At 41.9% G+C, this 71,199-nt stretch overlaps 5 protein-coding genes across 6 annotated transcripts; 3 read left to right on the plus strand and 2 right to left on the minus strand.

The window, feature by feature from the left end:
- Positions 1-4,374: 4,374 nt before the first annotated feature.
- On the minus strand, positions 4,375-9,538 carry nudc (nudC nuclear distribution protein). The gene is made up of 9 exons (XM_068575637.1): positions 9,355-9,538; positions 8,611-8,688; positions 8,298-8,507; positions 8,113-8,193; positions 7,889-8,002; positions 7,224-7,418; positions 6,469-6,552; positions 6,270-6,388; positions 4,375-4,639 (listed from the first exon to the last, which is right to left on the minus strand). The coding sequence occupies exons 1-9, from the start codon at positions 9,427-9,429 to the stop codon at positions 4,588-4,590; spliced, it is 1,008 nt and encodes a 335-aa protein (XP_068431738.1). The 5' UTR covers positions 9,430-9,538; the 3' UTR covers positions 4,375-4,587.
- A 1,400-nt stretch (positions 9,539-10,938) lies between these two features.
- On the plus strand, positions 10,939-11,830 carry nr0b2b (nuclear receptor subfamily 0, group B, member 2b). Its single transcript, XM_068576051.1, has 2 exons — positions 10,939-11,479; positions 11,574-11,830. Exons 1-2 carry the CDS (start codon positions 10,939-10,941, stop codon positions 11,828-11,830), a joined length of 798 nt encoding a protein of 265 aa, XP_068432152.1.
- A 2,251-nt stretch (positions 11,831-14,081) lies between these two features.
- kdf1b (keratinocyte differentiation factor 1b) lies at positions 14,082-18,479 on the minus strand. The gene is made up of 4 exons (XM_068576119.1): positions 18,352-18,479; positions 16,495-17,444; positions 16,269-16,355; positions 14,082-14,176 (listed from the first exon to the last, which is right to left on the minus strand). The coding sequence occupies exons 2-4, from the start codon at positions 17,423-17,425 to the stop codon at positions 14,082-14,084; spliced, it is 1,113 nt and encodes a 370-aa protein (XP_068432220.1). The 5' UTR covers positions 17,426-17,444; positions 18,352-18,479.
- Positions 18,480-19,997: 1,518 nt separating this feature from the next.
- Positions 19,998-29,047, plus strand: zdhhc18b (zinc finger DHHC-type palmitoyltransferase 18b). Its single transcript, XM_068576254.1, has 9 exons — positions 19,998-20,789; positions 21,470-21,630; positions 22,840-22,989; positions 23,239-23,376; positions 23,716-23,767; positions 23,871-23,973; positions 24,321-24,430; positions 25,106-25,199; positions 28,638-29,047. The coding sequence occupies exons 1-9, from the start codon at positions 20,494-20,496 to the stop codon at positions 28,980-28,982; spliced, it is 1,449 nt and encodes a 482-aa protein (XP_068432355.1). The 5' UTR covers positions 19,998-20,493; the 3' UTR covers positions 28,983-29,047.
- A 22,863-nt stretch (positions 29,048-51,910) lies between these two features.
- tent5bb (terminal nucleotidyltransferase 5Bb) lies at positions 51,911-59,309 on the plus strand. Of its 2 annotated transcripts, none has more exons than XM_068575608.1 (2): positions 51,911-52,338; positions 57,640-59,309. In XM_068575608.1, exons 1-2 carry the CDS (start codon positions 52,183-52,185, stop codon positions 58,660-58,662), a joined length of 1,179 nt encoding a protein of 392 aa, XP_068431709.1. In that variant the 5' UTR covers positions 51,911-52,182; the 3' UTR covers positions 58,663-59,309. The 2 variants fall into 2 exon arrangements, with proteins under 2 accessions (XP_068431709.1, XP_068431710.1); XM_068575609.1 differs by lacking the exon at positions 51,911-52,338 and adding an exon at positions 53,673-53,817.
- The last annotated feature ends 11,890 nt before the right edge of the window (positions 59,310-71,199 follow it).

The following is a 71,199-nucleotide window of genomic DNA, read 5'->3' on the forward strand; positions in this document are numbered from 1 at the left end:
TTACAATGTTTACTGAGGTAATAAATTAAGTGAAACGTAGGGTCATCATTTTCTCTGACTTCTATACAATCAGACTTCTTTTTGCAACTGGAGGAGTAGCTCCCTGTTGGGTTTTAGAAAGAATAAGTTTAAACCTCTTTCTGCATCGGCTTCACTTTTCAGACCCGGAGGTTGCCTCCTATTGACAAACAAGTTGCATTGTGGGCAATAGGCCCCCAGGTTTCTACAAGGAGGACGCAAGACAAAAAAACTATTAGTTACTATTTTTTTCCTGATTACATCTATGCAGTACTGTATATATACCGTATATGTACTGTATATTATATATTACTTACCTGCACAGTAATCCAACTGATTTGTATTTAACATGTCTTACTAAGGTTTTTCCCATATGCGATATGAATAATATTTCCATATTTGATTTACGACCAATGAGCAATTTACATTATTTTGATATTAGCAAGTATTTGTGAATCATACTGGGCCAATAATAGTATGTAACACTTGTGTGTCTACAATCTCCACCACATACAGTATAGTATAGGGAGCAGGCTAATGTTGTACTTTTCGTTTTAGCTATTACTCATAAAATCGGAGTTTGAAAGTGGAATGACTTTATTACATTCAGTAAACAATACAATAAAAGAGAGAGTGCATGTGTGTTGATGCAAACCTGTTTATGAGCAGTTGTACAGACTTAGTGGGCAGGATGTTTGCTGATGGTCTTTGCTCAGTCTGGAGCGATAAACAGGTCCTGCTGGGCCCAGAGCCATCTTACCTCTCACTTACAGAGAGAGTGTGTGTGTGTGTGTGCGTGTGTGTGTGTGTGTGTGTGTGTGTGTGTGTGCGTGTGCGTGTGCGCGTTGATCTGAGGACCCTGAGCTCACAGAAGCCTTTGTTCTCCAAGATGGCTGATCTGCTCTGTACACCCCAGCCTGCAGCCTGTGTTGGCCTTCGCTAATTGACAATTGGAGTTTCACTTTGCACACTGGCCTCCTCTCCACCCCTGGAAGTGTGTGTTCCAAATACGCTTTACAGAGTGTGCCCGGCACCCAGGTGTGGAGGATAGATGCAGATGCTGGGTTAGCTCACTGTGGCCTTGTTGTGACTGCAGTTGGTAGTTTGTGTTGTAGCGCAGTTGCCGTGTAAGATATAAAAAACAACCAAAACTACATTTTCCATCAGTTTTAGAGACATAATTGGAGTTTATGAATGACATGAAGGAAAAGTATATCAATAGAAGAAAGGACGAATGGAGACACCGACAATTAGATTTGCGTTTTCATTCATTTTGTGGTGAATCTAAATGTGACAGACGAGGAAGATGCCGGTCTCCTGTCTCCTCTTCGTCCCGGTGTCCCCTCACGTATCCCTCCTCCACTTCCAGGAATGAGCCGCCGAGCCTTATGGAAGAAGACAGAAGGGCGAAGCGGCCTCCGCAAACATTGCGATTATGATGGTGAGTCACATTGTGCAGGGCCTCGCGGGTGATTTACGAGGGGCCGCTGCCAAAAAACAAGTTGTCAAGTCTGGAACAGCGAGTCAGCGCAGCGGCGGGGAGATGTGTTTGCAGACCGCCCCCTCGTCCGCCCCAAAACCCTAACCCCGTCCCTCTGATGTCTGTGTGTCTTCGTTAATGAAGAAATTCTGGTACCTTGGTGAGACATTGCTCTCAGCTGAGCAGACTCTGGCCTCCTTGGTGCCCTCAACCCCTGCACAGTCATACCGCCGCCCCACCCATCTTCTGTCCCATCAGGCCTCGCCAGGCCTTCACCTCCTTGGCAGCCCGTGGAGTTATTGGAAGTTCGGCCGCTATAACGATCCCCGATTCGTGGCTGATTCCTCGCATTTTGTATCTAAGTTTTCAGTGTGCCGATGAAGCTTTTGAGAACAAACACCACATTTTTTCTTTCATCAATGGGATTGTTAGATGTAGGATGCCACGACGCTCAGAGGCCCCATTTTGGTATTGAACGATATTTCTTTCTTTCAGATAAATTTCTGGCAAGTTTCAATGAATTCCACTGTTATGATGCATGCTACGAGATCAAATTGGAGGATATTTCCTGGCCCATCTTATACTAGAATTCTGCAGGTGCATAAGACTGACACCCAGCCTGACTGGATACGAGTGGTACTGCCAAATTTGGGACCCCACACTGACCTGAATGCTTTAATGGTCGTTAGCTTGCCAGGCTAACGCAACACACCATTTAGCTGTCTCAATCTGTCTCTCTTCCTTTTCCCTATGGGCTTTGCAAATCTCCTTGAGCACACATGGACGCAAGCGATTGGCACAGTCGGAGAGAGGAGAACCTTCTTCATAAATTACATTTAACGACAACCCCCGAGCCCGAAGCTTTACACAAGAAAAATGGCCCTGAAGTAATGTCATTTGTGATAGGATGGCTGAAACATGAATAAACAAATGGTGCTTCTAAATCACTGAACTCCAACATCGGGGTAAGGACCGTCCAAGGGCACCGACAAGAAGTGTCAGTGGTCACAAGAGGACGAAAGGAAATAGTAAGAACAAAGAAGGAAAAAAAGATATAGCGAGATTTTTTTTTTTAGACTTTTGTTTAAAATGAAAACTGAAAAACTGGATTCTTTTACCTCTTTACTCTCAGAAAAATCCCTAATTAGTATAAATGCTCATTTAAGCCACAACCAGGGAGCTTGGGTCACAACTCAAAAAGGTCGCCACTGATTTAGGTTGAAAATCCACTTTACAGTCCCCCAATCCTGACCCTTGAATATATTGTAAATGCAGCTGTTATAACATCTGCTCCGTATGGTCATACACTTCAACGCCTTCAATTGTAAGTAAAAAGTGACATCCTGCACTCTTTATCAGCGAGTCCGCCTTCGCAAAAACACTATTGATGACACAGATGTCCGAGGAGTGTTTTTGAACTACATGAGCAATTTCACACATTAGAAAGACTTGCCAGCCAGCATAAGCTAATGTATGTTTCCTCCGGTCACCCCTATGATGGTGACAGCCTCTCACCATCCTGACAGGCCCGTCCAGTTAGCGGTGGACAGTCACACGAGCAGGAAAGACTTGTAAGCAAACTGGTCCTCACTGAAGTAACATTTAGCAGAGGTGCATGATATCCAGTGTGGTCTGAGTGAGAAAGCGTGTCTTTCAGTCATTGGTAGCAGCGTGCTGATTATCCAGAGGGTTCGGACGACGAGTCGGCCGCTGCATTGACGCAAAGCAACATTTGAGAAGAGTTAGGTACTTTGTATGATTGTTAGGACTGTCCTTGTTCCAGGAAGGTTTTAGTCGATGCATACGATTTTGTCCACAAATCGCAGATCGGAGATTCTCCACAGAGAATCGTGCAACAACATCTTGTGTTTAGCAGTGACGTGTATACGTTCCTTTGATATGTCATTCAGCATGAAATAAAGTTTAAAAAATGAGTCGACTAATCGGCCGGTTAAGTCTTAGTCGACTTATTTTTTATACTTTTTTTTACTGTCAAAGGGGACACTCCTCTAATAAATGCTGAATATGAGTTATATCTGGGTCATCTGTCAGTTTTGATAAAAGATTAAAAAACAATTCTAGACATTTTACGTCATCTCACAGACTTAAAGGGGAAATCCACACGTCCACATTAAAGTGTGTCTGTAGGTGGAGGGGAGTACTACTAACGCCCTCATGTAGGTCATCTCCACAGTATGAATGCAAGTACTTGAATATTGTACTCGACACACTCACGCTTCCATAAGCCTCTTTTTACACTTTAAGGAAAACACTGCCCCCTTGTGGTTTAAAAAATGTCCAAGGTGTGCATGGTGCATTATACCTAATTGGAACATTTCATTAACAAATATTCTTTATTTTTAAAAGTATTTTTTTTATATTCCTATATCTCATGTTTTAGTTTAGAAATGGGTGCCATCCACATCAGGACTTTGAGCATTATGCAATGAAGCTGCAAAGTGACACTCTCAGATGACCTGCTCTCATTGTGGGCCGGCAGCCTTTGGATGGGATCCAAACAGGACACATGGCTGAGGTCATTGACTCGGAGGGATGGCTAAGCCACTGGTCTTGGTCTTGAACTCTTCCAAGGTTGGGTAACTTCCCAATTCATTGCCAGTAAAAATACAAAAGCGAGCCAGAAAAAAGGCAAAGAACTGAAATTATACTGCTTACAATCATTTTATATCGCACCATGCTACTTTGATACTCAACTCTCAGGTTGTGCTGACAGTCTGGTAAAATGAGTGTTTAATGTGTATTATAAGGTCTATTGCACGAGTATCTACTTTTTAATGACTCTCGTCACTGTAAATGAGAATTGGTTCTCAAATTACTTATCTGATTTAAAAAAAAGGTAAGATTAAATAAAATCATTTTGATTTTTAATTCATTTATTTAAAAAAAGAAAAGAAAATCCAGACATATGTTTAAATATTGAGACGACGTGCAAAAGGGAAAACGGGGGCATTATGACGACAACAATGCACTTCAGACGTGTGAAGTCCACAGAACCGGTGTGGAGAGAACAGATGACGCCGGCTCCGATATGATGCACGTGGTTCATGATGTGGATTCTCCAGCAGGTCTCAGCTGAATTTGGCCTTAGAGAAATCCATCTCCGGGTGCTGGGACATGAACCTGCAGGGACGAGAAGATGTCAAGAGTCAGAACCAAATGAAGGGAAATCACACCTCCAATTACTTTCTGTGACAGAACAATTCTACAAATCATTATATTTATGAATAGACTTTCCAACCATCTATAAGAGTAAAGCATCACTTTCTCATCTCTCTCTCCAGGAAGGTTTTGAGACATTTCTGGAGAGTCAACTTTTCTCTGCTGGGCACAGACGGAAAAAATCTTCGACCTTCAGCACTGCCGTTTGGCCGCGAAGGGAACTTTTCTTTTTTAAATAAAAGATACCTCAAAAATGTCAGCGAGACACATTTAACTTTGTGTCAATATAACACCTCTGAGGTCCCAGTATTATTGTTTAACCCTTATAAAACTATAAACGATCTTTAGGGCTAGTTTTAACAGACATCTCTCCTCTAGTCTGAACTGAGAGCAGCAGCAGGAGGAAGAAGAGGTCATTTAGTAAGGAGAGCATCGTTCACATCTGTCACCAGGTCTTATCTTAGTTAACGACTGCTCTGTGTAATATTTGCCATGATACGTCAAGGTTGAACTACTGACACCCAAACAGAGTGTCACGTTCTGAACCATCACAAGTGTGTTCATTTGGCTGAAGCACTTATTTGTACAACTTTGCACAAGGAAAATTGCATCTTCTTTAATAAGAGTGGGTGTTTAAATTTCTGTCCATTTACCATAAATGCTTTTGAAAAGTATATTAACATGTTTTTCCTCTATTTGTTTTAGTTATTCTGCACATTAAACAAGCTTGTCAGGGCGTAACATCCTCTTATATAAAAAAATGTTATATTCTGCATAACATCTATGTTTATATACTACAAGTATTATTATATTACAGACTAATTTCCACTAGCCTCCTGAATTTGACCCAAAATGCTGTCAAACCTTCACTTATAATTGGCAAACAACCCTAAATCATGAGCTGCTAATTCGCACAGGAATAGTAATAACACCTGACCGTGAAATATGGGAGGTAACGTGCTGTAGAACGTCGACGTGACAAATCACAGACATGGCAGATTTGCACTCGATTAAGATCACAGGCGACCTCCACAGTTATTACCAATTACTGGAAGAAACCAGGTTATACTTGTAGTGTGCAAATAGGGTTTATGAGCAGCTAGTGGTCCACTGTGATGACCAAGCAAAACTCACAATAATACGTTTTAAGTGCACCAAAGCTAACTTGAATCATCTTAAGTCTGTCTCAGTTTGCGGTTTCTATTATTGTTCTAAAGTTACAATGTACCACCTTCTTAAAAGGGGAATTATATTGTGTGACGTTAAGAGTGAAAGTTTACAGACAATATCTAGTCAGATCAATGGATCTCCTTGAACCAGGTCTCGTCTGTGCACAGCAGAGGTCGGCACAAACACCACGCTTTCCTTTATGACGTGGAGGTGAACCTCACCTTGAGCATAAAAACATAACGTAGAGGGCAAAACCAGAAAGGCAGCTTTCAAATTCACTCTCCTAAAAAAAATCTCTACGGAGCTTAAAGTCTGAATACAAAGATGTCAACTGACTGACGAATAAAAAAAGAACGCCATGACACCAATCGCCAAGCTAAACGAAACCCCCGTTCTATTTGAGGCAATGCTGGAGACTCACTTTTTAAGAATGTCTTGTTTCTTCTGCTCCTCGGACGTAGGCAGGCCCATTGATTTCTGCCTCTGGTCGTACATCATCTTCTCCACCATACCGCGCGTCTCTCCGTCCAGATCTGACAGCTGCTCAGCAGGAAAAACAAAGTTAGGAGGCGGTGGGAAGTCATCACTGCAGACGTCTAGGAGGCAGGAAACATGCTTACCTTGGAGTTTTCAGGACAGACTTTCTTGGTGTTAATTTCTGGATCTGTGGTAATAATCTTGCTCCACCACTCCATTTTATTAATCTGAAATTAAATAATATGATCAGACTCAACAACTCACCGGTTCTTTCATTCACCTCGTCACTGCTGAAGAGAAATAGTTTAATAGTAATAATCTACAGTTGGCTGTATTGACTGGTTTGAGGCTTCTTTCTTTGCAGGTCTCGTCATTCTGTTTAGAAGCAGTGTTTCTGGACAGTTGCAGATGAGGGCTAGGCTACACTGATCACTATTCATTTTGCAGCAGAGGCATCGCAATCATTGATATCCTCTGCTCAGCCTCTCCACATACACAGGTAGGGTTGAATCATGTGGCCCAAACGATTCCTAAAAAGTCAGAGCGTTGTAAAGTCCAAAAAAAAAGATTGATGTAATCATTTCCTTAATTCGCTACAGGTTTTATCTAAGAAAAATATTCTGTCAATCCATATTTTACCCTAAGAAAAATAAACAATTTCACCACGGACAAAAAAGTTTGCTCTCCCAATGAACTCATCTAATTCCATGAATTACTTTTTTTTCTTTCAAAGATTACATTTAGATTTTTTTTTAAATTGTTACGTCATAAAATATGACTACAGACATTCAAAGCTTCATTTTGTAAACCTCAATAGAAACTTTGAATAAATATGAAAATAAAAAAAGCATTCGGTACAGCCCTAATCTGCAGTGACCCACACAAACCCTGTTTTTACCTTTTCCAAGTGGACTGTGATAACCTTGCCGTCGTCGATGAGCCAGGAGCTTTCTTCGACCTTCACCTCGTTGTAAAGCTCGCCTTCAATAATGGGGGGTTGTCCCTTCAGGCCCACCTTGATGGAGCGCCTTTGGATGTCCACCACTACGTCTCTCCCCTTAATGCGGAACTTCACGTCGAAAGGCACGGTCAGCTGGAGGAGGATATTTAAATGTATATTGTTGGATTCTGTTTCATTTACAGTTAGCAAAATGACAACAGTGAGCCAAACACACACTGGACACAAACTACAGACAGGAGACGTGCTGAGATGCAATAGCCAGGATGCGAAGAGGATCGACAGAGAGGGATTCGCTAAAAAAGAAATGCTTTTTTTTAGGGTGCGTTGGTGCAGGTCAACAAGGGTGATATGATTTCAGATGAGTCGTCCAGGTGGGGAAAGGCAAGCACATGCTCATCACAACAGAGGTCCAAGCCAGGAGTAGTAAAGAGTCGGGGGAAAGGATCTGTCTCGTCAAGCTACTGTCAAGGTTTTTTTTTGTATTAATCTGGCTTCACGAGCATCAAGATGATCAAAAAACAGCTACTGCGAGAGGCTCGGGAAACACAACCTGGTCATGAGGAAACACAAACAAGTCAAAAGTATTGTTAAAAGGCACTCACATCAACTTCAGACAGAGATTGTATCCACTTATAGTTTGGTAGGTCTGCTCCGTTTTCTGCGTTGGGCTTCAGTTTATCTTTGTCCTTCTCATCCTCCTCTCCTTCCGACTCAGACTGGGGAAATAGACATCAGGATGAGTGCGTCAGCATAAACGGACTTAACTGTTGGGCACCAAACTCTTTCGCCAACATTTCACTCGACAAACTTCCAACCGTTCACTCACCCCCTTCTCTTTTTCTACTTTGTCAGGTGCCTTTTCTGCATTTGTTGTTGCATTCTTCTTTTTCTCCTCCTCTTTCTTTTTCTACAATATAGACATAAAACAAATGCATAAATAATCTTTGTAAAAGAGAAACAACTTCACAAGTTATTCACAAGTGACAGAGAATCAAGGCTCGCAGATTTCACCATGTCAAGTTCAGACTGAAGTTTCTCCGCTTCTTCATCAGTCAGTTCCTGAATTTTGGGACCGTCTTCGGTTTTCCTTTTCTTTTTTTCATCTGCTAGCTTGGCTGCTCGTTCAATTTTCTCTTTCTTGTCCTTCTCCTGTTTCTTCTGCTTCTCTTTGAGGGACTTCAGCGCCAGCTGACTGTGGTGGGCGAGGGCATCTTTGACTAGCTGTAAGAGAAAGGATTCAAAATGAAGCACAAGTAGAGGCGTGTCTCCGTCGTCACGTAGGATCAAATGTCACATTAGCAGCAGATGCAGTAACGGCGCTCACCGTGTCAGCAGCACCTGCTTCACCGCCGGTGAAGAAATCAGTTTTGCGACGGAGGAAGCTGAAAAATGTGTTTACCAACTGTTGAGAGAAAAACAGGATGTCAAAAATATCAAATAACAAATTCATTTGCGCTTGAGAATTGTTGGGATGACTGGACTATAGATAATAGTCTCTCTATATTTATCAGCTGCATGGCTGTTTCTTAATGGAATTATGTGCACATCCTAGCATTATATTCGATATAACAAACACTGCACATATCTTCATCTTTTCACTTAATCAACTGTCTCAGCCATCTGAAATGTCCCCTTTATTATTGAAAGATTAACGTGAGAAGGAAATAACAGACATGTGTCCCCACCCACACAGGGCCTAGCATCTCAGTGCTACAGATTAAAAATGTTTAATTGCGCCACAAATATTCACAACAACTTCAGGTAAAATAGATGCTCTAGAAAATTTGTTTTATTTAAAAAGAAAATCAATTTTACTGACATTTTGTGAAGCTTTGTTAGTCACGTGTTTACCAAATTCAACATGAAAGACGTATAGTTAAGGCATGTCCTACACGAGCCTAATAATAAAGATGTAAACATTACCTAAAGTCTGTATACAGCTGAAAACATCTGCTTTTATAAACGAGACTGCTTCACGTTACATGCGAGGCGTGAATACTAGCTTATCGGCTAACTAGCTTCGACATTAGCCTGTTAGCTTTGACATGTGAGCGTCACACTACGTTACCTCTTGTATCCCTCCTTCGTGTTGCTGCGCCATAACGAGCAACATGCCGTCATACTTTTCTTCATCGTCACCCATGTTTGTAGATTTAAGAAACGGTAGAATACGCTGTTAGCTGTCCGAATGACAAGCAAAAAAGTTGAGTCAGGCCCCGTAGTCACTGGTCACACAACTCACTTCCTGGAAACAGAACCCGCCCACGCAAATCATTATCCAATTGGAAGGATAGATTTTGAATGACAACTAGAATATCCAATATAATTTGAGTATTGGTTCAGGGAGCGATTGAGGCGCCAGGGGAAGATATTTAGAGAAAGAAAGCAACACAATATGATTGTATTGTAAATATCCTTTTAAACTACGACATTAACATGTTTAAATGCAACAACAAAATGTGTAAAATTGCTGTATTTATATCCGTGTGCTGTCAAAAGTTGATAGCCACAGTGTAGTGGAAAACAATATTACATTAGCAGAAGAAAAACATTTTTTTTAAAATATAAAAACATTTTAACAACTTAAAATAAGATTCTGCTTGCCTTCATGTCAGAGTAGCTATTTGAAAGGTTAATAGGTGGCTTTACTACTAAAATGACTGATGCAATTTTCATTTGTATTTCATTATAATCTATGGCTTCAAATAGGCGTTTGTTTTATTGATTTATTTTTCCAACAACAGACAGTTTCTCTTGCCACATCAGGACAATGATCGTTATAGTTATTAGTGACACCTGTTGGCCCCAGAAAATTTTAGTGTTTTTGCCTGATATGGCTTCACAGGTATAGGCTACTTTCCAAATTTGCAGTTTCTGAGACAAAATGTTGTACCTTCCTACTCTGTAGTCTAAATTACAATTATGGATGCTATCAAGTTATCAGTTACCTTTTCAGATGTTAAGTATTATTAAGTATATTTCATGTTATAAATCATAAAAAGTATTTTCACTGGCAATAGTGTTATTATAGAGCAGAGTGTTAGAAAATGAGTTGCATGGACGAGAGTTCACAGCTCTGTCTGCGGCCCAGATTACAGTATGGGAATTTCCATGAACCGATTCCACCTTAATTAATGCTTTAGAGGCTTTATTAAATACTTATTTACCTATATCTTGTGCAAGATGCGCATCACAGAATAGGGTGAGGTTAACCTGATTTGTCAAGGCCGAATTTGTGCCAGTAAATAAAACTGTCCGCAAAGCGACCCATAGCACAGTTGTAATCTTCAAAACCTATTAAAAAGACCTTTCATGCGGTGCCAGGATTTAACTGGGACACGAGTCAGGTGGCATCCTGTGTGTTGACCCTGTCAGTCCTTGAGAGACTGGTAGAGGCTGAGTTAATGGCTGAAGTAAACAAGATAGATGTCATTCACCCCACTAGCTTTTGTATATCGCTTTCCTGTCCAGCTGCAGAGTTTGACTAACCTCATCAGCGCCATGTGGAGCTAAGATCTGTCTGCATCGGAAGTCCAGGGTCACTTTTGGGGTCCTAAAAAAGGAGGGTGGATGCTGAGTATGCCGCATCCTGGATAAATACAGTCGGGTCTGAGCTTTCCAAGTTCACGGCAAATAATTTTTCCTCTACACAATGTTTTCTCTGGAAGAGATCACACGGCACTCCTGCTCCGGCTACCAGGATTGTTCTCCTCACACTATCCTCTACAACATCTTGAGCGGGAGTGAGTACCTCAAAGACAAAATGAACCGCGATGCCACAGCACTCAGCTGCCACTGTGAGCAGAGGCGGACGGTTTGCCTGAAGCACCCAAAGGCCACCTGCCAAGTGGCCTCCAGCGTGCTGGTCAAAACCGTGTGCTTTGTGAGGAGTGTACCGTCCTTCAATCATCTTCCATCAGGAGATCAGTCATCTTTGTTAAGACACTGCTGGGTTTCTCTATTCGTTCTGGGGCTCGCCCAAAAAAAGATAGTCTTTGAGGTGACTGAAGTGCCAAATACAAGTATCCTTAGACAGATTCTGCTCGGACCACCAGGACTCACAGGAAACGAGGCGGACCTACCAACTCTTGCTGGAGTTCACAGCTTAAGAGCTTGCTTGCACATGCTGTGGAATCTGGATCTCAGTCCAGTGGAGTATGCTTACCTCAAATGGGGGTTGCTGTTTAACCCAGGTAAAAACTAATTTAGCATTATTCTTTTTCCATGCTAATTATTTAGTTGGAAGTGACATGTGGTTAAACAGAAAATTGTCCTCACCCGCTACAGCTGTTCAGGGATTGAGCGCCTCGTTGTTCGTTGAACACGTCCAACAGAAAGCCCAGAGAGCTCTTCAAGATGTCATTCACATCCTGCACCCAGAGGACGCCGCTCGCTTCAGTCACGTCCTCCTGGCGGCCTCCATCATTCAGACCGTCAGCCACAGCCTGGTCACAGAGCTCTTCTTCAAGCCATTAATTGGCAACACTAATATGTTACATTTATTAACAGAGATGTTGTTAACAGAGAAGCCTTGTGATAGTTAAGTGCGGTTGTACGGAACTTTAGTTGAAAAGCTCATTAAATAAACATTTTAATACTTGTTCAGTTTTATAACGTTTGAGAAGTGAATTACTTCTGTGAAAGCATACAAATCAAGCCTTATGAAGAAATGATCTGATAAGTGTCCTACTGGAGGGGGAATTTGAAAGCAGCATGGCATGACCTTAAAAGTATTTTGACTCCCTCATGTGGTCATATGCAGCAAATGACAGGCAAACAATTTCTTCTTTGTGTCACTTCAATTACTTTATTGTTTTTTACAACAAGAAATCAGTTAAAAGATGAGTTAGTGTCATTATAAGAACCCGACAAACACATCATTTGCTTAAAATACTAAGCACAACACCTTGATGAGAGGCTCAAGCGTTACACTTTGAAATTCAGGAAACCTGAGAAAGATTAACACTCGAATGAAGATGAAGTGTTAGGCTTTAGCAAACATGTCAACCAGCTTGGTGAAATACAAAGTATGATAATACAGTATATAGGACACAGACACCCATTAGTCACCTCGTCAATATAGTGTCATGTTCCGCTTCTGAGTTGAAAACCTGAGCAACCGGTTTTCCCACCGTTTCATTAGAAGCAACCTAATGCTGCAACATCCTGACACAATAAAAACACACTGTGATGTTACGTTCCTTAAATGATCTCTGTCACAAACTTACTTAAAAAAAAAATCAAATCATACTTACACTTGAAATGGGGCACAAGAGGATAGATCCTGGGAGGCAAGACAGTTAAACCACACATTTTAAAACATGTGGATTAGCTGCCCATGTGTGTGACCTGAAGGTATCACAATAGAGTCCATAAGCTCATGCTGATAAGAAGCACACAGAGCTGAAGAAATTCCACTGAGTCAGCTGGCCAAATTCCCATCAGAAACCAGGTGCAAACACAGCAAGCACGGCTGTGGCAGCAACGCACACATTCAGAATAATGTCACGGCAGTTATAGTCCGTGATAGTTATAGTCCATAATATTAACCAGATGCCGCTCACACCAGCGTTCATAACGTCTTATAGTTTGACACTTGAATACAGACAGGACGGTCACAGCTGTTTGCTCCATGAGCGTCGTGTTATTACACTAATAATGATCCACTTTAAAGAGCGAAGAACATCCACACTATATGAAGGTCTTAAATCTTGCATAAAAAAAGAAAAACACAATTTCACAATCAATCTTCTGTAGCTTTCAACTTTGTCTTTGAATTATGATTTACTTGGTGGGGTATACCACTTTAATGCCTGTTAGCTTAGCATAAAGACTGAAACTGTGGAAATCTGCCAGCCTGGCACAGTCCAATGACGACAAATTAATTAACACCGTTGTAGCTAACTTGTTAAAGCTAAATGTTTGCTAAATGTTCTGTATAAGCGTCTACGCAAGAATGCAAAGGAGCTAATTTCCCCCAAATCTTGTTGAACTGTTCCTTTTCAATTCTTACTTCTACTTTACCATCAGGCGCACACAACAAAAATGACAAAAACATCCATGCTATACCATATTGTCTTCCTGCCAAACATTGCTACTTTATCCAGTCACACTGTCACACTATATGCTTCTTACATCAATATGAAATATGGCAAATTATGAAAAAGAAAACAGAACACTTTCTGATCATTCATCTAGAATCACTGACTGTAAATATGTGATACAGAACCACTGGATTGAAAGCATTGAATTGTGTTTAAAATCACACATATTAGTTCAAAATATTATTCAGGATAATTACAAGATGATGAAATGTGCAACAAGAATATGATAGATATATATATCCATAGCCGTACAGAACTAAATCCAAATGCCCTTTGCATACCAGCAGCAGAATAATCTGACCAGCCAAAATGAGTCAGCCTTCACGAACACAACTCTCCTTCAAGGACAAAGGGAGCAGTTAGACGGGATACAATAATGGTCCATAAAGAGCTGCTGGCGAAATCTGCCTGCAGGACACGCTGTCAATCAAGCAATCCTTCAAACACGCACATCATATTCATCAAACATAAATATCGACACACAGAGCCCTGAGTTCACTGAAGTCCTTCAGACAATGTGAATATTCACATTTTCTTTCCCCGCAGCAGAGCCGTGGTTTCGACAAAGAGCTCGGCTCAGATAGAGACTCCTGTGCAAGTAGTGTCGCCTTTCAACGTCTCCCATAGGTGACCTTGTGGACACAGCAGGACAAGTAATTCAAGCAAAAAGGTGGCCATTGTTGAGCAGGAATCATGTTCTCACAGAGGTGCGAATTAGTGTGACACCTGTGGAATTAGTCTCTGTGTTCGAAGGTGAGTAGGCTGTGAGAGAACTGGAAGCATGACCTAGAAAAAAACCAGACATGTTTCAGCTTCAATCCTGCTAACTGCCTTCTCTATTCACAGTGCACTGCAACTAGAAACAGTCTCACACGCACATATGGGATATTTTGATGTAACATGTATGTTGGAAAGTAGATGAATAAAATAGGATCTTTCACACTCTTGGACCCTGTTTGCCTTTCTCCATGAAAAAGGGGAAAACATTATTATTATTTTTTTACTTAACGATCACCTGTAAGGTTTTCCCCCACTGTCACGCTTAATAGGTTTGTGGTTTTACCTGTGGGCCCCAGTTTTGTTTGCTTACAGGCACATGCATGAGGACGCACCCAAGTCACCCGATACACATTCCTGCCAAAGGTTTCACGCCATTACCCTGATCATCAGATGCTGGTAATGCACGAAACGGCAATGAGCAAGCAAACAAAAACCTTCTGTGGACCTTCTGTGAACTCCTAGGGAGTAAGCTTGGGAAGTAGACATCAACAACGCCACACTTAGATAAACGACTCCATAGCAGCATGGATGTAACAATGCTGGAAAATATATTAATAATGACTTGGATTTATTTGTTGTCATCTGCAAAGACGGCCAAGAGGTTGGTTTTGAGAGTGAGGATGCATGAGTTGAGGGTTCAATGTGAATGTAATATTTAAAGTGTTGTCACATCACGGTATGATATTCCAACTCCTTAATCCCATCCCATCAAAGACCCCTCAGCCATTCCCTCTTTATTTTTTAGAAAGTTTGGTAAATCTCATGTTGACCATTTCTACAAGCGAGCTGGACAGAAAATATAAGAGATTTAGGATGAAGTACAAAAATGTGCTTGCATGAGGCCAATTTTCTAATTTTACCATCGAGAGTCCCACTTAAAAATCTGACACGCGGATGTTGAGATGTGCACTACAGGGTCCAGTCTGCACCTGATCTCTTAGCTTTCTCCCTTCCCAGAGTAAAATGATTTATGTTGCTAGTTTGCCATTGGTGACGGCCCTCCCAATAGTTCTGTTGTTTAGGATGTTTTTTGTCCCAGATATGGCGGACACACTAAACATTACCAAATCACAAAATGGTCGATATGGAAGAAGATCAAATTCTTTTTCAGACACCTTTGTCGAGGTAAATGGCGGAGGCTTACTGTCCTTGAGTTTAACCGCTCCATACATACTTTTACATTTAAAGAAATTATTGGCCATATTTATATTTTCTACAAACATGCATGAAAACTGGTTGTCCAGTACGAAATGTCATTGAGTAGTTAGTTGTAATCACACAAAATCAAACTGTAAAATAACACCAGAAGTCAAACACCTGCACAGGGCACACAGAGGTCATTTTAAGCTCTGCGGAGAGTTTCCATTTTACAATTTAAAAAGTGCGATGTACGAGTCCAGTATTTTAAAAATGAGAGTATGAAAAATACGGTCTTGTGCTTTTTGTGTCTAAAACCTCTGACAGCTTTGGGCAGTGGATTTTATTCATGCATTTGAGCATGGCTTTTGTTGTTGTTGTTGTGGCATGACCAAAAAAATGGACCACTTATTTAGGCCTTCATTTTGGTTCATGAAGTTTACAGAAACTAAAATGAATAAAATAAATATGATAAATGTAAATCCAAACTAGAGCTCGGGGTGCATCGGATTTCAGAATGAAAGAAAGAAATAATGTGAAACAAATTGATTTTACTGCATCAGCTGGCAAAAGCAGATTGTTAATATCCTTTAAATTCAGACTCATTGTCTCATCTGAATGAAAAGTGGATGCTAAAAGTCGGAACAGAATTTATCAGGAAGTCAAACGGGTGTTGTGCTATTTCTGATGAAAACAAATTTGGTTTTATGTTGCGAGATAAGTACTGTGAGGGCCGCCACTGTTGCCATACAGGCATGAAGGACTTCCCTTGTTATAACAGCCGAGGTATGGAAAACAAAACATGCACATTATTCAAATCCCCTAATCAAACTACTGGAAGCTAAATAAGTGAATGACACATTATTCAAGTTACATCCAACTTTCATTAAAAACAGGATGAGGTGTATGAATGTAGCATTATACTGTGTTTGTAACAACATAATAAAGACAGATTTCCTACCTCCATTGGTCCGCCACATCTCTCTGGCACACTTGTCCGAGGAGGTCAGTTCAGATATTTGGATGTTTGGATTTGATTTGTAATCATCTTTAGCAGACAGAGTATAAGAAAGTGATGGTCACTTGATGACAGAAAAGCATATGAACGGCATTTCAGAGGCAATGCTGATATTTGCTGATAATGCTGATATTTATTTGACTCATGACGTGAAAAAACGATCACTCACTGTTGTTGCTAAGCGAAAAGGAATCGCTCTCCCTCATTGTCTCGTTCCCGCTGTCCGACAGCGTCCTCTCTACCCTGGAGGTGTGTGGCCTCCTCTTGGTGCTCTTCCGAGTGCTGATGCGGATGATGCCGCGCACCAGCCGGCACTCCGCCTCCTGCTCCCCCATTTTGTGCTCCTCTGCCAGCGAGTTGATGAGGTGGTTGATGGCCTTGCTCTTCTTCAGAAACACAGAGTCTGAGGTGCACCTCGCCAACTCTTCGATCTGATACTCAGAGTAGAGCTCCAGCAGCTTCTTGGTAATCAGAGAGTCCACGTCCTCCTCGCCATCTTCCCAGTCATAGAACCCCATGGACTCATGCAGAGACGGATGGCTGGGCTGTGTTTGACCACCAGGCGGTGGCCCATATGTCGGAGATTCAAATTTAACTTCCAAATACTCTCTTGGACTGTCAACTTTGACTCCACCGATGCGGACGTCCCCTAGCCAGTCTGCGCCGTCCTCCTCTTGGTTGCCTTCTGGGTTCACAGATTGGAGGCTCACCTTCTCTGGTTCGTCTGGGGAGCTCTCGTTTGGCGCCAGGCACGGAGCGAGGATGGAACGCTGGCAGACCCGATACAGGCCGCAGGTAAGCACGCTGCACACAAAGGTCCTGCAGCCTCTTTGAGGAGCGCAGGGATTGCAGGTTTGTGTCGCAGAGGACGGGTCAGCTGAGCCAGGAATGAAGCCAATGGTCTCAGACTCCTTCCCATTGGCATCTTTCAGGTGAGCTTTGTGGACAATTTTTGGCTCTGGAGTGGGGAGCCTGTTTTCCACTGGGTCAACGCAGCGTTCCTCATAAGACGACCTCTGGCTGCTGCTCCAGCTCGTCTCATGCCGAAAGCTGCCAGGTCCTAAGCTTTGCCCCAGACTGCCAACGCTGCCGGCAGACATGACTCACTGCCCCCAGAATCTGAACAAGCATGAGATAAAATGAGTTAAACCTGAGGTGTAACTTCGTGCTGAGACAGTTGCAGAAATTGTATCACTAAACAAGTTATCAAAGCTCACAAAACCTAAAATCACTTGAGACAACCTGAGGGCATTGCTCTTCAAAACAAATGTGAAACTACTATCCCCAGGTGGCAGTTACAGTGACCCGACTGGTTCTCTGGATGTGTGAGCATGCAGTAAATTAATTAGTCACTGCATGATGTCAGGGGATTTCTAAAAATGAACTTATCTTACATTGCAACTGTGGAATGAAGAAAATCTGTAAATAGGATGTGAAAAGGTTAAAACAAAGTACACAAGCGAACTGCTTAGTGCGAACCCACATCCCGTGTTTACACTGTACTGAATCAACAGTTACACAGAGTTCAATTTAAAATGTTTTAATGCTACCCTTGCTTGTTTGTTGGCAGTCTCAATTGCAGCAGACCTATATTAAAACATCTTTTACAGGTAAGCATGCATCTGTTTTGTCGGTTGCGTGGATGCCGAATTCAAGAAAAGGTCTTACTGAGTCTGAATGTATCTTTGCTTATGTTTGACCGTGTATACATCTTTATTAACAACATAAAAAACTTTAAATTGTCACATTCTCAAATAGTGTTTGGCGTTCCGTGATGTGTTGAAACCAATGTTTACAGCGTGTAGGTTAGTTATTAGCCGAAAGCTTCTGAACGAACAACTAAAAATGAAAATAATATGTTGCAGTTCAGAATAATGAATAGTTTTCACTCATTTGCGTCACCGTTTGATTTTGATTGAACCACACGCCTCTTCATGTAACATTATATGAATTATTTTCACTTTTCATGGCGACCCTTTCCTCCATTAGAGGACTTATTTGCTTACTAAACATTTCGCCTACTCACAGTTTACACGCTGCGTCCACCGGCTGACTTCCAAACTACTGTCGTCTTCGCCACCTCACAAGAAACATGTCTGTGTGAAACCCATTTTGAACGTCCCGTGTATCAACTCCGCTCAAAAAGTTTCCGTTTCTGTCGAGTCGTCTACCTGCTCCGTACCTGAGCGTCAAGGTGGAGGGAAAGCACCAGGTAGTTAGAACAGGGGGGTCGGACTTCCGGTTATGGCTTCAGAAACAAAAACGCAAGTAAAATTGCTGCTGTAATTTTCCAATGATGTATTTTGCATCATGTAGCAATTATAAGAGAAGGTCGACATTTTAACTTTGTACAATATTTCCATAATACCATTTGGATGACATATTATATACTATGACTATACTATACTATGTTTTTATGACTCATACATTTGTATAATACTTTACAACACAAATCACAATATGACGAATTATTATGACAGTTTGAAGAAACTGAAAAAACTCACTCTAAACACTAAATCGGCTGAAATTAGCGAATGTTACTTTAAGCAAACTATGAATATATACATATGGTGACTTACAACCAGGTTTTATAATATCTGCATACATCTAAAAAAATGCTTACTTCAAGTCCCCAACTGACTGCTTAGAATAATGTGTATTGTATTATAACAATAATTATCATGCATTATTAAAATATATGTAATGTATTACAACTATGAAAATTAATATGTACACGATCCTTACAAAACAGATGTCAGTGATTTACCAACAATTTGGAAGTATTCTTTTACCTGACCTTTCTAAATCATTATGAAATGCTTTATAATGTGTTATGATTGTTGTTACAGAGGATTTTGAATATTTAACAACTCGCTATAATTATAATTATACAGTTTCATAAGCAGATCATGACGCATTATATGTTTGTCATGCATTATAGACATGGGCTTCAAAGAAAGTGTTACTTGAAGTTATATCCAATAAATGAATTTTAATAAATTAACTGAGTCTCGATGCACATATCGGCAGACAAGGAGAACTGGGCACAACACACTGCTGTTATTTTGTTAATCTCCGTCGCTTTCCGTCGGTCAAGTCACCCCCCACTGTGGCCGTGGATATACCGGATGTTACTTTGGACGATTATTTAGGGAGACAAATATTATAACTTTTAAGTTGTATTTGTATGCATTTTATGGGTATTATTTTCTTACGAATGCCATCGTGATCATTGTCACCCCTAAAATGTAATGCGTAAATATGAATATTACATTTATATTGAAAGAACATCAACCGGAAATGAAAGCCTTTTCTTTGTTTTAAATTTGACAACATCTGGTTTGACCGGTGTTACGATTTAACAAGCGACCGTGTTAACTGGAAACTTTCAGCCGACTGTGCCTGTTGTTGTCGTAGTTACGACAGCAGTGGAAAATAGGAAGAGAACAGGTAGCTCTCCTCATGAAGGCCGTATTGTTTAATTGTTCAATACAGTGCCACATCGTATCTATTATATGAAAAAATGCGGCATTCACGAGGACAGCTACGTGCCCATTTTCAAACAACTGCCGTAACTACGACAACAACGGACGCGATTGCCTGAACGTCTCCAGTTAACACGGTCACTTGTTAAACCGTAACACCGGTTTTTACACTCGTTTTTATGACAGCGTAGCTAAACCGATACTTTTCACCCGTGTGTAATGTGTCGGGATCTTTTTGTATGAAATTAATATTAATAATAAAAAATAGTTTAGTGCGCCTGTTGATGTATTCACATCGGACTTGTGGCGAAAACCAAAAAGGGGTTACTATTATGTGCAAAACGCGCGAGCTAACACGCTAGCAATGGTAACTGTATTTGGGGTTTGCTGATGTTAAATAGTCCACTGATTTGTCTGAATGTCACAGCGAACACGCTCACGATGACCAGCGGCTCGGTGCCTGAATGTATGCAAAGACTCTCCAGAGACAGACTTAATGAGGAGCGCGTGATAAGGAAAGTAACGTTACCGCGGATGTGACTTCGAGCATGGGCTCTTTGGGGTTTATTTACATCTAGATACTCGGGAGTGTTAAGGGTACACTTTGTGACGACATTTGCTCCGTTCGGCTGCTTCAAGCACGGCCGCCGGGTGATGTTTGGAGACCGTCGGCCAAACGCCCCATGTTCTCCGAATTGGGACCGAGCAGCCAAACTTCATGTGAAAACATGAAGAACTGCGAGTATCAACAAATCGACCCCCGGGCACTCCCGACCCCGACGCCGACTCCTCCGCCTCCGCTCGGTCAAGACAGCGACAAGAGAGAGGAGCCGAAGGGACCGAGGAGAAAGTGGCAAATTTTCCCGGGCAAGAATCGCTTCTGCTGCGATGGACGGATCATAGTGGCCCGGCAGAGTGGGGTCCTGCCCCTCACCCTGGGCCTTATCCTCATCACAAGTGGATTATTCTTTATATTTGAGTGAGTTGAGTGTTTGACATGAGGTTCACGATTCTGCCATGTATCCCCTGTGAGTTCATTCGTGGTGACGGTGAATATAGCCAGCGTTAAAGGATGGGGACATCAATGCATATTAGCTTCCACAGCACGACAACAGTACGAGGACAGCTATTTAAAAATAACTTCTTTTTTTTATTTTTAAATGTGCTCCTGTCTGGTGTGTTGGGTCTGCGCCGAACTGCACAGCAGGCTCTACTGATTCATAAAATGACTTATTCATGTTTGACGAAAGCAACTGATGTACTAATGCTCAAGTCAACTTAAAAAGGGTCCGATTTCATTATGTAGTCTGGCAAGATTTTTCATTTCTGTTTGGCCTTAAAATGTGTGGATATCATCTGTTTAGGTTAAACATATAAAGCTTAATTAATCTAGACAGCTGTTAATAAGACCATGATTGGGGATAGTTATTGAATACAAAAATGACATTATTTCTGGCACAGTGTAGTGAAAAGTGTGTTCTCTCTCTATGGATTTCAGATGACGATTACAGACACTGACTGTTAATTAAAACTACGTCCCCTGGTGGGTGAAACAACTAGGCTAAGTTATAAAACGGGGGGCTCAGTCTACAGCCTTTGATTTAGTCCACATGCATTGTAATTCATCCTCTCTCCACCTGTCTCTGGCCCATATCACAGCTGTCCCTTCCTGGTCAAACACCTGACCAGCTTCATACCTGTTATTGGAGGAGGCCTCTTCGTGTTTGTGGTCATCACCTTGCTCCAGACCAGCCTTACTGACCCTGGCATCCTTCCCAGAGCAACACCAGACGAGGCTGCAGACATTGAAAAACAGATTGGTAAGGACCAAGTCAGTCAAATGTGGGGTCAGCACTCAACGATTGCTTTAATTGCTTTTGTTTTGTTTCCCCCAGAGTGGTATTCCTGCAAGGTTGTGGCAAACTCATTTTAAACCACCATTTTGTGCTAGAGCTCTCCATGTGTCCTGAAGGAAATGTGATTCCTCAACTCAAACTGCTTCACTCATTTATTTTAAAGTAACCCTCTGCCCAATGGCCTCAATCATGCCAAACTCTAAGCACTTACTATTTCTGTCGCTGTCATTAGAGCTTTCACACGGGTTATTTAGCTTCAGAGCACATTTCAGTTGAAGGCATTGTTCTGCTCTCATCGGCCATTTCACTACAAAACACAAGGCAAATTCCAATGAACAGTCACCAGTCATTCTTTTGCCAGTTAAACTTCATGATGAAGTGTCATTTGACACATTAGAGATCCTTTAGAAGAAGCTTTGAAGATGAAAGTGTCCTTCTGGACCTCTAAAGTTTGGAACAGAGAGCTATGAGAGGAGATTTGCCGCCCCTCAATCTGTCCTTTTTTCTTCACCACAGTTCTGTCCATCAGTTGTATTCATAGTCAGCTTTGAATCTTTCCAACAGTATTTATTTTCACGATGATTTTATCTTTATAAAATGACCTTTGTGTCTCAAGTCTGCTCATGGGCACCTTGTTAACTCCTAGTAGTGACCAAAGTTGAGGTAGTGATGATGTAAGTAGTTCATGATACCAAACTGTACTGTTATTGTTGCAGCTATTTGTTTGAAACAGATTCTGACTTAAATATGGGTCAGTAGGTAAATATTCAATACTTATATTCAATTGCTTTGAACATTTTGTTTGACAAAGTACTATCTTAGTCTTAAGTTGAATAATTACCTATCCCCTTAAACGTTTATTTAAAAAAGGCACAGCATATGGAAAACCATGAGCTGTGTCCCAATTTCACATTTCTGAGCCGGGTTTGTAGAGTGTTCAGATTGGGAAAACAGTGGAGGATGTGAGCATTTACCGGAGCGAGCCTGGCAAGCGAGCTAACCGCAGCTTTCCACACGTTGTAAATTATACAGCGTTTGAGATTTTCAATATTTTCTTAGTCAATGTCCTTGCACTCAGTGTAGCCAAGTACTGCAGCACATGTCAAAATGGCAAGCATTCATGTCTGACGCACTCTGTCTTGTGTTTTCTCTCTCGTGTCATCTCCTCTGCAGACAACACTGGAAACACCAGCTACCGGCCTCCACCGCGCACCAAGGAAGTCCTCATCAACCAGCAGGTGGTGAAGCTCAAGTACTGCTTCACCTGCAAGATGTTCCGGCCTCCGCGCACCTCCCACTGTAGCCTGTGTGACAACTGTGTGGGTGAGCTGTGGACACACACACACACACACACACACACACACACACACACACACACACACCGACGCGCTGACATTTCCTCATGATGAATAATAAATAAAGGCCTCAGAGGTTGCCAGCGAACATGATCCCATTTGTCTAGTTCAGGCTCGTCTGACTTGATTGACATATCAGTGTACTTCTCACGACTGTTGTAGTATTTAAATCAGAAGGCCAGCGACGAATTCTTCTTTTGGTGCGTCTCTCTTTCAGAGCGATTCGACCATCACTGCCCTTGGGTGGGGAACTGTGTGGGAAAACGCAACTACCGTTTCTTCTACACCTTCATCGTGTCGCTCTCCTTCCTGACGGCCTTCATCTTCGGCTGCGTGACCACACATCTTGCACTCAGTATGTGTTTTTGCTCTGGTTCACAGGTGTTTTTTTTTTCTTCTTTTTTTTTTTTATGGTTGCGTATCAGTCAGGATTTTATTGATAGGAATTGCCAACGCACCTGGCTCAAATGGCACCTGCAAGTAACTGAAAGTGTTTGTTTTGTCTCACTTTGACTGCCAGGCGGGCGTGGTTTACCTCGTTACAGCAGGTTCGGTGCCTGATAAGAAAATACACAGAAGGCTTTTTTCTTTTTAGATTTATTGTGATGGTGGTTTTGGCAACTGCACACATTTTCCACTTTAATGGCCTGAGAAACACACTTTGAGCCAGTGTTGTTTTGTCCCTCTCTTTCAGGGGCTCAAGGTGGAAAAGGCCTGGTGTTTGCTCTGCAAGAGAGTCCGGGCAGATATCCTTTAATCACAAATGAGTTTTGAGATTTCTGACAGTTAGTTTTATGGATTTCTCCCTCCTCCAAAAATACTGACACTCTCCTTGACTCAACCTTTCACTGCAGTGGAGCTGGTGATATGTTTCTTCTCAGTCTGGTCCATCTTGGGCCTCTCGGGCTTCCATACATACCTGGTCGCTTCCAACCTGACCACTAACGAAGATGTGAGTTCTGCCTTGAGTTCCACTGCAATTACAGAGTGATACCTTTAGTGTTTTGTGGAACAGTGTCAAGACAATTTTGACTATTTCAAAATGATGTTGCATTCATTAAATTACATTGATACATTGATATTACATGAATATCACACTTGAATAGAATTTCATTAAATGTACAATAATACACATGGATAATTGTATTGGAAAGTATATTTTTGCAAGTGTTCACTCAGATTAGTTTGAAACATTTTTAGAGTTAATGAATGCTTTTGTCAATCAACAATCTAATTAAATGTATGTTGAATTAAAAACTGAAATGTTGCATCGTGAATATGTTTTATATGTTGTTCCAGATTAAAGGCTCCTGGTCAGGGAAGAGTGGAGAAGATGTCACCAACCCATACAGTCATAAAAACATCTTTATAAACTGTTGTTCTGTGCTCTGTGGACCAATGCCACCCAGGTTAGTCCATTTGTCATTTAATCATTTATTTTTCTTTTCACTTTACAATTTATTAAGCAGTACGAGACTTTGTTTCCAATTTAGGATTCAACATATGACAGATGATTATTTCAAATGTCAGATCATTTTCTGAATTGGTAAAGCTGAAGACATTATATTTACACAATAATTGTAATATTACTATATATGTACGTAAAATATTTGTTGTTACTTGTTTCTGTTTGTAAACTTTATTAGAGACATACTTTTATTACTTTTTAAAATAAAAAAATGCATTCGGTGGTACTATAAATGAATATACAGCAATGAGAAATGAAAAAAAGATAAATTGTTAAAGCCAAGAATAGACAAATATTTTATTTTATCAAAATGTTGGACATGCATGTAAACCAGCACCATAGTTCAATGAAACAATGCATCATAATGAGGAAAAACCCCAAATCAGGTTGTTAATAAGAGACACAATTGATTAATCCACCACACAGTGTTTGACATTTCTCATAAATTGTTGATTCTCTGAAAACAACAATACATATTACATACAGCTGGGTCCTAGTTGTACACTTTCTCACCAATGCAGTCTGTTAGCATGATGTTCAGTGAGCACCCATCAACAAAGGTACGTTAGATATCGGATATCAACGTTTCTGTCTTCTTCTTCTTTCTTTTTTTTAGCTTGATCGACAGACGAGGTTTCCTGCCCACCGATGAATCGGTCCAGACGGCGGGTGTGGACATTGAGCTGCCCGCTCTGGCCACTAAAAACGTGGTAGGAGGATCTCCCCAGCCGGCTTTTGGCTTGCAGGAATCCCCCTCTCCTGCGCCTGCACCCCCCCACTCCCATCGAAACTCTTCCTCTGCCTGAGAAGCCTTGTCGCCTTCTGTAGCTCCAACCCAGCATCTGTCTGCTGCCTGTTGTTGACTGTTGTGTATGGGCTAACCCCCACATATACTCTATTTACACTACAGTCAGAGCTTTTGGTAATCAGTGCTTTTCTCAGTGAAAACAAGACCCTTTACAAAAGGTTGACTTGCACAATTTGAATGAGTTTTAATCAAATTGAAAAGCAGGTTAAAGTGAATAATTTTTTCGCACATTAGCTTTATTTTTAGAGATGAATATCAACCTCATGTTTGTGCCTATTAACTATTACCAGCGGCCACCGGGCAAGTGGTAATTTGCAGACCAACTATTCACCCTGTGTCCGCTCTTTGTGCTAAGCTAAGCGGCTGCTGGCAGCAGCTTCATATTTAGCGTGAGGACGTAAGAGTGGTTATCGATCATTTTTCATCTCACACGTGACGTAAGCCTGTTTTTTAAAAAGTTGAACTCGTCTTTTAAGTTGTGATTTTGTAAAATATGGTTGGCTGTTGGCCTCGTCAGTTAGGACAGCTGCTCCGGGCCGTTTAGTCTTGTTTACCTCATGGAAATAAATGGTTTACGGACATTTTTCTTATTTGAATTAGCAACAGGGATACTTTTCACTTGTACGTATTTTTGTCACTTTTTCGTCTTCTTTTTTTTTTTTTTTTTTTTTAACCACAAGCTACACCTCAGTGTTTTGTCATGTGCAGTATTTGTTGACTCGGCGTGTTTTTATGAGAGCATCCTTTGGAAGAAGTGAAGACTCAGAGATGCAGTTTCCAGCTCGTTCTCTTCTTCTCTGGTTGCCCCTTTCTGACAGTAAAGGATATAAAAGGATGCCTGGAGAGTTGTGCAGCAGCCTTTGTTTACACTGCGTTATCTGTGGTTCAGGTAGAGTTGCACTCTGAGCCACAGGACTCATATCAAGGGGTAGAGCAGCTGCTGCTTGGCTTTTCTTTTTAGTTTACGCCAGAGCAACAGTTCTCGTCAGAAATTAATGTAGTTGTTATTTTGGTGAGTGCGTAAAATCACCTTTTGAGTTGATACATTAGGGAAGCTGTGAAGAACGTTCGTTGTTTGTATTCTGTGTTGGTTCACTTTCTCCTGTCTCATATGTGTCAAAAGTCAAAGTGCCAAATTATTTGTGCCAATCAACATTGTTTCTTTTCATGCTTTTATTACGTGTTTGATTTGTCCATCTTGTTTTTTTATACATATTTCTAAAGTGTTGGTATCTGAAATGTAAAAATAATAAAAACCTGCATTTTTGTCCATGCATTTCATCATCTGTGTGTCATTTTTCATTGTACGGTTTGTCCACCCTCCCAAATTGCACGCTGGAGTAAAGGAAGGATTTTTTTCAAGGGAAGAAAAGCTCCAAAGGAACATAGTGTTTGTGTCCGTTCACTCGGCCCTAACTTGCTGTTCTGTGTGTTGTCTGTCTCTGTGTCCCGCCACCAACACAAGGAGGTGGAATGTCTGGACTTTGCGGTGTCCTGCGCGGCCTGATTAGCCACAGTTAGTGCAGGAAAAGTGATGCTTGAGCTTGGTAAGCCTGTGTAGAGAAAGGGAAAGCCAGTGCAGCGTCTCACTGTGTCTGCATGTCCTCTTGGCCTCCTGCTGTACTCCTGCATGGCTTCATCCTTAACCTGCCATGTTGAATACATGTCAGAGTGCATCATTTAACATATACAGGCGTGTAGATATGGCGAAAACAACTCCACTGCTTTATCCTCAAACGTTCTGATTCACTTCAAGGAAATCAGAACGTTTGAGGAGGTGTTTCTGCCATTGTAGGTGTGATTGGAGAGGGAAACTAAGATAATAAGGATGTACTGGCTGCAAGAGAAGCTCATTCAGTGGCGCATGATGCATTCAATGTCATGGAAGAAAACCTATGAATACAAAGACGTAGGGATCAACTGGTACTTATAATATCCGATGGATCCATTATTGTTTTAAGTTTAAGGGCGAGCAGCTCCATAGAGGGAAACAGATAAGAGTTCAAATGTTTCCTCATCCTTAAAGACAAGCTGACAGACAGGCAGACTGGATTTACCTGCAATTAAAGCATGTTTACCTTCCCTTTTAAACTGAGGTCACAGAGGGCGTTTTACACAGGGAATAGTGAGCTGGCAGGTTTTTAGTTTTGAATAAAGAATGACCTCCAAGGCTTTAAGCGCTTGAAGGTTATCCATTATTCACACTTTAAGTGCATTAAAGCATTAAAGCTTCATGACTTAAATCAGGCCAAAAGCGTGTTCAAAGCTGCACCATTCAATACTTTTATGTTAACATTTGCACGTGCAGCGTGAAAGAGGGACCTAATGCAGCAACTCTGCAGCTCTACGTAGCGTTTTAGCTTCTTTTGGCTCACTGTTTTGGTTTTATGGTGCACAACTTTACTGTTTTCCTCACTGCTCGTATATCAGCTTTGTGTCCAGATGTTTTCAGTGAGAAAGCTCTGATAAACCCATTGTCCACTATTAGACCAGCACTAACGACTGGCTAGTGAACACAAAGGAGCATTTACAAAGTTAGAAGGACAACAAATGGTGGACTTATTCATCAAGTGGCCAGAAACGATACCATAACTCTGCTATATTTTGATTAACTTTGACTATTTATTCATATGTAGCTGCATTTTTTTAATTAGTTAGTTAGTTTCTTATAATGTTCTATTTTACATTGTTTGAATTATTTTAAATTCTATATTTTTTGTATCTTCTATGTCTTAATGTCTTAAAGCACTTTGGATTCATACAAATACATTGTCCTTACACGTTACAGTATTAACCTCTGTGTGTGAAGATCGTAGTCGCTCTATTTCACAATGTAAATGAAAGAATGGACACAAAGCTGCTGTGAGGAATCTTAAGCGCGCTGCACCCTGCTCCTATACAAGACATTATGTATGCCTCGCATTGCAAAGGTGACATCAATCCACGGCAGGAATAAATCCAGCTCTTATCCAGCTCTAGAGTCTGGCCTTGTGAGCAGAAAGCTTTCTTTAAAAACAACACCATTTCATTAAAGTGCAATACTAACTTGCTGGAGTTGTCTTTTTAAACAATGTCGTACCAGATGATATCCCTCCAGACAATGTTTCTTAGGGCTAAATATCTGAAAAAAGATTACTCAGGTCCAATATCTGATCTGTAGCATGAAGCATTCGCAAACTCCAGCTTCGGACCGCTCGTGTGTCCTGCTCGTGCTCCCAACTTGCCTGTGATTTGCCTCGCACATGTCGATGCGTTCACTGAAGTGTCGTACCGCCCTGCTGTTCACCCGGATTACTTCACTGGCTCGTCTCATCAGTTCTTGTCTCTTTTCCCTCTCCAGTGCACACAGGGAACTAAAGTTCTGCTGGAGTCGGCCGCCATCCCTCCGCTTCTGTCCACCTCGTGTCCTCAGGGGAAACCTCAGTCAGCTCGTACCGGCCCGGCGGTGAACTCTGACCCTTCACCGCAGCTCTCCTCCGGCTGTGGGGCCCGCCACACTGCCGGCCCCCGAGGCGACACCTCTCCACCGCGTCACACCAAGACTCGGTCGAAGAAGAGCAAACGAGCGGCGTTGCATATCCCCAACCCTTCCTTCGACGTCCCCGTTTCCCCTACCTCTCCGGACGCTGGCCCCAGCTCCAAAGCCAAGGGCCACGAAGGGGCCAGCTTCGCCTCTTTGCACTGACTGAAACGATGGCGATCTCCAGTGGAAGCGCACACTGTTGGAAGCTTGCATGCTGTAAGTCAGATACAAGTCAAAAACATGTATTATTTGTTGGTTCTCTGAAAGCTCTGCATCTTGTCATTGTCTATGAGGATGACAGTCACTGAGATATGTATTTGTGTCTTCAATTTGTCGTGGAAGTAGGAACATTGGAGCAGATTGGATGTATTCTGGCTGTAAAGGATCAACTTGGCCTCTTGTGTGGAAGGAAAAGCACATCATAAGATGAGATTTGCAAGATGGTGTACTGATAGAACCATATGCCTTTCTGATGATTCTCATGTAAAACATGATTTTTTTTTTTTTACCAGCATGTCAGATCCATCAAATATTGTGAAATAGTGGCTTTAATGTATCAGGTGGACAAAAACTTTGTTTGGTCTTAAAGGGAAAATCTATTGCAAATGTTGAATTGACATATGACATTTTCTAAAACATTGTGCAGCTCAATTTATAGTGTGAACTTGAGTCAGTTTCTCCTGAAGTTGAAGAGTAGAGAGACAGTTTGTGCTGACAATGTCATCATGAGGCATCTCGGCAGTGAATAGTTGAACAGGTCATCAGACTTTGACAGCAACTTTGACAATTTTGCCAATTTAGTGAATTTTTTGCCAGTTTCGGGACATTTTTGCCAATTTATTTGCCAATGGAGTGACATTTTTGTCAATTTATAATGGAAAGCTCTGCTTTCAAATCAAACTTATGTGGAGATGGGTGATAAATGAATGCTCCATACAGCTAATTTATGCCCCGGGCCCCTTTTAGCAGGTTAATTCGGCTCTGAGAGGAGAGCACTGTCAAACACATTGCTCGAAAATCTCCCATAGGTGATCAGTTGGGTTGAGATCTAATGACTGTGATACAATACACATCAAGTGTCTGCATTCATTTCTGCCCATCTGTAATATCTCAAAGAAAGACAAACGAGTCCATTGCAGCCCTGCGGCCACCAGGATAAAATATTGGTATTGTATTTCAAACTAAGATGGGACTTTCACCCAGCAGACTGCTGTTTGTATCCCATGTTAGCCCAAAAGTAAATATCGACTTCACTCGTGTTCTGTAATGTTAAAAAAGAAAGTCTGCTCACGTCACACGTGAATTCTGATTTTGTCTGGATGTTCCCTTTAACATTGCGCATACAGCACAGTGTGTATTAGTTGTATCAGTTTGTACTGTCCAGATTGTCGTGCTGTATAAATGGCAGTGAATGCAACTGCATGATATTGACTAAAGATGTATCTTCAATTTAGTTTATTTACTCCCATTCAAACATCCCTTTATACACCTGAGAGATCCTGTACCACCTATTTTGTAGGAAAACTGTGATTTGGGCTCCTGAACATGAACATAGTTGTGTGCGTGAACTGAATGTTCATAACCTGTGTACTGCACCACCTCCTGCTTGTGCTACCATGAATATCACCCGACGATTTGAAGCTTCCACGTCCTGCTCACACTTTGTATCTGCAACAGCAATATCCGCTCTCTCCTCCGTGAAAAAGGTTTGCTTCGACTAATCCAAGAGTGTGAACGGTGATTTGTTCTCAGGTGGAAATGTGAGGCGGTAGGTATTCAATATGCAAGTTCTACATGTGACATATCGTGTCGATCCTCGTTACAACCTGATGGCAATAGCTGCGCACAAATGCAAGGATCCGAGCAATCATCCCCGAGCACTAAATTGTAGGCACACACACACATACACGCACACACACGCACACACACACACACACACACACACACACACACTGAGCAGCGTCACATGTGCAGTATGCTCTGTGTCAAAAGGTCACCCAAGAACATTCATGATGTCACACATACGAGTAATGCATTTTGGAGGAGAAAAACATTGTACTATATTTGTACAAATATTAAGGTTGTATCGGATAATGCTGCCGTTGAAGTGAAAGAACAGGAAAATAAAGTTCAGTGAAATAAAGAGGCTCAGTTTGTTTTTATGATACTATTGATGACAGCGGCTCTGATTGAGGCTGTTTCTTATCAGTCCTGCAGAGCTCAAGTGACTCAATGCTGAATGTTTCTGTGTCTACACATTGCTTGCTCTGCTTCATGATGGTGATTTGATATTTTGACGAAGCTCCCGGTGAGATAAAAACAATTGCACAATTAAAATGTCACAGTCTGTAATATGGCGTGCAGATCTTTTGCTTGATTCCTGCCTCAGTTGTTTTGTATGCCACTGAAGTTCTGCAGTTGACCACTAGATGGCAGTGATGACCTAAAAACATGGAGCTGCTGTCAGATAATCTACTCACTACCAACCAGTTTCCAAAAGACTGTCCACACATTGAGTTAACATCCTTTTTAGCACGTTCTGCTTCTCAGTCATGGATATGAAATGAATATCAAGAGGTTGTCCAGCTTTCAGTTTCATGTCCGTGTTGTGCTAAGGATGCACATCAGTTTTTCTCCCCCTGGCCCTTATAGACTTTAAATTAGGATCGCAATATGGATTTTAAAACTTTAATGGCCCAAAAATGTACAGTACAAAGTGTAATAATTTGCCTAGAGGCAGCACCGAATCCTGCTTTAGCATTTATTCCATGGTTGCTCTTTATGAGGCTATAGGTTGTTTGTTCTGCAAAGAAAACCAAAAAGCTTAGCTGAGTGAATAATTACGACACCTAAATGTCCCAAATCTACATTAATGTGTCAAAAAGAGGAAAAGTTTGTGATAAAGTAGTGCCTTACAATAACGTTGGCTTGTCCCTCACGATAATGCGACACACCGCAATTGACAATTCTCGACCAGATTTATGTCCAAACAAACGACATTTTAATAACTTTTTAATTTGCAGCACATTTAGCAAACTAAGTTCAGAAATATTTGTGTTCGTAGCCTATTATCTGTGAAAATACTGCGCCAGATTAAAAGCGTATGTTCTATGACCTCCTATTCCATTTTGTTATTGGCAGAAACCTGTCTGTACATTGTGTAGTTTTTCGTATTCGTCATCGTGTGTGAAAACATGCCCATTATCCTATCATGATTTGCAACAGAAAGAATGAGGAACAGCAAGATCTATTGACTTCACTCAATGTCATGCTGGCTGGCAGACATGCGTTGTTCTGCTGTGTCTCATTACATTGTTGTCATAACAATGGTAAAAGCGTTGCCAAAAAACTCAATCAACAGATGAATACAGGACTGCATAACACAACACTACTTTCATCAGCAGATCTGTTAAGACACAGAAGAAACACAGAAGAAAATATGCTGTTAGTTCACTGTTGTTTCCTCTTGTTTTGAAATGGAATTTCCCTCTTTAATGTCAACAAAACGTTTTCATTTCTGTGGTGCAAATTACTAGCAGCACCTCTTCTGCATCGCCTTAAAGCTGCACTTATCAATATATTCATACAAACCATGGACCAATAGACACACGAGGTGTCTCCTGTACTGATGACCCCAAAGAGAATTACTAAATCTCCAGTTAAAGTAGCTCTTTGAAGACTTTACCCTCATTTAGCTTGTTCCTGTTTTGGTTCACACGATCCTCAACCGAAAACAACTAAACTCACTCTGTCCAGCACCAAATCAAAAACAAAGGACACGATATTAGCCAGCTGGGAATGAGGGAAGATCCAGATATTGTTCTCGGTATTCGGTGGAGACCAAAAGGGGACTCAAAAAGAATGCTCATGTTGTTGCATCCGAATGCTAACCGAATGCTAACATAGCAATAACATATGTTGTATTCAAAGTGTGTTCTGCGACCATACTATCTTACCTAAAAATATATATTAGTGCAGATTTAAATGGAAAGGTCACGTCATGGTTATTTTGAAATTCTGGGACATATACAGTGTTGATCTACTTGCTTTGTCCTTGAAAAAGAAATAACGACCTCCAAAGGACCTCTGGTGATGTCTGCGTCTAAATCTGTGATGTGAAAGTGAGTGTGCTTTACTCGTTTCAGAGGCTCTGAGGTAAACCCTTCTGCTTATAATCCCTCATTATTAAAACACACGTAAGCCCACACGATGTATCCCTATATGTTTGCAGCTCAAAAAAAACAACATTTACCTCATATGACGTCATGCATTGTGACTTTTCTTCGTCTAATCAGCCTATGACTAAAACCTGAGATTATCATACTGCAAAGAGGCTAATAATCTGGAAACTGCCCACACTGCACCCTGCCCATCAGCATGATTATATCTTAACAAGCGTGGCTCCACTGTTGCAATACGCGCCAAGGAATGTTCAAAACTAAGTATAGATTGCTCCCAAAATATTCACGTTTAATGAGTTTCTCGGAAGAATGAGTAAACATTTAAGGGTAACGGCAGCTTAACATTGCGGATCTCCCCTTTCCTCGTCTGCTGCATGTGTGTGACTGTGTCCTGAAAAAACACAGCGCAGTTTCCAAGGAGATCCCTCCTGCCCCTGCTTCATGATTGGGGTCTTTGTCTGCGCTTTAGGCTTCAGGTTTAACATTGTCATCACCCTTTACTGTGCATTCAACTCTTGGCACCGAAAACATCTCACGAGACGCTGCGTCCAACTCTCGTTTTGGAAGCGTCGTCCTTCTGCAACAAGCGGAGCCAAAGTCAACACGAAAGGCGTGAACGGGAACTTTTTCCAGGACTTTATCATGTCATTCAGCGAAAGTTCGACATGTGACTGAGTAAAGTCTGTGCATCCGTGACGGAGCGAGTGTGTACCTCTGTGTTTGTCCTCATGCATTCCTCTGCAGCTAACTGCAATATATTTTAGGTGACCTGCATGCTTAAACGCTTTCTCAAGACACCTGAATAACCTGTTTACACTGCTATTGACTGCAGGCCATGCTCCTCCTGGCATTGTGCATGCTGTGGTCAAAGACGGCCTGGTAGCAAGCTCTTCCTAAAATGCTCAAATCCTGAGAGAGACTCAGACCGTCATCTGCATTCCTATATAACTAGATTAGTACAATATGGTTATTATGCTATTACTATCTCCTCCAAGAAGCGACAGTTATGCAGTAAACATCCATGTGAAACTATGACGTGACCAATAGAAAACATATCATGAGCATCCAAAGCTTCATATCTGCATCAAATAGTGAAAGCTACAACACACAAAGAGTGCAGCCAATCCAATATTTCTCAAATAAAATACGTCAAAGTTTACTGGACTTTGAATTTGTGTTTTTTTACAATAAAATAATTGGTAATATTGTTTTACTATATTTCCAAAACCTCACCAAATGTTGACAAAAGCAGCCCAAATTCCCATCAGCCCAAGAAAATCAAATCAAATCAAAGTTACGCAACCGTGAAGAAAGCAACACTGCTCTAATAAGGATAAGACTAGTGGGCTAAAGAAGTATTACATTGTGAATAAAATGTATTTCCATCACAGGATGCCGAGGCTCAGCTTTGGGGTCAAGGTGAAGGACATCCGGAGGGAACGTGCTGCTCTTTCGTGTGGAAAGTTGCCAATCTAGGTGGTATACAAATGTAATCATCAGGATGCCAACTGGACGCCTCCTTGTAGAGTTATTCCGTAACATCCATCTGGAAGGAGTCCCCCAGGCTGAGCCACAACACATTTTCGGGGTTATACAACACATCTGGCCTCTGAAACAGCTGGAATAAGTAGCAGGAGGCAGCAGGCAGTCTGAGCTACTTCGCCTGCTGCCACCATGACGCCAATAAGTAAACTGGACAGATAGACTGTAAAATGACAGATATTCATCATAGTTTGAGCTGTGGAGAAGTGTTTGAAACTCAAAATATAGGGTTTCACATGCCAGTGATCCTTTAAAATTCTTTAAGAATCCTTTCACTGAAAGCTCAGTGGCATCACATTGGATGGGATGGTACGTTGTGCCGTGGTATATATTTCCTTTCAATCAGAAGCAACTGCTTGAAAGAGAAGCTCAGAGTCACAATGAAATTAAAGTCTTCACTAAGATAATCTCGCAGAAATACGTGAAGTGACCACAACCTCTTCACAGTGCCTTAAAGTTATAGGTTAAGGAAAGAAAAAAGACATGATTTTTGGTTCAATTTAACTATGGAGGCAAAATACCTCAACGGGACACCGGTATCGGTCTTCTGGGTCAAAGTCCTGTGTTTGACCCATCCACCACCCTGACTTTTATCTACGCAGACTTTGATGGAAATGCCATGACAGATGAATCTCATTGCATCAGTTCTCTGTTAGTTTTACCACAATCAGCACCTCCAAGTTTTAATGAAGGCCATAGTTCTAATTATTTAATATTTTAACCCCACTTCAAATGGCCATTAGTTAGTTAGTTTTTATAATGTCAACATTGGGACACGGTACAAGCAATGGAAATGAAATGGAAATGTTTCGTATCTGTATTTCTGTTGAGAAATGACAGTAAAGCAGCTGGTGGGACACTTCCTGTCTGTGTGAGCTGCAGTCAATAGCCAACTTTACAACTTTCAACTTGATTTCTTGAACCTGAAAGCAATTGGTTTCACAGCGAGACCTTTTGACATACATGAAAAAAACATATCGAGTGTACAGTAAAGGGAAGGAGAGGCGTCTTCAATACAAGTGGAGCTAAAAGTCCAACAACTGTAAAAAAAAAAAAAAAAGCACAGCAGCTACAACATAATTCATGTCTGCTCTGTGTTAAAGCCCAGCAGAGCCAGTTGAACCTCCTGTTTGGTCAGGTGTTTAAACCATACTAATATCACTGAGGCATACAAGCTCTGATGAGTGTGTCTTTTAGGCAACACCTTTAGCAGATGCTTCCGCAGGTTCTGTTTTTTGTATTTGACCGTATGTATTTTCTAGAGTGTGTGATTTGGACAGGTTCAATCCAATTCTGAACTTCCTCCAGCTGCGCGGCTTTCCTCAAAAGGAGACGCTTCATTTGTCATTCAAGTCCAAAGCAGCAACACAGATGCTGAAGAGATTCAACTGCTTTGAGGAGATTCGCTTCATATTGTTGACTTTTTTTTTCGTTTCAGTTCACAAATCCACCGCTGATTTATGACACGCGGTTGTCCTTTCAATTTGAAAATCCAAAAACATAGGAGTTGGGTCCCGCTGTCATATTTTTCTCCACTGGTTGATATCCAGGAGGCTGTCTGACCGCCGGCAGATGGAAATTGTGATGGAGCACCTGGAGGCCACGTGTTGACTGCATATGAGCTGGAAAGAGTCAGACTGTTCTTATGTCCTGTGTGTGGCTTTACCAAAGGAAAGAAACGCACTGTAACTCCTAGATATCACACCAAATATCCATTTGAATGTAATCCACGTGAGAATAAAGGGAAACGTCACATAGAGAGAAAGTGGAGGTTGGTGTCTCATAAAACACCTGAGATTCGTCCAGGAGTTCGCTTCCCTCGTCTCGTGTATCATCAGAAGTAAATGTTGATTTCTTTTTTTGCATAATTTTGAAACTTAAGTACTCCCGTTACAGGTTATTTCGCCTAAAAATGTATGCAATTGTTTCCTGTGGGGTCTGGAGTTTATTTAGAAACGATTGTACGCGGTTAACTAGCGCAACTTGACATGTGTTGCTAAGAAAATGCATGAAAATGATTCACTGTGACATCAGAAGAAACCGTTTTATGCGGATACAGAGACGAAAGAGGAAAAAAGGCGCTACCTCGATGTGAGTTTCAGATACTGAATAACCCTGCGTTCCCTTTCCTTCAACTTTAAGATGGCCGTCTCCTTCCATGCACGATGACAGAATCACCATGTCAGGTTTTTTGTGGTACAATTAGTATAAACTGTGGGCTGTTTTGCAGTGTGGGCTGGCATTGCCTCAGCGTCCTCACCACCAACTGTTCAGCCTCCAACGCTGTGTGGGGTCCGCCAGCGTGATACCCTGCTGAATGAAGTGGGGTTGAGAAATCATATGCAGCTGCTTGACTTGTTGAGCAAATTTATTGATTTTGCTTTACAGGCGAGATGCGAAAGATTGCTTGCAGTTTCCTGGAACTACAAAAAAAACAAAAACAAGAACAGCCTTCAATATTTGAATCTGGAAATCATTTAGATGGAGAGTCAAAGCATCACTATTACCAAGTATCTGTGCGATCAGTAACACACTTGTTTTAATGGTATCTATCTATCTATCTATCTATCTATCTATCTATCTATCTATCTATCTATCTATCTATCTATCTATCTATCTATCTATCTATCTATCTATCTATATGTGATTGTGTGTGTTTTCAGTGTGTGCGAATAGGTCAGACTTTGTAGGTTCATTATGGTGGATGACCAGTGTCATCCAACACCCCCAGTAGTCTAAAGAAATGTCCTGACACCATGTCGTTCCAGGACCCCAATGCTTCAAAATTACAAACTTGTCCTGCAATGAACAGGATCACATGGTTGATTATTAATGAATGCCAACTTATTAAGGCCTGACCTGCCCTACTCTAGTACCTCTGATTGACTTAGCCTGTTATTCTTACCCAGAACTTAACACATCTCACTCCTCAGGCCGAACCAAACCAACCCAACCTACGAAGGCAATAAGTAACAAAGTGCAGAGAGGCAGGGGGAAAAAAATAAATTGGGATGGGCCAATGATGTCATTCTGTATAATAATTGTATAACAAAATGTCATCTCACCTGCTGAAAAATGAAAGAGGTGTACGTCTGTAAATAGAGGACATACTGCTGAGCTTGATTTTGACCTTGGGAGGTGGTTGGCAAGGTTGCTGGCCATAAATGCTACAACCAAGAACCAGAAAATAAGACGCCTGAAATAGAGTAAAGGACGGCAATTCTGCCAATGAGTCGTGTCGTGCGAGTAAAAATAACCCAGTGGGAAAAAATAATCAAAGGGCTCTCCACTTGTTATCCGTTTTTGACTCCATTCAAGTTAAAATAAGGCAACTTTGTGACACAGAGATAGTGGCTCGGGACAGTTGCCATACCGCTGCACACCGGAGAGGGAAGTATGAAGAACTGAAAGTGACCACAATTATAACAAATAATATAAACAATCTATCAAATTCTGCTATTCCAACCTACAGCAAAAACATTCATAACAAATGCTGTAAAATTACCAAACATTCCAATTCATTGTCACACAAACTAAGAAAGGTTTGGTGTTTGGAAGTCGGGTAAAAACACAGGAAGGAGTCCAACACTAAAATAGCAGGACAGAAAGTAGGGTGTTGTGGGTGAGGTAGGTACTTTGGCCTTTAATTCATATGACTTCCACGCAGAACACACTGTGAGTCAAGTTTTAATTATCACCTCAAGGTTTTGTTGTTTCACCATAACCAAAGCTTCTCCCTGACCGTAGCCAAACTTGTTTTAGTTAAGTTTCTGCATAAACATAGCCTCGCCCGAGCCATAAATATAGTCGCTTTAGTTGCCCAAATCTAACCCAAACGTTAGCCGGAGTTAATTTACTTGACTGAAGTTTGGATTTTGATTTGAAAAAACAGGAATTCTACTTAATATTGAACAAAAGAATGATGTGAAATTATGGGAAAATATTAAATAAATTATGTGAAACCATAATAAAAACAGGAGTTCCATGTTTTTAAATGTTTTATTACACAATGTCACATTACTTCCTGGCCTCTTTAAGACAATCACATACTACCTGCCTCTTAAGCGTCTGTGGACTGGAACTGATTGAACCCGGTGTACCAAAACTATTAACAACACAGTTGTGTGTCAATATTGAAATATTTTGTATCTTGTATGTGCCATTTATACAGTGGACACATTGTACTGCTCTCCTTGTGTGTGTGTGTGTAACTTCGTACACAATTCAGCAGTAAGCCAAACTTCATTTAAATGAATATGGGAGTCAGGATGTCGCCTCTAAGCTCCAGATGATATTGCTTGCAAGTGACAACAGCTATGGGAAAGTGAGCTTCATTGCCAATGGCAGGGACACGACGAGAATCTATTTTTTTGTTTGTTCTTTTAATTTAAGGGACGCTGCAGAGTCTCCACGTTGCCGAGGATTTGTAAAGCAGCCGGCACCGCTACAATCCACTGCTTGCAACGCATCACTGTGCAAAAACTGTCTCCATCAGAGGCCAGATAAATCATTGCAGTGACGGCGCATGCACGTTGATCGTCCCTGAATTCTTAGTGGCGCCCGAAAATACAGCGATAGAAGAAATGCTGGAGGCACGGTGCAACTGAAACGCAGCTGTCAAGAGTGGAAACACCCCTTTAGCAGCAGAGTGCTCTGCGTTGTGCCAAACAACTATCCTTAGCTGCTCAAAATGATCTCAAGCAGATTAACTGGTTTGACAATTAACTTCGGTCACAATTATTGTAATCAACACGCTACTGATATACTAATTGATGTATCCTGTGTCCATTGACAACGCCTGTCAACACGACATTTCCATAAGTGTGCATCACTCCCTCATTTGGTGCACAAATGAAAGCCCAAATTATTTAACCTGCCAGATGTCATGGGGGAAAAGTAGGCGCATGAATGTGCAAATCATGAAAAGGTTGTCATATCCGTTTCCACTTGTTACATGCAGAGCCCGGTTGACTTTAACTTAGCGAGTGACAAAAGGTCAAGGTCTTTCGAAAAGGTCTTTAGATTTGCGCATGACACCAGCTGTGGTCTCATTGTCCTGTGCCTTTTGGACCAATATTGTTCGCGAATGTTAATTTTACTCAAAATTCATTGAATTGAGGGCCTTCACAACGTTTCTCCCCACCTGCCCGGCAGCTAAGTAGCTACAGTTTTCCATGCGCTCGCTTTGTTACCGTGAAGTGTGGCGCTATTGCCCATATTATCCGCTCATAAGGTTTGTGAGAGTGTGCTAAATCCAAGCCCTAATGAGGGAAGACCACCCCTGAAAGACCCATGCTATGCCATTAAGTCACTTTCCATATGTTAAACCACACAGAGGTGTATTGTTGCGATTACACGGGGAAGTGTAATCACCACAATTAATGCAGCCACTTGTCTCAGATTCTGTATTTTCATAGCAAATGTTACACTACATTACATTACATTTATCGCACTTTGTGCACACGTGGGTGCATTTCAGTTGCATTGAAGGAAGTGTACTACGTGTCACGTAAGCACACGAGTGTTCGTTGCAACATCTCCTAAATGGTAAAATCATCTCAAACAGATTCAGCTTGTTGAGCGGAGAGAACATCATTATCTGCACAGAATCCGAGAAGATGTAATCGAGGTGGGGTAGCAATGATTTCCTCTGAATACTTGGATTATCACTGGAAGACTTCAAAGGCCTCTCCTTTGTCAATCTTGTGACGTACAGTATGCTGCTCTCTGCTGCTAACATCAAACGAATGGACTCCGATGAATTTATGTGGCTGTAAAAGAGGCTTTTGGGTTGAGCGTAAACGGCCCCACATCTGTGCTCAATCTTCAGTATGCCGTGTAATGAGATCACAAGGCCTTTGTTCTCTCCGAGAGGAGAGAAGGAGCTAGGGAGGGGGTCCAAAGCTCAGGTAAGCCCGTGTATGTGCCTGAGCTGCAAGTTATAGCTAATGAAAAACATTAGTGGACGGACGGCGGTGGAGAATGCAGCTCTGACGCCGATCTGGGGGTCTTCACTGGTGGCCTTTAAAGCCTGTAGCTGGATCATCAGAACTCTGCTCGGGCCAAAGGTTTGGCATCTCCCACAGATAAAAGCGACGAGTGCAGCTGAGTCCGACAGACATACGTTCACATATAAACAGCACACTCAACATAGAGAGATGAGCCACAACCAGAGCTAAAGAAACATTCACAACACGTCTTAGCTTTTACATTCGAGTCCAAAGAAGACGAAAACAAGATATCCATCAACTAAGATTCAGCATAAGAGCGTAACTCAAGCCTTCGTAAAAATGGGAAACTATCAAATTTAGAAACCTTTAAAAAATATTGATTTTCATGTAAAGAACCTTATCATTCCAATAAATTATTCAGTTCATAACTTCTTTTGTGCTTAAGTGTGAACAGTGTTTCTTCTTGGCTGCAGCTTCATATTTCACCATGAAGAAATGGAAGTCGTATCCTTCTTCTCATGCAATTCTCACATGAAGCTGCGTCGTTCCCAAAGTATTCTTTTAAGATTCACTGTCTGAATTTTAATGCTACCTCATTTTGGTTTGTTTGTCTGGCTGCTCTCGGTAATTGTGACCTAATCATCTCAAACTGGCCCTGTTCATGTGGTGTTTGTCTTGTTGTCCACCCAAACCAGAGGATCTTATGCACAGCGACAGCCGTCTGAACGCAGCTGTTTACATAAAGCGAGATGCCCTGCAGCACCTTTTCACCAAAGGGCAGGCGACGCTTGGGTGGTTGCTGGTCAGCGGTCAAGACGGTGAAGGACTCTGAATCAGTGCTGTATCCTTTCTAAAGGACCAGCTGTGAAGGATACATGGCTCAAAGAAACGTTGAAAGCATGTCTTTTGCGGTCAAGAATAGAAGGACGACGTTTAGCCCATTTAGAAAAGTGCTGCTTGGTCGCTGTAACAAACCCAAAGAGTCTGTCCTTGAGATTTTCATAGAATAAACGTGTAGAACTGCGTTTTATCCAGCTGATGCACAAGTCCTGATTCAAGCCACTATATGTGACAGCACATTCATATAAGACCAAGATATTAACATGCATTGTGTTTTTCAATGTTATACCAAAGCCTTCATTACAAAAGACAAAGAACATTTAATGAGATAGCTATCTTCATTTTGAAAAGTGTAATAATTCCAAGTGCATCGATCAACTAATAGTTGTGCGCACAACGCCCTGTAAACCTGTCAGTGTTGTAGTCGAGGCCACCTTAACCGAGTCCAAGTCACGACCGCGACCAGAGTGTATAGACACCGAGGCAAGGCCAACACTTTGAGGGGTTGAAACCAAGTCAAGACCAAAACCAAGGCAGGGCGAGACCGAGTCAAGAGCAGACGAGTGTGATTCCCGCACCACATGACTAACTCTCTTCAGTTCAACCAGGAGAGACTTCATGAGAATGAACAATCATGTTTCACACATGCATAAGAAATGAAGACTGACTACACTCTTTGGACTCCATCGTGTCCCCGTATAATAAAGGGGTGGTGATGCAGGACTCCCCCCTGGAGTCCAGGGTTTGGAGAGTTGATGCAATCCCATGGTGAATGAGGAGCCTGACTGTGATGCTGACTGGAGGTGACCGAGGAGGAGGACAGTCATGTCTGAATGTGCTGCCATGACAGCTGACAGCAGCAGAGAGGAGAACGTCTTCAAAGTTTGAGGGATAGAGTAGTCAGAGGGTGAGAGAGGCTGAAGGATTAGGAATAAAAAGGAGTTTAAAAAGAGTCTTCGTGACTGAGCTTCTGCCAGGCTTTATATGAAGTGTGGATCATGCAATAGGCAGGCCTCAAACTGATATGAAATATCCATATTTCCATAAAAACACCCACAAACAAATAAAGATTCCTCTTCTTTAATCTCTTTCATTGCCATAAATGTACTATACTATACATGTCTTGATAAAATAATCAAATTAAAACATGTCCTCATTTCACTTTGTAAAATCTTGCCCTTGTAATCAGCAGTTGTTTGCTAACATGTTAGCCACAACAACTTCATGATCTGATAATAAGTCAATGTTGTTCAATTTTTTTCAAAATTATAAATAATTGTTTCTTTGATATTAGCGTTTTTTTTTCTGTCTTATTTCATTGCTGCCTCTATTGTTTGTCTTTACCATGTAAAGGGCCTCGCGTACCTTTTAAAGCGCTATACACATACAATGTTTTATTATTATTACTATTGTTTAAAGTCAATGCGATTTAAACTTGAGATCTCATAATTCATACCTTTTATACACTATCTTCAAGGACACCAATAACTCAAACAAACTATGTGTATTAAACGATGGTGGAAATAGCGAGGTGGGTTTTGAAAACACAAAACATTGCAGCTGAACTGGTGATGATTACATCGCTCCACTTACCACTATAAAACTAATCCCTTCTGAATAGGCTTGTAATCTGAGAGAAAGTCCACAAAGCCAGTGGCTGGGGAGTTGCAAAAATCCAACCCTCCACAGGTGGATTCAATATCCAACCCCAGGTGGTGTTTTTCGGTAACAGGGTGGAAATCCCGACACAAGCCACATCTTATCCCCTGGAGATGGATCAGAAGCGCTGCTTCTGCTGCTTCAAAGGGCCGCGCGGGGGTGAGCGCGCATCGGCCTCCAGCATCAGCTACACAACACCGGGGTGCAAGCGGAGCTGCGACGTTTTCTAACTCGACCTGTTTGTTGTTTGGTGCCTATGGAGAGAATGGCTTTACCCCCTAATGGAGCATTCGTTAGTTTTTACTGCCATTACACCTCATAAAGCAGGTTTTGATCCCTCCTGGTCATGTGTCGTGTGAATTCCAAGTAAAGGGTACTCTGTGTGAGCGTGCGTGTTTGTGTCCCTTTTATTATTCATCTGATTTTACACAGGTTTTGTTGTAATGGTAATGCTACTTGATATTAACATTGGCATGTGATGTTTTTGTGATATGTTTCTAAGATGCCCATTAAACTTCTAGCTGGTGATCTGATTTGGGTATCAGAAAGTAAAACCTCCTACTTCATCATAAAAGATACAAATGTTGTTGGATGATACGCCATCTATTTAGTGCTGATGGTAAACACACCTTTCTTTCTTTCAATTGGAACGATAAGTTTTGTTTTCGGCTAGATCACGTGGGAAACCCTGCACTGCTGCTTGTATTTCATGTACAATGCAAACTATGTGCCTAATATGTTTCCTCCCTTTACATACATACTTACTTCACATACATACATGCATATGTATGTATGTGTATGTATGTATGTGTGTATGCGTGTGTATGTATATAGATATGTATGTATATATGTGTACATGTATGTGCGTGGGCCACGGGTGGGTGTGTATGTGTAGGTATGTGTATGTATGTATATATGTATATGTATATGTTTGTATATATGTATATGTATGTGTATGTGTATATGTATGTATGTGTGTATATATGCATGTGTAGATATGTATGTATGTGTGTATGTATATGTGTGCGGGTGTATGTATATATATATATATATATGTATCCATTCCGCTTGCTTGCATGTATGTGTATATATATGTTTATACTTATTTCTTACTTATGCATACATCTGTTACCCGCTGTTCCTGTTATTATTTATTTTATTTTATCATCTGTGTGTTTAACTTAGTTTACGGCATTGGGATGCTGCTAGTACGACAAAAAATTTCTCCTTGGAGATTAATAAAGTACTTTTCATTCATTCATTCATTTACAACAATTCGAGCTGGAAGGACTCCATGTCCTGCTGCACTCTGCCAAGGAAAATTAAGAGAGCTTTATTGTGACAAGTATCGGCATTGATGTCAAATACAGTTGAAAAATATCTTAATGGTGTAATTGTTAGCTTGTTGCAAGCTATGTTCAAAGAAATACAAAATACGGTTGTGCTGATATTTAAACCGGGCTGCCATGTGAAAGGCACTGACCATCTTGTATTAAGGAGAGCCAGCAACCTGGACATTGGAGTATTAAACCATTTCACAAACACAAACTGTCTGTTTTACAAACAGGGAATCATGTAAGTAATCTTTTTCATCCTTGTCACTCACCGATGTAGCGAGGCAGCTAACAAGCGACGTATGGAGATGACATCGCAATTCTTATATTTGACCTCCTCAGCTTTGATTGGGACATTTTCAGTGGGCAAACAAGCGGACAGGAAGCTGTTGAGGCGCTGAGGTTGAATCTTAGTTTGAACCCTGTTCCCCCACACACTGATACTGATATCAATCAACTTCTCCCGCTGAACACTCTTCTTTATTGTCGATCTCAGTATACAGCGACACTTTCTTAGTTTATGGGCTTACGCAAAAAAAGGGAAAGAATAACAAAGTCCACGTTCGAAGGAGGTCGGTTTAAAAGCCTCGGACTGTAAACCAGGAGACTGCTGTTCGTTTCCTGTGTGAAGCCCGCAGTCAAAAATAATGTATTTGCCGAATAAATGGTTAAGCCACTTCTTTAGCTATTTGAACCCACACTGCAATCTTTTCCTTAACCCAACCAAGATGTTTCCTGTGAAGTTTATTTTGAAAAGACGGCGTGCACGTGACTAACATGTGTTGCAGGACATAAGGAGAATGCATACAATTGAAGAAACAACTTTTTGTATGATGTCATTTGAACCATCAGGTGTATGTTGTTTCAGCTGCGTGCATTGTTTTTTTAATTTCTATTTTAATACCACAGGGAGGAGACAAAGACAATATTTTTCCAATTCTACACATTGACTTTGAACATTTCAGATGATTTGTGTTAGTTTGCTACAACTTGATCACATGACCGTCACTATTGTTACTCACGTGTGTGGCTGTAGACAGTTAGTGGGCTATATACCTGGAGAAAGGGTGATAAAAGAGAAGCTACTAAAGAAAAAAGAGGTCGAAGAATGGTAAGATAATGGGTTCATTGATGTTTTGCCACTGGATTTCCTGTGTGCATAAAAGTCGAGTTTATTTACAAGGTTATTTATGAGGTTCTGGTCTGAAAAGTGACAGAGGTACACAAAAACCACAGACCATGAGGTGGAGGACAGCTCATTCAAAGTTAATGGTGCAAAGGCTTGATGTCACCATATTGATGAAATGATGGACACATCACTATTTTAAACCTATTTTAGGCTTTCTCAGTTTTGCTATGTGGTCTTATCAACCCAGTCTCATTGCAGTTTGTTACTAAATGCAATCTATTGGTTTTATGTACAGGGACACGCATTGCCAATGTGTTTCCGGTGTCGCTCAGCACAAAAACAAGAGCAATGGAGAATCAATTAAGATTTTTTTTGTGTGTTGGACACACCCATGTAGATAGATAGATAATGACTTTATTGATCCCAAAAGGGAAATTCTTGACTATTCAATGGTTAGAGCTGTATCTTGTGGCGCGGTATTAAATATTGAGAAAGACCACTTCTGGGGTGCCGACCCATTCGCACACCTGAGGTCGTGGAGTAACGCAGCTTGGAACAGTGCGAGGAGAAAAAGGAAACATGTACAATTTGTTTCGCTCAGCACAAAACCATCAGATTGCCTTTTTGTGACTGTTTCACAAACTGCTGTAAGACTGTGATGGACGGACAGAGAGAAAGCAGAGTGAAATGAATCGAGTAGAAAAAAGTAAGAAGGAAACAAGAAATACAGCCAACGATCAGAAATTGACTTTGTCTCTCTTGCATCAGGCTTTTTCAATTAATAGGGTGTTTGCTACAAACGGCAATAAGAAAACAAGGAACACAATTGAGCCAAAGGATCCAAACTGTGTAAACATTTAGTTCTATCACAAAGACTTCCATTGTTCATTGTTCATAGCACAAACACGATGTAGTGTGACAAATGTCAATGAAATGCTGTGTGTCTCCAGTCAAATACGTAGCGACACACCTCAGCTTACGGGACTGGCGGCAAGTCGGGTTCTTCCTTCAAATAATGAGTAAACAACACACAATGAGCCAAATGCTAACTTATCCCACATCCTGGATGTTGTCTCGTGGACTGGGTTACCGTCGCGTATTGTTTACCAACAGAAGAGACAGCAGTGGGAATTTAAGATGAACGCTTATGTGGAATATTTTATTTCCCCGAAACAGTGAAGTGTGGCGAGGACATTTTTTCTTCTTCCTTGAAATGACGGAGACGCTTCTGATCCTTTCATATGACCTTTATTGATCGAAAGATTGAAAAGCCGCTCATCTGGTTGTATGATTGCAGTCAGACTGATGATGAGAGACGTGTTCCCATTTAACAGACAAACTTGTTTGCTGTTTGATATTAAATAGATTTTAAAAACACATGATTTAACATGGTAATGGAGCATGATAGCCATTTGGCTTCCTCCTTTAGTTTTCAGCTAGTTTCAATGTTGCATATCCTCCCTCTCATTTAATAGAACCCACAAGCTGAAGGGCTACTTTTTAAAAGTGTGGCACCTTTTAGTAGATGGTAGATACAAAAAGAGAGACATGTAGCAGATCTAAGGCCAGCTGGTTCATCTTAAAAGAATACACTGTTGGTTTGGTATGCTTTAGCCCGTTAAGTATACATCACATACACTGCACATTACTGCTCAATGGCTTTCAGTTTGATTCCCCAACATCCAGGCAGCCATTGATTTGCATTCATTTCCCTCATCTCAATAAAATCCACTCACAGTGATTTGAAACATCTTTATTATAGACAACTAATTATTTTCTTTTCAAATATTGCCCTTAACAGTTATGCACGTTTCATGACGATGATGTCATTTAGAGCAAGGACTGTTCATCCTTGATGGTGCCGCTAGGGATGCTCTGAGCTGGGGGCTGTAGGGATAAGTGATGTTCAGATTAACAAACATTAATGAACCCAATAGAGTCGCTTGAAACACCTTTCAATTGGCAGCTTGCACATTGACTCCTGGTTGTTTTTTCATATCAGTATGCTTTACACACGCGTAGGTATATTTGATTCCACCAGGTTACAGCGGCTCAGAGAAAGAGTGCATTTCCTCTGCATGCTCTGTGTGCTTTTCATTTGCTTACAATTCCACAGCTTGTACTCTTTTAATATAAATACAAATAGGCCACAAATCCTGCAGTGAATGCATGGTCTGACATTTAGTTGTAAATAAAGTCCAATCATCTATCCTTCTGGACAGAAATCTTCAGGACTTTGTTACAAAAGTCCTCTTTATCATCTTTTAGAAGAGCAACAACAGAACCATCATAAAATGTTTCAAGCCTTTATGAAAAAGTTTGTCATAAATTCTTGAAATGCTTGGAATCATGCATACATCTTATTTATAGCACATACCAATAGATAAATATTTATTTTATTTCATCATTATCTGTTTTTTACTTCTCATGATGGCAGGCGAGGCTCTGCCAGGAATGTATTCTTCTTCAACTATCCGTGACCCATGCTTTTTTTCAGCCTGTAATGTTTCTCATCACGCTTGACGCACAACAGTCATCCTCATCATCATGGAGCTGATTCAACACTGCTGCATAGCCACAAAGTATGTTGAAACAGGTCACCATTCTCGTCTAGTGCACATGCAATGCATTTTTCTCACAACAGAAGCTAGACAAAATGCTACATTTACAGCAGTCCTATGCTTCCGTGCGGAGATACACACACACACACACACCCTGTCATGTAAGAGGGGTAGTGAATCGGTGCAGTTGAGTGACACAGCCTATTAGGGATGAATGCCTCTAAAGTTAAACTGGTTGGTATGGACTCTCTTAGCCTCGGAGATAACGCAGCAGGTCCCATTCTTCTGTGTAAATCTGGTAATGGGCTTTTTATGATTTTTTTTTTTTCTCCGACATCAACATGGTTAAATTATGATAGGGGAGGCAATGGAAATGGAAATGCTAATATAAATGTTATGTGAGAAATCACACTGAATGTCAAGGCGCTAATAGCTGGAATCAGTCTGACAAGATAAGTATATCAGTTAGCGTTTATTGCATGTGACAAAAGGCTGGCTTGAAATGTCACTGTTTAACCTGTCAACACCGTTATGCTACTGTAGTTCAGCAGCGCGCGTGAGTGTGTGAGTGTGTGAGTGTGTGTGTGTGTGTGCTCCAGACTTTAACACATTCTTTCCTTTCAGGGGAGGAAGGTCACTGTAGTCGCAAGTGGAAAAGAAAAGGCACGGAGTTACATAAGAGTGACGCGCTTTTCCTTTTAGGCTCACAGACACTATTGTAGCTGTTGTTAAGTTGCTGTAGCGCAGAATAGAAACAACAGGTTGCAGTTATCACCATTTGAATATGCACATGTCATCGTTCAACAGGCACTGAGCATCTGGTTTCATATGTTATGAGATTAACACATTTTCATATCTAATTATTATTATTAATAGAACTCAGGTTTCCACCACACCCAGCTCGGTAGCTTTGTGGCTTCATGATCTCGATGTACCGAACATACTGCCTCCATGCATGGTACATTTGTCTCACTGTTGCTGGTGTGCCGCCAATAAACTGTCAAAAGATAATTGATACTGGGTTTGCATTCAATCGAATGCTGCACACAAAAGAACTAGACGTTGAATCTTTCGACGAGCCGCACCTGAGTCGTGCTGCACGGAGGAAGTGTGGCACAAGCGTTAGCTTCAATGCAGACCCGAGTCCAAACAACCCCTCAATGGTGTTAAAATCATGTCGTCACTATTCAGTTGTTCCTGTCCTGCTTTTGTTACAGCCATGTGTGGAGCAACTGGAGGCCTTTGACATTTAAACTAGTGCGTTTAACCACTGAATGTCTGATGCAAAAAAAAAAAACACAACATGCAGCATTGATGTGCGATTGCCTGCGAGCAATAATCGCTTTTCGATATTTGTTCCTTGTTCAATGACGTCATTCGTAACAAAGCGCTGAATGTCAAACGAGTCACAAGAGTCACAGGACTCTATATACCAAATGGCTGCGGGTGTTCTCTGATCGCACTATGCCACTAAAAGTTAAACTCTCCCAAACTTTTATTTTGGCCGCACTTTGATGCAGAATCCAAACCGTCGTATCTGCTGAGCTGCGAGCGGCCGCAGCAGCTTTCCATAGAGTTTGCATGGCAGCTCACCACAGGCCGCACTTTACCGCTGCTCTGGTGTGTTCTCAGTGTTTGGGCTTGTGGGAGATGGTGTACCTTGAAAGGGGAAAAGCACATCCATCAAGAATTCCAACATGCTATTTCCATGACCTAGAAATGTTCAATTAATACTCTCAAAGCCAAGAACCAGAGTCTCAAATCGCTGATGTCGTCAAGTATAAAACTCTGGAATGAAATTCTGATTTTGTTTTTTTTATTACACCCGAATGAGCTTTAGTCTATTGTTCTCAGTGCTCAGAACACGCCTGTGGGTGCTGCCAGTGTCATTTCCACCATCTTTCATGATGAATTGTCTATTAAGCAGACTTCATACATGATGACATGATGTGGAAATGTTAAATAAGATGCGACACTTTGTGTTACCTCCTTCAGCGATAGGACTTGACATTTCAATGAAAATCTTCGAGATTGCCCCTAAATATAAATCAATGTTTTTGAAGTTTTGGTTGAGAATTTACTGCCGTCTGTGAATGCTGACTGTCATGCACATATATAATTGTGAGTCAAGACTGACATATTTGTCAGTGCACTTTAAACACTCCAAAGCTTTTGTGTTCAGTGCCTATAGATAGAATGCAAAAGTAATTTCTAGCGTGCAAGAACACCGAGAGATACAGAACGTTCTGAAACACATAACATGCAAATCCTTGAACGTGCCGTTCATGTTTTTAATTTAGTGCCTCAATTATGTCGAACTGCTTATTTGAATTTTACAAGGAGGAATAATGACAAGCCATCATATCAGCTCCCGAGTCAGTCTCACATTTTGTAATTTCAGTTTTCTTTTCAGATGAACAAGGAAGAGGAAAATGGACTTCCCCAAAACTAATCAGACCTTCAAAGACTCTTTCCATTTCTCCTGAGATTTTGTAATCAACAATAGATTTAGCGCATGAAAATAATCATGGACGAACATCTGATTGGCATTTCTTTCCTCATAATAACCTGGATGGTTGAATGGAAATATACAGTACCTTATTAAAAGATGTTGTACATTTTTTATTTCTGGGGACAAAGTTTCTGACAGACGACCAATGGCTGGTTGGTCTGCCTGGACATTTAATAAATTAACATTCATGGTCTCAAGAGAATGAATCTTTCTGACTTTGGTGAGCATCTGACTTCTCAATTATCAACTGACTTTTTTTTAGTTTCTTGGACTTCATTGACAGTTTTGTTCATACATTCAAGGTCCCTTCAAATTGAATTTTTCATAAGTTGGTTGAGCTGGTCACACTTTCACAACACACTTTGGACCGTCACTTTATCCATCAAACTTACATGACAAACATACGCTATGTGTCCACATGCTAAATAGAACAACATTAGCATGCCAATGGTCAACAGACTTTTTAGGGGTCTGAAAAGATCTATTCTTTGGGTTAAAATATGTACTTTGCTATGGTTAGGGCACCTGCATTGGCATGACGACAAAGCATGTGGGTATGTTTTTTCTTTTGTTTTTCAGTTGTCTCCCATCCCTATACAGGCTTTTCTGCATGCTTTCTTGAACTGACTAATGCTGCGGTACCTTTTGTCTTTTGAACTTTAAAGCAATGGAATCCAATTATTTGAGCCAAACCACATATTCTTGAGGAAACACCTTACCTGAGTGCGTTGGGGATAAAACCACACACGTAGCTTTAAAAAGACATTTCTGGTATTATTTAACGATGGCAGTCTGTTTTCCCCCTTTTTATGATAATGTGTAAGTGTTGAAAGACTTGTCATTAAAAAAAAAAAAAGAGCATTTTGCACCATTCATTGGAAAATAATGGTGCAAAATGCTCTTTTTGTTGATTCCTATAATTGAAATAGATTAGCCTAAATACATGTATTTTTTAAACATATTTACCGACAACAAACTCAAAACACAGTTGGAACAGATCATCCAAGCGGAACCCATTATTGGAGTACTAAGTGTTCAAGCGCTTATCGAGAACTAGGTCGCTTAACTTTCAATTACCATATTTCCGACACTCCTTGAACCTCTCACATGACGCATGGGAAGCGCGCGTGTGCGTGTGCGAGTGCGAACGCGCATACGTTTGTGGGTGTGTGCGTGTGCGTGCGTGCGTGCGTGCGTGTGTGAGCGTGTGTGCGTGTGTGTGTGTGTGTGTGTGTGTGTGTGTGTGTACGCTGATTGTAGTGTCCTGGATGTTGAAGCGTTCATAAATCTCTGGCCAGCCAATAGGGAGGCTCCTGGTAATCCCAGCTCGCTAAAAGGCCGGTGTGAGTGCAGCCCTGAGGAGAGTCAGTGCAGACACACAGAGAGAGACACACACACACTGGAAGTTTCTACGTCGGAGATGACCGATATTCAACAAAACTTCCCCATCACTTCATTGCATTTGGGAGGTTTGTGAAACCCCGAAGAGGAGACCTGTAGCGAGTCTTTTCCACAGTTACCCTCGCACATCACCGGCTCTTCAGGAGGGGATCGCTGCGCTTCACTTTCCAGACTTCACACACGCACACACACACAAACACAAACACACACCCGCACACACACTCCGTGGACATCCCGTTCAGTCCGGTCGTCATGTCCTCCGCCGATGCCGCGGATCAGAGTCGGCGGGTCAGCGTGCTGTCTTGGGATCAGGTGCAGCGACTGGACTCCATTCTGGGGGAGAGCGTCCCGATCCACGGCCGCGGAAACTTCCCCACGCTGTCCGTGCAGCCCCGGCAGATCGTCCAGGTGAGACCCCGCGCCATCCATTTCACGGGGTGTTGAACATGTGCAATTAAAGTTAACATTAAGTATCGTGGCAGAAGTGGTGAAGGAGTGGAATCCAACAAAGTGTGTGTCATAAATCAGCCCCACACACGTTATGCTTATTTTATTTTTTTCTTCATTGGGGCTTCTTCCCCTGGGAGAGATTAATTTGTAATATCCTTCAGGGTTCATGGATTCAGGATGAGGATACAGTTGTGCCTGCAAATCGAGTGTTTTTCCAATTAAATCGTCACTCATGTAAAACGAAGAGGGGAGTTCAGACACACACGGACAAAACGAGTGAGTGACAAGTTGAATACAATAGAATTTGAGTGTGTTTCACATCATAATCAACATATTAAAAACCAGCTGACACCAGCTGAGGGGCTTCCACTTCAATTGTAAAATAAACTACTTGCATCTCTCTCTCTCTCTCTCTCTCTCTCTCTCTCTCTCTCTCTCTCTCTCTCTCTCTCTCTCTCTCTCTCTCTCAGCTGCTGCCAGGATCTGTTAAACAGACATTTAGTGATCTAGTTTATATCCTAGAAATGCAAAGTACTAGATGGTGGAATGCCTGGGTTGCAATTTTCCTGGACATCACTTAAAAGTCCCTGCATGCACGTCCAGGTTCATCATTTTTACTCCTATGTCAACATATTTTCTGCGGCAATCCAGAAAGAGACCGTCACGCATAAACATTTCAAGAGCCTCTGTAATCAAGGAGGCCTCCATATCATCGACAAGGAGCATCCCCACTGCTGCATTGCCTTCATTAGACAACTCTGCAGCATGCTAACATACAATATATACACACACACACACACACACACAATACAATATATACAATACAATATGTATACAAAGAACATTCTTTCGATGAGTCAGAGCTCAAGAGAACAAGTTTCTGTTTGAAATGCAAAGTAGCAGCCTGGTGCCGATGCCAACTATAACAGATGAAGAGCTGTAATTACTATTATGAATTGGTCTATGAATTTCGCGAGCACAATGCAAGTATAAAGCGGTTGGAAAAGCCTGCACTGCATCACCGTGCAATGATACCATTTTTTTGACAAACATAATAGCGGACGCCATGTTCGCTGTCATGGAATATATCAAGGGGGTTTCAAGTCCCTGCAAGTTGATTTCTCTACCATGTGGCAAAGAAGGGAAACCAACGGTTGCCTGGAAGGAAGGAAAATCACACTCGGTGATCTCTAAAACCACTATAATATGTTTTGGAAAACGGCTGACAGTAATGTGTGTGATTCATTGTAAATGGGCTGAAACACACAAAACCGCCAGTCTGCTCCTTTTTAAAAAAATTTTTTTTTTATAATGTCATTCATTTTTAGCCTACGCACCAGACAGAGCCGTCTACCTGAGACGGCTCTTGTCGTCCCACACTGGGTAAGGTGACCGAGCGATCACACTCCCGAAGAGTCAGAGGAGCCCCTCTCAATGGTGGGTTTGTCCGAGGGCCGCATTCACAAAAAACATCTGTTTGTGGTCTGGTTGTGTGTGAACCATGGGAGCAGTGCAGAAAGACTTTCACTGTAACTGACACCTCCGTACTCGCCATTTTAATGTAGACAATCATCAAAACCACAGTCGGAACGGTTTGAACATGTTCCCTCAGCAAGATAAATCTACAGAGGTCGCATGTCCGTACCCGGTAGCACCGAACCACATGATGAAGAACGCAGATATGTGATGTGTGCGTGTGTCATACGTTACGTAATTTGCCGAGTGGGTTTGTGTGTGGGGGCGGAGCTAGGCCAATGCGCTAAGTGGTTTCTCTATTATCCCTGCTCTGCAGGTTATTATAATTAAACTGGATGGTTTTAACTACTGGAAGTAGTGCTTCACTTTTCCGGGGTTGGTCGAGAGCGGCCTGGATTGGAGGCAGATTGTGAGTGGCGGATTAGTGCCTGTAATAACACTGGGCTTGCAGGTCAGGCTTGACAATGTCTCACTGTGGTAAGTGAAGCCCGGTCGCCTGACTCCACAGTGGCCGTCGCCAGACTGTAAACCAACTCCTCACTAGGCTATTGTTGAGAATGAGCAACATGAAGACACCACATGCTCCCAGTGCTCCCGAGAGGAGGGAGCGTTCAGTTTGGACTCTTCTGTAAAGCTTTTTATCAGGCAATTTGCTTTCAATTTCTGGCTTTCAATTAACCAGTTTGCATCTCTGCAGCTTGTGTGACTGTTAATAAAGTTGTAGTTGGGTTTTTTTTTCATGCCAAAGTGGTCAATAGGGCTCATTCTTACTTCAAAATAAAACTTTCCATCACTTCCTGTGTGCAGACATTGGCAGTTACCTTTGAGACACCAATGCGCTATATTTTTGACTTTAGCAACCTGGGGTGAGTTTATTTATTAAGCCTATACTTGATGTTTATTGATAATGTGTTGTTTGAACATGATGACTAGCTTTACATGAACAAAAACAACACACACATTATTTAGTATCCTTTAAAACAACACATGTACAGCCTGTTTTTGGAAATTACAATTTACAATTTTTTTAATTAAACCGTTAACTGATGTGAAAGTAACAACAAAGAGGGTGGCGGCTATATTTTGGGGACTTGGGCCTAATGACTTAAGTGTTTAAGATCCTGGTTTACAGCCCTGTGGGTAAAACATATAGTAACAGACACAGCAAGACCTTTTTTTCTCACTTTTTCCTCAAATTAAAAAACCTAAATTGAGACAATAAGACGTGCCTTTGACAAATAAGGATATGATTTCAATGCTGCGTTACGTAACTTATGATACAGGGTGAGTCACCTAATTTAGGCGGCGCTTGAGCTGGTCACAGTTTCACCCATTATAAATGGAGAGCAGCTTGATTTTTTACTGTCAAATCTCAAGATGCAATCACAGTTTCAGGATATGGAAGGAGGGCTATTCTTACCATAGCTTTCACTCCCACCAGTTTTATCTTACATGGCTGGCTCACAAAGCTAACTCGAAGATATTAAAATGTTTGTGAACCCTTGAAGCAGATCCTCCAAACCTCCATCTCCACAGCATCACGTTTCAGGCCACCTGATCCGAGCATAAAGGTGAAATGACCACCCCCGGTGCATAGGAAATTCCAGGAAAGTTTTTCAAATCGGGGAGGAAAAAAAAAACCCTTTTTCATCCCCAGCTGCTTGCAAAGCTACCGTGCTGCTGATTGCCTGACTTAGATTTGGAGTGAAGACGAAGGTCAGGGGCTCGTAACTCCTTATTTGCTGTCGCCATATCCTTTGGCAGACGGATCATCTGACTCGGCGCCCAGAGCTCTCATTGGTGTCCAGGGGCCTACGGGCTGGTAAATGACTGGGTTATTTCAACCTGACATTATAAAAAGACACATTCAGGCCGCAGCTCAAATGAAACACTTTAGGAAACTATTGAGACTGGTCTGGGGAAGGAGACTGGAGAGACGTCTGTGTGTCGCCGAGGCGTTGTCGACACCAGACAGTCTGGTGTGTCTTAGCGGCTCTTTTTTTTTTTTTTTTTTTTTTTTACAAGGCCTTTTTTTTTTTTTTTTTTTCCCTTTTGGCGGAAGTGTCTCCCCCTTTGCTCAGCTCGCCAGGTGCTGGTGCGTCATGAGGGAAATGCACCAGCTTGTTTTTATGAGTGCTGAAGGCACAAGGATGACGGGGGTGGCAGCTGTGCTTCCTCATGCGCTCCTCTTCGACACCCTCGGAACAGGCCGATCACAGTGTGCCGTGAACTCGGACCAACGGGTTTTAAGTACGGGGTCGGAGCAAATACCGCCGTGGGGCTTTTTCCTTTTTTAAAAAGAATCCATGATGTTGCTTTATGCCTAATTATATGGTGTCTTTGCTCAGTATCCGCTTGCTGTTAATGCTCTCGATGTGTTTTGAGAAAACTGGCAGATCAGCTTTGTGATCAAGAAGTTTATTTTCTAACCTTTTTGGTTTTTAAGAAATCAATATTTTGGGAAATACACTGATTTGCTGAGATGGTTGATATTCACTACGTAGCATGCAGGAGAAAGAACTCCTCTTAACTTTGCATCAGAAACATTGTCTGGTGTAGTGGGACATTATTAAGTTTCCATCTTGCATTTTAAAATCTTGGTGTCTTAAATGAACTCTAATCAGATTACCTGACTGGATGCATGTCCACCTGCTCAGATTGATGGCTGTGAGGATAGATCCCTATGGCTCAGCAAGAGTTTTACAACTGACAGCTGGGCTTTGGATTTCTTCAGATTTGGCCTTGTTTGGATGTTTTTATCCTCTCAGTGCGATTTGAGTCATGCAACAGACAGGAAGTATAAACATCTCAGCTGTCTCTAGCCCAGACGTTTTCCCAAGCATCGCAGCAGTGCGTGTGTTCCAATAACCAGATAAACCTTCGCCAAAGAGTGTTTATGTGACAGCGACGGGATCACGTTCACTCATGGTGGTCACAGGGCCAGAGTTTAAAAGTTCACAGCTTTGTTTATGTCTCCTACAGTAGAAAGACATCGACTTTCACTCGGCTTATCGCTGTTGTGTTGATGATGCTCCTACGTCATGCGTGAAGAGATGAGCTTTCTGCATCGGTTAGGTAACTCAGAGCGTCGTGACAGCGATTGTCACCCTCATGCAACAGAACAGTTGTTGGTTAATGACGCTGATCTTTGAGCCAAGGAAGACGACCTCTGATCAGCCGCTTTGTTCTTTAACAAGCCGGCCTGCTTCAGGTATCTGCCACAGGCTTTTCTGACTCTGCATGTCACTGATCTTACCTGGCGTGTTTTTAAAAATAGTAAACTGGTTTTGTTTTTTTTAACACATCTTACTAGTTGAGACCTGTTTAACTAGGTAGTTAAACAGGTATATATATCTATATCTATATCTATATCTATATCTATATATATCTATATATATATATATATATATATATATAGATATATATATACACAGTTTGTGAAAGATAAACATGTACATATGTGAAAAAATATATTTTGTTGTTTATTCGGACCAAACTCGTGGAGTTGTATTCTTATTGTTGTTCTGCCATAACATCACATGAATTGGATGTCCAGGAAAGTTTATTGAATGCAACCTTCACAACAAAATGCACTTCATTACGCTCCACCTTTATGCTTCATGGCAACGCAATGACAGCACTTTCCGTATATTTTCAGCAGCAAGGAAAACGCGGCTCCTTTCTTTGCATGCTCATACTTGTATTTACTGCGTCTCTTCTGATAGTTCTCTTTTCGTAGATACCCATCATTAAATGTTTCCTCCCTGTCTGTGTGCCCTCCAGGTGGTCAGGGCTCGACTGGAGAAGCGGGGCGTGGGGGTGAGCGACGTGAAGCTGAACGGCTCAGCGGCCAGCCACGTGCTTCACCAGGACAATGGCCTCGGCTACAAAGACCTGGACCTGATCTTCGGCCTGAGTCTGACTGATGACCAAACCTTCCAGGTGGTTCTGGACGTGGTCCTGGACTGCCTGGTGGACTTCTTGCCCGAAGGCGTGTGCAGGGATCGAATCACCGCCCCCGCCCTGAAGGATGCGTACGTGCAGAAACTGGTGAAAGTTTGCAAAGAGACGGACCGGTGGAGCCTCATCTCGCTGTCCAACAACACCGGCAAGAACGTGGAGCTGAAGTTTGTGGACTCCCTGAGAAGGCAGTTTGAGTTCAGCGTCGACTCCTTCCAGATCACCCTGGACTCGCTGCTGCTCTTCGACCGCTGCTCGGAGACGGCCATGTCCGAGAGCTTCCACCCCACGGTGCAGGGCGAGAGCATGTACGGGGACTTCGAGGAAGCTCTGAGCCACCTTCGCTCCAGGACTATTGCCACCCGCAACCCGGAAGAGATCCGCGGCGGCGGGCTGCTCAAGTACTGCCACCTGCTGGCGCGCGGCTTCCGGCCGTCCTGCGAGACGCAGATGAAGCAGATGCAGCGCTACATGTGCTCGCGCTTCTTCATCGACTTCCCCGACATACACGCGCAGCAGAGGAAGCTGGAGACGTACCTGCAGAACCACTTTGCGGGCATGGAGCACAAGCGCTACGAGTGCCTGGTGACGCTGAAGCGAGTGGTGGACGAGAGCACCGTGTGCCTGATGGGTCACGAGCGCAGACAGACGCTGGCACTTATTTCCGCCCTGGCACTGCGCGTAATGGCCGAGCAGTACGCTATCCCCGCTCTGTCCAACATCACCTGCTACTACCAGCCCGCTCCCTACGTCAGAGACGTCAACTTCAGCAATTATTACGTGGCACAGGTGCAGTCACACATGGCTGCGTGGAACTCTTATCAGACGTGGCTGCCTTGCAGTTGAGCGGCGACTTTTAGGAAGCGAGGGGAGCGTTTTGATTTTGACTCTACGTTTATGAAAGATGAGCGTTCATTGGAGCGCGCTATGCCTCTGTAGCATTGTGGCTTTTTCTGGTTTGGGGCCCATCGTGAACAAAAAGGGATTAATGTCCTTTTTTTGTTGCCAAATCTTATATTAAAACCAGTCCACTAAGTTATATTGATTAATACTGCTGTAAAAAAAACAAAAAAAAAATCAAATTTGAGCCATTATAAATATAACTTTTTATGTTGTTGAGGTTTCATAAATAATGTGGACATGTATGGACAAAATATGAAGGGTTGATATGTGACGGAGGAACTTTGCCAGGTCTGTTTCTTTTCTGATGGAGGCTTGCATTGGGTCTTTAATTAAATGTAAATACTTTGTGCGAAACCAGTTTTTTGTTCTATCTGTGGTTTCAACGGACCGGTTTGAAAAGGGGAAAAGGACCAAAGAAAAAAACTTTCTTGTGTAGCATGACAAACGAAGACTGTATGTGGTTCCAAGTGCCTGAAACTGAACCAAATGTCTTTATAGCATTTCCTCTGTAATAATTGTTTTGAAAGCTCTGTTTTGAAACTCTTGTTTTGTATTATTATCCTGGTTTCTTTACATTTTTATATCCAGGGTCAGGGTATTTGTTTTTTGAAATCATTAAAAGAAAAATCTATAAAAAAAAAATGGAACGATATGGTACATTGGTCTTTCTTTAAGTTTGAAAAAAAAAAAGAGGTAAGATGAGGACAAACTGTTCTAATATGCTCCAATTGACTCAAGTCAGTCTGGGGACTTGCATAATGAACGCATACCCCGTCTCCATTGTCTGTCTCAGTAACGGCGTCCCTAAAGATCTCCCTCAGTCTATCTTCACTATCTGTCGTGATCACACACAAACTCCTCAGTGTGTTGTCTGCGTTCCCTCAGCCAGACACGGAACGGCCCGACACAAACACTTACTTGTTCAAACTCTGCCCGCCCCCCCCAGAAACAGATTCCTCTGAGCCTCAGCATATACATTAGCTATTTCCTTCCACTTGTGCATCTGACAAGGGGTTTCCTTGGCCTCCTTCAGAAAGGGGGAGATTGCTGTTGCTTGTCTTGGATGGCTGGAGCTCGGAAGAGGCAGCTGAGCACCAGGTGGTGAAATGGGACTGCTGGCTTCTCAGCAAATCTAATGATGCATTACAGCGTTCACTTCCTGGATGATCAAAACGGATCTTTTTTTTTTCATCCTTATGTGGATTAAATATTTTCTCCTACGACATTTTATCCTAATTACTTTCGCATGGGGGACGACTTCTTGCGATCTAATAGAGCATGCAATGGCATGGAGCCGGGACACACCTGCTTGCTGTCACTTCTTTCAAGTCGGGAACATGCTCAGCTCCATCGCTCACTTATTTCTTTATAAGTAATTTGGAAGGAATGTGTCAGTCAAAGTGATCGAGGGGGATGTATAAATGCGTCAAGGGAATATCTCCCCTCCCTCCCTGTGTTTGCTGTCAGACTTTTATCCAACAGGCTACAGAAACACTTGAGGAAACACAGGACACCCCGAGAGGGGAGAGATTGAAGTCCCCACTGAGATAGCGCTTGTCGTATCTTTGACAACCCAGTGATTTTGGTGCCAGGTGGCCAGACCCCAAGAGTCAAGCAGAGAGCCGGGAACATCTCTGTAACATTAATTAACAAACTACCACGAGTTGTAAAACCGGTTGAAGGTCAGGAGATTAATCGCAATGAAACTTTGCTTCCCACACTAGCGGCACGGCTCTATGGCGGGCGATGTCTCTGCGTGACTGAAATACGTTACCGGTTGGATGGATCGCCTTGACCTTTGATGGCTTGCGTTGACGTTTTGGAGGAACATGCATTGTCCCCAAAGGATGACTCGGTGGTCTTTTGACTTTTCATCTAAAAACATTGACTTAGTGAGTGAAATATCTCAAAATCTAACACATGGGATGGCACACAATTTTGCACATACATTAATGGCTCCTCTAAAATGAAACCTAATGATTTTCCTCTCTAGCGCCACCACAATGTGGACATTTGTAGATTGAAGTATCTCAAAAACTATTTCAGAATTTAAATCAAAAGATTTGGTTCGACCAAAACCTGCAAAACTGCCAAAATTCCCATCAAACTTTGCTGAAACATTGTGCAAAACAGTTTGTGTTTAGTCCCAATAAGCTAATATTGACACAGTAACATGTTTAAACTCAGACTTAAGCTTGAACCTTACTACATTGACACGGTGAGCATGCTAGCGTAATAATTGAGCTCTATTACTTATGTGCCTGAGTACATCCTTGCTGAGAGAAGTGTAGCCTTCGGCCATATTTTAACATAACATATAACAATTTAAAATACCCCAAAAGGTTAATATTCTTCCAGCACCAACACACTTCTTTCAACAGAAGCTGAGGGGTTTTCTAAGTCGTGAACCTTAGACTCAAGGCAAGGTTGGCCCAGTTTTTTGTTTTTTCGGGACAAAAACCACAGATACATCTGACACTGTGGTGAGCATACTGGTCCATACTGTTCCACAGCGCCCAGCAGCAGCTTAACCTTCTCACCCCCCCCCTTCAGTCTACTTGGGTGGGCCCTTCTGGGTTCAACTCCCACCACAGTCGCTGGGGCTTAAAAGACCCCCCTATCATTTCTTTCCCGTCCTCTCTCTGTCGGTGTGCCGTGAAGAGTAATCTCCGTCTAACGATCGCAGACTGCATGTTGTTCAGGGATGCGGAAGGTTTACACGTCGGCTGATTAGATTATGAAAATGTCTTCTTTAGCGGTGACAGATACCACCTGGGGGATAAAGATGAGCTCGGAGCCTCGAGGGGTCTTCAGTGGAACAAACTGTTCACCTTTGTCAGCTCGCAGCTCCTTTTGAGGATATATTGCCTGCCCGGGGAGATAGAAAATAAACAGAAAAACAACATTGAGATGAGATGCTACACGGGCGGCTGGATCTGCTCAAACGAAAGGTGAACGCAGGGAATTTAAGAGAGGATGTGAAAGGAGGATGCGAAAGGAATATTTGTCATGGGAGATGGAGTTTAGGGGTGGTAAACAAATCCAAACACATATGATATCAAAGTGCTGAGGGCTGTGCCTTCCCTGTTTCAGCTGACACCATCCAAACGAAGCTCCATAAAAGTACCACAAGTACAAAAATCTGCAATTGATATATAATAAAACCAAGTACAATTCTTTTATTCAAGAACGATTGAATCAGATTGATACTTATTTCAGTCTTTGCAGCTGAAGAATGAAGGAAGTGGTGCTTTCTCATAAAGCTGTTTTACTGGACCGGGTGGCATCGCTCCATCCATCATCATGTCGTTAGCGATTCCCAGGAACTCACAGGATTTCTATTTGTAGGATGTGAGGACACTCAGAGCGACTTCACCATGGTGATGATATTTGTTGTCCCGAAATGCAAAGGAGCTGCCTGTGCCATACTGTCGGCCATAAAAACTGTGCATCCACCTTGGACTTTTCTGTGCCACAGAATTAGTGAAAAAAACACATTTATTGGGGAAATTCTGTTCAAAAGAGTAAAACTTTATGACATTTATAGGTGAAGGTATTAAATCAAATTCAGACTAAAAATCTGTTTGGCATATGTAGATTTTAAGGTTGACTGTTTATTCTTGACCTTGGAAACAGCAGCTAGGATCAGCATCTCGCCACGAGGTCCGTCAAGCAGCTGCTCCAGAGCTTTCAATCAATCACATGAGCTTCATCTGCAAGTAAAACGTCTTCTACGATGTTTGAAAGGTCACCTCAGCTTTTGAGCCAACATGGACAAGAGGTCGTTCAAGTTAGAATCCAAAATGTTCAATTATGGTTGATTTGGCGACACCTGTGGTTACTGTTGGTCACGACTAAAACGTCCTAATGAAACAAGTCCCGGAGTTTTGAATCTGAATAACACATTCATCAATAACTGGGGATAGAAAACACGATGTAAGCAGCAAAACAAAAACGGAAATGGCGGACTCCAATTCGGATAATGCAAACTCATATGTAATTTCATTGTTTATGTTTGCAACACACACACTATATTTCAGAGCACAGCGCAGGATTGGCCACCTTTTCAATATCTCGTATAACGAGATATAATGTTTAACATGTATATGTGTTTAATATGCATTGATTTATTAAGTCCTGCTGCATGTCTCCTCATGAGGCCTTACTTTCCCTTTTAGAAGCTTAGTAGTCCAGCCTTGAACTGTACAGCCTTTTTTGAGACTTTTTTTAAAAATACATCCATCATCATATGACAACACTGAATGTCTTCTGTGATAATTTATGTATTATTTTGTGTTCAAAACAGTTATTGTTGTCGTTAGTCGTCGGCTTTCCCTCTTGGGAGTCTGTCGACCACTAAAGAGGCTGTGTTTCCTACGGTGTGGACGCTATGGAATAACATGAGAATGATCCAACCTTCCTCTAATCTATGTTATTAAGGAAGTACCCAAACACATTTATGCAATAGCCTACATGTAATACATCATGTGGTGATTCTCCTTTGCACATTTGAATGGTATTGTAGGTCTACATGATCACGTTAGCTGTCAGACGTCTGGTTGTTTTATTTTAGTACCTTCTCGGCTTCAGAAAATGTCAGAAACACATTTAGGAAATCTATATTTAGAGACATCTTTTGGTGTATAGTCCATTCTACCTTATACCACAATGTTGAACGTCTGTGGTACTTATGGAAGAACTTTGATTCAGTTCAAGTCTCATATATAGATTACATGTCATGGTTCTCCTACCACTATAAAACTACAGAGAAAGCAATAAAAGTTAAATTAGTGGTCGATTGGACAGAAATAATAGAAATAAAATCTCAGCAAACTCCCCATAAAGACCGGCTCAGTGATGAATCAATCAACAAAGTCAAGCAAATAAAAATGTTCCTGGACTGACACAGACTGCATAATCCCTTCAGTAGCTGCATTTATTTTTCCAAAACAAGCAGAGCATAAATGTTCTCATATGCATCCACTGCCCTCACCGCTTTATTTGACCAAATTAGCGAGTAACCTATAATTTACAGACGACATCACAGACGCTGAAGAGAGGCCTCGGCCTGTGTTTTCATGACAAATAAGAACACAGACGGCTCTGCACCGAAATTCTGCTGAGTCACTCCCACACTGAAAATAATTAACTGTATTTTTAAGAGAGTCCCAGACCACTGAGGGTGTAGACTATACACAAAAAGAGACACGGTGTGAGCGCACGACACAATTTTGGGAAAGGTTAGCTAAATGGAAATGTCCCGTCTCGGAATGGCACAGAGGGTGTCGTCCACACAGCTGCTGCAGCCGATGTGAGAGAGCTTCACCCGGAGGCAAAAAAAAACTAATGGTATCACACCAGCATGTGCTCAGGCCAAACACCAGCCTGCTTTCATTTGGTTTTGAGGAAGATGGGCGGGGGTGCTCTCTTCCCTTATCCCACCAGCTTCCTGACAGCCACAGTAAACACGGGCCCTCTGAAAGGTCACACTGTTTGTCACCCTCGGGGCCGCTCCGAGGAGCTCCCCTCTCATAAATATTAATGGCCACTGTACCAAATGGGGCCACTGGCTGTTAACAAGGGGCACGGAGGATGGGGGTTGCTCCTTTTAACCCTGCGAGAGACTCCTCCACTGTGGGGGCCATGGGGAAACAGAGAGCCCTGGAAAAGTGTGGCCTCTGCTCCATATGGATCTTCTTAGCTCAAGAGGACTGGTGCTCTGCTCCAGCATGGTTTTGATTGCCAGCCGCTCACTTTGGCTCTCAGGGTGAATTCAGCGATAGCAGACACTTTCACTGGTAACCACATCAGCTCTCCACTTGAATAACCAATGGAATTCACCTCAAATGATTGATTACTATGCCGCCACTCCAAGCCTCCAGTGCACCCAGCTGGACTCACACTGTACAGTCCTGTTTATCAGGTGGTCTCAGACAGTTCATATAACACTGTTATATTACAATATGAGCCAAACAACCTACCATGCTTCCTTACAGTGTCTATTCCATGATACTCACAAACCCTCTACCCCCTTAAAAGAAAAAGAAAAGAAATAGCCACAGCACATCTGGTTGTCTGCTGATTTCAACAGCGGCCAAATGATACACATGCAGCAGCCAGGATGAGTAAAATGAAGCTTTGCTTTGGTCCAAGACAACCATGAGTCTGCAAAGTGGTGATAAAAGTTTGGAAGACTTTGGAGGGATGTTTGCTTGATTTAGAATTAGGAAATAAAAAAATCCAAGACTTCCATCGCATTCCTGAGTATAAAGAATTCTCTCTCAGAAACCCAAATAAAAATCACCCAGGCAAGTCTGTGTGTGAAAGATTTCTCAGAACACATTTCGTTTCAAAGGATCCTGATGGCGTTTGAAAGGTCTGAGATGTGCGAGTCAATGCTCATAAAACATCAGGTTGAAAAAGGTATTATTTCAAGCATACTTCAAATGCCTCCCGCCCGCCATACTCTCGGGCCTCATTTTCCTCTCAATTGGATTTCCCAGAGTCACATACTGTATATCAAGTCCCGAAAAGAGAAGCAACATTTCACCAGCGCGTGTTGATGTTTCCTCCTGAAATACAGCTCAGCAGGCAACGGCATCGCGGCTCCACGCTGAGGAGGAGGAGGCAGGGAGGGTGATGGATGAGCCACAAGGCCGGGGCTTCAGATTGAGTTGCCGTAAGCAAGAGGGAATGACATCGGATCAGCCCGGGTGGGGAAGCACAGGACGACTTCTGTTTTCATCAAAACCCCGCGTGGGTTCCGGCTGTGCCCGGGGGGGGGGGGGGGGGGTAAATCACATCGCCACTCGACTGGTCACGTGTCAGATGAGCCTCAGATCGGCTGTGCAGCAGCAGCCGATCCACAGTTTCATGACGAACCGAGAAGTTCATCAGTCACACTTCACTCACTGATGAACTTAGTGTGGATTCCTACCCCTTTTAGCCAGGAACAAAATCATGAATGAAAAAAAGAGGGAACTATAAAATCGTACAGGCAATTATGCAGTAAATGGTGTTCCTAGAAACACACGGATACCTTATAGTGTTTTCCACACAGGTCTGTTAGCTGATGATTTTGCTGGGACTGGTAAACTGATGAAGTTCATCTGATGAAACTACGAAAACAGGAAGTAGAAGGGCGTGAGTACGCACAGAGGCCCGGGAATGAAACGTATTGACTTCCTGATTAAACAGGAGCTTCACTTAAAATATCATGTTTTTTTGTCAACCTGAAAAAAAAAAAAGAATGAAGAGTGATCTGTAAAAATAAAATAAAATGAAAGGAATGTTGGCCAACAAAGTCAATCTGTGAAGGACATTTTATGGAATACACTTATTTGCTTTCGTGCAACACAGTTAGATTGATGACACTCACACACAAGGTGATTAGCCTAGCTTAGCATAAAAACAGGTAGCATGACAAAACATCAACAAGCATGTGATGTATTTTCCGTGTGTCCTTTGTTTCTGCCATTAAGTCTCCGCTCAACCCAGAGTCCAACAAAACCTCCTGTTCTTTAACTGTTTCTTGGTGAACACTCGCCAGGTGCAGTCTCTCCACAGGTGGTTGTCCTCACAGTGAGGTTGCCAAGCTGTCAGCTGAGACGTTGCTCAGAGGTTCTGGGCTGGTGGATTGACCGCTGTTCGCCAAGAAATAGTTCCAGCTCTTAACACCAGAGAATTGCTATTTTTAAATTTAGTTTTTGAAAATATAATTAAAACCCCAAAAGTTTTTAATTCAAATAAAAAACAATGACGGTCCAGCTTACATAAAATAGAAGTTTTGTTTTTGTATTGGGAGCTTGGAGTTCCTGGCTAAAGCTTTACACCCCTATGCTAAAATACAATAATCTATCTCCACCTCCAAATGTGACCCACAGGCACACGGTTAATCTATTACGGCCATCTCGACCAGGAGAGAAACAACTTGCATTATGTCTACTGGCCAGCAGGGTGTGACTCCTGTGATTGCATATGAAACCAGATGGTATGGGAGTCTATGAGAGAATGACCCTACTTACTTAAATTATTACCTCAGTAAGCATTGTGAACATGCGTTTATGGTCTTAATTGCTACTTTCAATTCTTCTTAAATACAGCATGAAGCTTATTTAGTAAATGATGGTCTTTACTTTGGAGTAAAATAGACCACAAAGCAGGGAATGCTTTAGGGTGTGGTTACCTTGTGATTGACAGGACGCTAACTATTGCTACCAGAGTCTCTACATCACTCCTCTGCAGTCCCAACATGGTCAGATCCATCACAATGAGTCAGTCCACTGTTTAAATACAGTCTATGATTCCAGACATGACATTTTCACTAGTAAAATAAGCTTAGTTTAGTTTTAGGCCAGTTAACAACTACTGGTTAAGGTCTTGGTTAGCTGTGATCCAATTGCTGCATGTTTCAAGTCGTGTCTACCTCATGTTCTTCTCTTAATGTGGGATCTTTTTGTTTTGCTCAACAAGCATTTATCCTCTCTTTACAGATATCATGCTGGTTTAATGCTTGTTTAATAATAATAACAGCTCAGGCTCATGGTGAAGAGTCAGCATTTACGTCATGCAGATCGATTTGTTCACGGAACAAAAGAAGAATATTGGAAACATGTAAAATTTCCCTGTGCGTCAGTTCCCACACACTCATTTTGATTAGCTGAGTCATCGCCACTGATCTCTGTCCAAGATGATTGACCTTTTTATAGCGTGCCAAATACAGATAATTGCCTACCTCTGTTTGATTACTAATGGTTTATTTATGTAGATGTAATTGGAACACAATGTGTGAGGTGTGGCTCAAGACATTTTGTACACCTTAGTGTGACCGGGGTCAGACACCGTGGAGGTCACGGCTTCAGTGAACATTTGGACACCAACACACTAACATTATTCTGAAGCGATGCACATGAATAAAGTTATATCATGTCACATCAGAGGGGGTGGTGTGCAAAGAAGGAAAATGAATGTGACAAAGGTTAGTGTAGCTGTACTGATACAAAGATAAGTAGGTTCATGAAGGTCGTAAGTTGCTCAAGCAAATCTGAAACTGGCCCCTTTCTTTTGTCACTCCCATGTTCTATTTTTGGAAAGTAAAACTGGAATCACAGGTCACCTGAATTCTTGTTCCCTCTCATTAAAATGACAAAAACATCTTCCATGCCGTGAGGCTTTTTTTTTTAGCAGCGACGACAACAATGATCCTATTTGTTGGCATCTTTAACAGCAGCAATACGTGTAAAGTAACTCTTAGTTTGTCTTTTATTCTACAATAACCTGTCACTTAAGTTGATTTTTTTTTACTTCAAAAGAGCGATTGATACAATGATGGCTCCTTTCATCTGCAGCCATCCCTGCATCCCTCCCCCCACCACTTCATGCACATTCATCATCTTTCTGGCCTTTCTCAGATTGATCAAATATTTGCTCTTGTTGGGCTCCGGGCTGTTTTTTCTTCTTTTTTCTTCTTCCTGGAGTGTGTTTTCAGCAGTGCTCGGGCCTGTGCGGTGGCTCGACAGTGCCGCCTCAGACATGTGAGTGTTTGGCTTAGCGGCCGGGGGACAGAGGCCGGGCCGGGTCTGGGGCTCTGAGTGTGCTGGCAACGTTGGCTGCTCTCCCTTCACTGGGCAAACTGGGCCTGTGTGTCTCACACACTGCGGCCATTCACTCTCCCAGCACACACAGGATAGAGTATGGATTGTTTGAAGGCCAGTGGCAATGCCAGGAATGCTAAGCCCTAGTTCCTCTCTGGGAAAAAATGGTATTTGGTTCTCTGTCTGTCTCTCTCTCTCTCTCTCTCCCTCCCTCTCTGCCTTTGAAAGGTTGCAGCAGCCTGATGAGAGGGATCTCTCGGGTCATTAGCTGCCCTGCTTCCTCTTGCCTTCAGATTCCAGTCAGGCCGGTCAGAGAGGGCCTCCCAGCCAGAGGAATCCTAAGGAGAGCCACTGCCTTCCACAGCGGTATTTCCTGACCTAGTCCCACATCCCTAGTGGCTCCTTCACAGTTATAGCAATGAAAAACAGTGAGCTAAATAGGGACGCGTGCATAAAATATACATTTTGAACTCATTGGTACAGGCTGTTCTCATACAGCTTTCGTAGCTATAACTAGGAAAATGAATGTGCTATAATGTCTACATTATACACTCAACTTGTATACAAGCCGTGTAATCACGAACCAGGAAGTATAAAGGTGTGTGTTTCCACTATCACTGTGAATCTGATTCATCCAACCTCCGCCTGAAGGTGTGTGTCGCTGTGTGTGTTCACTTAACAACTTAGCCACTGCATACTGCAAATGTAATAAGAGCTAAGGGGTCAGAGAATATATATATAACACACTCCTAAAGGCACCAGAGGAGGTATTGTAAATCTGGGGATGTTAAAGAGCAGAAATAAGTGGGTAGTTATGTATTAAACAACGTGGAAACATTATTTGGAAAGAGTGATATCAGGTGGAAAAGGGATTACAGTATATTTGAGTGATTCTGTTCTGTGCCAAAAGATTGTGCCTTTACTTACCTTCCAGCTTGGTAAACCTCAAGCAGAGCAAGTTACAGCATTAACAGAACATTTCCTCAAACTGCAATAGCAGCAGGCATCAAGGGGCCAAGCGGAGAAGTCAGTAGGAAAGCCTTGCACAATCCCAAATCTGTATTATCTGATTAATTTGAGTTTAAAAAAAACCTCTAGAAATGGTAATGATGTTCTTGACAACGGCTTAAGTAAACACATTTCTAACAGGCAAGCACTTTGCCAATTTCTCTTGGGTTGTTGTCAACGTCTTGTGAAATTCTGCTTTCTGTGTGTCTCCACATGCCAGAGGAGATCTTCAGGGAGAAATCCCTTTCCTTCCTCCTCCTATCAAGATCCTGCAGTGTCTTCTGACACATTTCTTACTCACCAGCAGATAACTTCTATATAATCTCTGTCATTTCAGCTAAACATAATCATAACACAACTATTTTTATTGAGACTCAGTTTAATTCTTGAGATTGTTGCAGTGGTGCCAGTGGGAGAAAAAGGTTCCACCGGAAACGAGGCAGAAATAAAACTGATCCTTCCACTTAAATTCCCTCAAACTACAATCATTTATACAAACAGTTTTAGCTCTTAGTTAATTTGGAAAGGTCACCATAATTAGCAGCCATTGCCAAACCTTACCAGTAGAGAAGAAATAAGACACAGACATTTGGTTTTTTTTGGCAAGCTAAACCGGGAATTAACAACAACCAGTTACTATTGGGAGATTAAACATTAAGACAACTTGGGAGGTCAGAAAAGCCACCTGGCTGGCTTTACAGGTCTGTTTTAGAGACGCCCAATGAGAAGCAACTTCCTTCAATGGCGTGGGATTATGTATCACTTGGCAAGGAAACATTAGCAGCATCAATGCCGGCTGGTTTCAATAACGTCCAGCTAGTTGTTCGAGTGTCACGGCCCACTACTTCACTGTTGTGGTGTTCAGTTGCCAGCAGCTGAAATGCATCTGTTTTCAGCAAAACACCTCTGTTTTGGGATTTTTATTTTAGCCCTATATCATTTATTGATTTAGTCTCGTTAAGTAGGGAAATCAGAACTAAATCACACATTCAAATTGCGGAGTATTCTTTCTATGTTGAGGCAACATACGTATGTTGGGCCTTGCAATAAATGGACCGGAGAGCTGATGAAATACAGGGCTGAGGGATTTCATGGCTGTTTGCAACAATAAGGAGATCCTGGGCTGAGGGAACAAAGCGTTGGTGGAATATAGGGCTGAGGTAATGAAGGGTTGATGGATTATAGGGGAGGGGGAATGTAGGGCTGTTTCCAACAATAAGTAAACATAGAGAGCTTGGGTATATAGAGCTGGTAGGGTGGACCAAAGCACATCCACCATTACAACGCAGCATGCCAGATTAGGTCGACGGGCACAGGTTTTTGCTTTTGTTCTCTGAACAGGCAGATTGGTACCAAAAACTATCAATCTCACTGTGACAAGACTTTAGGATATTGCACTGTGCTGGAACGCTCCACTCAACTCACTTTCAGAGTAAATGTAGGCATATTTACCAATATCTTAAACTATCACCTCTATTTTTAGAGCCCAGTAAAAAACTGTGGAAACTGTAAAAACAAGAACTAATCTTTCTTTAACGGCTGTGCACATCCCCTTGTTCAACAAAAAATATTTCTGGCAGTTAACTAGAGTATTTTGCATAAATCCCTCTATAAATGAACTCCTCTCTGAATAAGCTTGTCCACACACTGACCAAGAAAGAGACTAAATGCAGGAAGCGTGACTTGTATTTTCTGTGTACGGTCACAGAGGGAAGACTAGATCTTGTGTTCGAGCTCTAAACGCTGAATCTCACAGTATGGAGTCTTTCCACAGGGATATAAAATGCACACGGTCGGCTCAGAAACGCTGTCATTACACTCAAAAGTAATACTTAGTAAAGTTGGATGAGGCGTTCATATGCCAGCTGAGGGGGAAGAG

This window comes from Clinocottus analis, unplaced genomic scaffold (assembly GCF_023055335.1).
Source record: "Clinocottus analis isolate CAN_PGR_092001 unplaced genomic scaffold, fCliAna1.0.p SCAF_14, whole genome shotgun sequence".
NCBI classification, from domain to species: Eukaryota; Metazoa; Chordata; class Actinopteri; order Perciformes; family Cottidae; genus Clinocottus; species Clinocottus analis.

Bases quoted from the DNA above. Each gene is read 5' to 3' on its own strand.
- nudc (XM_068575637.1), bottom strand. From the start codon at position 9,429: ATGGGTGACGATGAAGAAAAGTATGACGGCATGTTGCTCGTTATGGCG. The intron at 8,003-8,112 runs GTGAGTGAACGG...CTATTTCCCCAG, and splicing joins AAGTAGAAAAAGAGAAGGGG to TCTGAGTCGGAAGGAGAGGA. The intron at 7,419-7,888 runs GTGAGTGCCTTT...ATCCTCCTCCAG, and splicing joins AATCTCTGTCTGAAGTTGAT to CTGACCGTGCCTTTCGACGT.
- nr0b2b (XM_068576051.1), top strand. From the start codon at position 10,939: ATGTTTTCTCTGGAAGAGATCACACGGCACTCCTGCTCCGGCTACCAG. The intron at 11,480-11,573 runs GTAAAAACTAAT...CACCCGCTACAG, and splicing joins GGGGTTGCTGTTTAACCCAG to CTGTTCAGGGATTGAGCGCC.
- kdf1b (XM_068576119.1), bottom strand. From the start codon at position 17,425: ATGTCTGCCGGCAGCGTTGGCAGTCTGGGGCAAAGCTTAGGACCTGGC. The intron at 16,356-16,494 runs GTGAGTGATCGT...TGTCTGCTAAAG, and splicing joins CTTTTCGCTTAGCAACAACA to ATGATTACAAATCAAATCCA. The intron at 14,177-16,268 runs GTAGGAAATCTG...GTTTTTTTCTAG, and splicing joins GATGTGGCGGACCAATGGAG to GTCATGCTTCCAGTTCTCTC.
- zdhhc18b (XM_068576254.1), top strand. From the start codon at position 20,494: ATGTTCTCCGAATTGGGACCGAGCAGCCAAACTTCATGTGAAAACATG. The intron at 22,990-23,238 runs GTGAGCTGTGGA...TCTCTCTTTCAG, and splicing joins CCTGTGTGACAACTGTGTGG to AGCGATTCGACCATCACTGC. The intron at 25,200-28,637 runs GTAGGAGGATCT...TTCCCTCTCCAG, and splicing joins CTCTGGCCACTAAAAACGTG to TGCACACAGGGAACTAAAGT.
- tent5bb (XM_068575608.1), top strand. From the start codon at position 52,183: ATGTCCTCCGCCGATGCCGCGGATCAGAGTCGGCGGGTCAGCGTGCTG. The intron at 52,339-57,639 runs GTGAGACCCCGC...TGTGCCCTCCAG, and splicing joins AGCCCCGGCAGATCGTCCAG to GTGGTCAGGGCTCGACTGGA.